The 72,089-nt window shown below is 42.7% G+C and overlaps 1 long non-coding RNA gene across 1 annotated transcript; it reads right to left on the minus strand.

The window, feature by feature from the left end:
* Nucleotides 1–36,512: 36,512 nt before the first annotated feature.
* Nucleotides 36,513–52,269, minus strand: LOC128690380 (uncharacterized). Its single transcript, XR_008407286.2, has 4 exons — nucleotides 51,532–52,269; nucleotides 45,665–45,767; nucleotides 41,287–41,417; nucleotides 36,513–37,163 (listed from the first exon to the last, which is right to left on the minus strand). It is a non-coding gene; the product is annotated as an uncharacterized lncRNA (long non-coding RNA).
* Between the last annotated feature and the right edge of the window lie 19,820 nt (nucleotides 52,270–72,089).

Genomic DNA, 72,089 nt, shown 5'->3' on the forward strand with positions numbered 1-72,089 from the left:
ATTACTATATCTCCCAAGCAACCCCGCCACTCCCAGGTTATTACTATACCTCCCAAGCAACCCCGCCACTCCCAGGTTATTACTATACCTCCCAAGCAACCCCGCCACTCCCAGGTTATTACTATACCTCCCAAGCAACCCCGCCACTCCCAGGTTATTACTATACCTCCCAAGCAACCCCGCCACTCCCAGGTTATTACTATATCTCCCAAGCAACCCCGCCACTCCCAGGTTATTACTATACCTCCCAAGCAACCCCGCCACTCCCAGGTTATTACTATACCTCCCAAGCAACCCCGCCACTCCCAGGTTATTACTATACCTCCCAAGCAACCCCGCCACTCCCAGGTTATTACTATACCTCCCAAGCAACCCCGCCACTCCCAGGTTATTACTATACCTCCCAAGCAACCCCGCCACTCCCAGGTTATTACTATATCTCCCAAGCAACCCCGCCACTCCCAGGTTATTACTATACCTCCCAAGCAACCCCGCCACTCCCAGGTTATTACTATACCTCCCAAGCAACCCCGCCACTCCCAGGTTATTACTATACCTCCCAAGCAACCCCGCCACTCCCAGGTTATTACTATATCTCCCAAGCAACCCCGCCACTCCCAGGTTATTACTATACCTCCCAAGCAACCCCGCCACTCCCAGGTTATTACTATACCTCCCAAGCAACCCCGCCACTCCCAGGTTATTACTATACCTCCCAAGCAACCCCGCCACTCCCAGGTTATTACTATACCTCCCAAGCAACCCCGCCACTCCCAGGTTATTACTATACCTCCCAAGCAACCCCGCCACTCCCAGGTTATTACTATACCTCCCAAGCAACCCCGCCACTCCCAAGTTATTACTATACCTCCCAAGCAACCCCGCCACTCCCAGGTTATTACTGTACCTCCCAAGCAACCCCGCCACTCCCAGGCTATTACTATACCTCCCAAGCAACCCCGCCACTCCCAGGCTATTACTGTACCTCCCAAGCAACCCCGCCACTCCCAGGCTATTACTATACCTCCCAAGCAACCCCGCCACTCCCCGGTTATTACTATACCTCCCAAGCAACCCCGCCACTCCCAGGTTATTACTATACCTCCCAAGCAACCCCGCCACTCCCAGGTTATTACTATACCTCCCAAGCAACCCCGCCACTCCCAGGTTATTACTATACCTCCCAAGCAACCCCACCACTCCCAGGTTATTACTGTACCTCCCAAGCAACCCCGCCACTCCCAGGCTATTACTATACCTCCCAAGCAACCCCGCCACTCCCAGGCTATTACTATACCTCCCAAGCAACCCCGCCACTCCCAGGCTATTACTATACCTCCCAAGCAACCCCGCCACTCCCAGGCTATTACTATACCTCCCAAGCAACCCCGCCACTCCCAGGTTATTACTGTACCTCCCAAGCAACCCCGCCACTCCCAGGTTATTACTATACCTCCCAAGCAACCCCGCCACTCACAGGTTATTACTGTACCTCCCAAGCAACCCCGCCACTCCCAGGTTATTAATATACCTCCCAAGCAACCCCGCCACTCCCAGGTTATTACTGTACCTCCCAAGCAACCCCGCCACTCCCAGGTTATTACTATACCTCCCAAGCAACCCCGCCACTCCCAGGTTATTACTGTACCTCCCAAGCAACACCGCCACTCCCATGTTATTACTATACCTCCCAAGCAACCCCGCCACTCCCAGGTTATTACTGTACCTCCCAAGCAACCCTGCCACTCCCAGGTTATTACTATACCTCCCAAGCAACCCTGCCACTCCCAGGTTATTACTATACCTCCCAAGCAACCCCGCCACTCCTAGGTTATTACTATACCTCCCAAGCAACCCCGCCACTCCCAGGTTATTACTATACCTCCCAAGCAACCCCGCCACTCCCAGGTTATTACTATACCTCCCAAGCAACCCCGCCACTCCCAGGTTATTACTGTACCTCCCAAGCAACCCCGCCACTCCCAGGTTATTACTATACCTCCCAAGCAACCCCGCCACTCCCAGGTTATTACTATACCTCCCAAGCAACCCCGCCACTCCCAGGCTATTACTATACCTCCCAAGCAACCCCGCCACTCCCAGGTTATTACTATACCTCCCAAGCAACCCCGCCACTCCCAGGTTATTACTATACCTCCCAAGCAACCCCGCCACTCCCAGGTTATTACTATACCTCCCAAGCAACCCCGCCACTCCCAGGCTATTACTATACCTCCCAAGCAACCCCGCCACTCCTAGGTTATTACTATACCTCCCAAGCAACCCCGCCACTCCCAGGTTATTACTATACCTCCCAAGCAACCCCGCCACTCCCAGGTTATTACTATACCTCCCAAGCAACCCCGCCACTCCCAGGTTATTACTGTACCTCCCAAGCAACCCCGCCACTCCCAGGTTATTACTATACCTCCTAAGCAACCCCGCCACTCCCAGGTTATTACTATACCTCCCAAGCAACCCCGCCACTCCCAGGTTATTACTATACCTCCCAAGCAACCCCGCCACTCCCAGGTTATTACTGTACCTCCCAAGCAACCCCGCCACTCCCAGGTTATTACTATACCTCCCAAGCAACCCCGCCACTCCCAGGTTATTACTATACCTCCCAAGCAACCCCGCCACTCCCAGGTAATTACTCTACCTCCCAAGCAACCCCGCCACTCCCAGGTTATTACTATATCTCCCAAGCAACCCCGCCACTCCCAGGTTATTACTATACCTCCCAAGCAACCCCGCCACTCCCAGGTTATTAATGTACCTCCCAAGCAACCCCGCCACTCCCAGGTTATTACTATACCTCCCAAGCAACCCCGCCACTCCCAGGTTATTAATGTACCTCCCAAGCAACCCCGCCACTCCCAGGTTATTAATGTACCTCCCAAGCAACCCCGCCACTCCCAGGTTATTACTATACCTCCCAAGCAACCCCGCCACTCCCAGGTTATTAATGTACCTCCCAAGCAACCCCGCCACTCCCAGGTTATTACTATACCTCCCAAGCAACCCCGCCACTCCCAGGTTATTACTATACCTCCCAAGCAACCCCGCCACTCCCAGGTTATTACTATACCTCCCAAGCAACCCCGCCACTCCCAGGTTATTACTATACCTCCCAAGCAACCCCGCCACTCCCAGGTTATTACTATACCTCCCAAGCAACCCCGCCACTCCCAGGTTATTACTGTACCTCCCAAGCAACCCCGCCACTCCCAGGTTATTACTATACCTCCCAAGCAACCCCGCCACTCCCAGGTTATTACTATACCTCCCAAGCAACCCCGCCACTCCCAGGTTATTACTATACCTCCCAAGCAACCCCGCCACTCCCAGGTTATTACTATACCTCCCAAGCAACCCCGCCACTCCCAGGTTATTACTATACCTCCCAAGCAACCCCGCCACTCCCAGGTTATTACTGTACCTCCCAAGCAACCCCGCCACTCCCAGGTTATTACTATACCTCCCAAGCAACCCCGCCACTCCCAGGTTATTACTATACCTCCCAAGCAACCCCGCCACTCCCAGGTTATTACTGTACCTCCCAAGCAACCTCTTGTCTAGACATTCGTCACCAGAAGATATTGTACATTACTGATCTCAACTTCTAATTAATTATATCGTTATATCAGCATACTCGCTATACCGGTAAGAGTCATTCGGCAATAATAGTAGTAATAATAAGCACAACAGAGATAAAAAGAACAGTGATAATACCAAAAATTCCGAAATGAACGTTTTGATCAGTAAGGTCACTAGGATTGTTGACTGAGACCTGTGTAGTGAACAGACTTTATTGTTTGTGTATTTTTGTTGTATTAAGAATGCAAAGAGAAGCGATATATTTGAGCGAAGCCATATAAGGGACTGGAGTCACTACTGCACACAGTGAGATGTGCTTTGTTTTCCTTAGCTCCACATTCGTTACCCTGTTAAGTGCTTACAAGTCACTGAGAATATGGATATTCCCTAGAAACTAGGTTTATGTTCTGTCGTATGAGTTGAAACTGAAAGCCTGGTAAGCGCCTTGTGCTCTGGCAACTGTATAACAACTGTGCTTCCTGGATGATGTCAGTCTCCTTGTGAAACGTCCTCCTTCGTCCGAGTCTTATCATACACTAATTACTGAGTTATCCTCTGTGGTAACATGGCTCATTATTGCACCTGATGACATTAGTGAACAAACCTACTAAAAACTAAATTATTTATAATTAAAATTCACATATAGTTAATACCCCTAATGTATTTAAAACTCCTTTTAAAAAAGGTTGTAGTAGATGTTATTAGCGAGCATGGAGAGACAGCAGGTGTAACGAGAAAAGTGTTAGGAGAATGTTGTCTTCCTCGGAAAGCCACGGGAGTGTTGAAGGCTGCAGTAGTAACCACACCAGCTTCCGTACGTGGGAGTTACTGGCCTGTCTGGCAGAGACTTCCCTGTGTTGACTCATTACAACAACTCACTGGGAAAAGCGTGTGCTACCTTGTAATGCCTGTGGGAACACAGTGTACAAAGCAGCACTGTGACGCTTAACTCGAGCCGGAAAGATGCTAGGGCAACGTAGCTTAGTCTTAATTATGTCAACAAATGCTGCAGGAAACATCATAACGTCGAAAATATAAATAAAAAAGTTTTTTCATTTATGTATAAATGCTCATATTCACTTATTTTTATTTTTAATGAAAAGTGACATTCGCTGGAGAAAACAGATAGCGATGTGGGGACCCTGATGGCAGGAAGAGATTTTTTGATATTCTTAATGTCAGGAAATTGATGCCAAGATTTTTTAATCTTTAAGGAAAATAAAGACATTGACAGGTGGGAAAGTAAGGTGTTACGAATAACGAACAATACTTCAGACATTCTCGAGGACGTTACTATTAACTCATAAAAGTATGAATCAGTTTTTGATCCGATCTTAGTTGCCAGGTAACGGTAGAAAACGTTTGCGTAACCTTCAGTGAGAAATTATTGGGAGGGGAGGCTCTATCTTGAAGACACTGAATATTGATCTTTAGTTGAATCAGTAGATTTGCAATGCTGCTAAGTAGCACATCCGTACATCTATTGGCTCATGTTATGCAAGTTTACTCACACTAACCATGCTCACTCACGTACATTATCTGTCAAATCCAGCTTTAAAACCATTAAGAACTCACCCATGCTTCTCAATGATCACCTTTAACGGTGTCTCTCTTGATGGTAAAGGACTCTTGAATCAAGCGACTGGGTGATACCATCTCTTGTGTCCCCTGACGCTGGATCACTTTAACGTGCTGGCGAGGTTTAATTAAGCGGATCAGTCTGATTTAAAACTCAGCTCCCTTCCTCGTTTATTTCACTTATGTAGCGAGAATTTCTCCTCATTCCTTAAATTTTGCTCTGGAGGATTATGGAAGGAATCATTGTGTTACACTCATTGTTCTCCCACCAATTACAGCGTTAAAGTGATCTGTATTACCTAACGTGGTCTGTATTACCTTAAATGAAATGGACCTTCACTTGGACCACCTCGTGTACAGCCGATGGCTGACTAGCGACGGAAACATTACTTGAGGTCATCTGTGGACCCAGGAGTGGTCACTAGTAAGTAAGTAAGTAAGTAAATTTATTCAGGTATACACAATACAGTTACATAGAATTATCATACATAGCAGCATATGTGTAGAGAACCTAGGATAACCCAAAAAAGTCAGACAGAGTGACTTATTTCCATTGGGGTCCTTTTACCTTATTATTATAATATAAAGGTTATAATATTTTCTTATTATTCTATAATGAAGATAACATCTTATTATCATACTAAAAAGACTATCTACTACACGAGGGTCATTAAGACTATCTACAATACGGGGGTCATTAAGACTATCTACTACCCGAGGGTCATTACGACTATCTACAAAACGAGGGTCATTACTAGGGATAAGGTAAAATTTACACGTATTTTAGCTAAAAAATAGAAAATCATTCCCCTCCCTTTCTGTTGCTTCATTCATCAGACACTTTTTGGCAGTCTTCTTGAACTGGTTCAAGCTATGAACTGGCCTTGACATTTGTGGGTAGTCTGTTCCATTCCTTTATTGCTGTACAATAAAAGGTGTTTGAAGCCTGGCCACTGACTGTGGGTACTACAAAGTTGTGCTCTCTCCCCCTAGTACTATGATTGCTTTGGTTCCCAACCTTGACAAAATTGACAGCAAGATATTCTGGACACTGTTCGTGAGCAATTTTATAAACATGATTTAGCTTCAGTTGTTTTACTCTGTCTTCAACATTCAGCATATCCAACTGCTGTAATTCATCCTGGCCTACATGTTCTCTTGGTCCCAGCCCCAGGATGAATCTTACGATTTTGTTCTGGGTGATTTGCAGTCTATCTTTCAGTTTTTTTGTCAAGGCAGAGTACCAAGAAGAGCAAGCGTAATCCATATGGCATTGTATAAGGGCTAGACATAGGGTCCTGCGAGCCTCAGTAGGTAGACACTGTGCTTGTCTATACAGGAACTTCAGCCTGGCATTCGCTTTCTTTACTACACTGTTCCCTATCAATTCTCCTGACATGCATGGGTCAAAGGGGATTCCCAGATATTTAACTGATGAAACCAAAGTGATGGACTCCCCATTACACTGAACATTAAAATTATTTACCCTTCTCAGTTTATGTTTCGTTCCAAAGAGAATGGCTTCAGTTTTCCCTAGGTGTAATGATAGTTTGTTGTCTACTAACCATTTGCTGCAGGACTCCAGTTCCAGTGTTAAAACATTAGCAATATCTTGTGGGTCTTTACCTGTCACTAACAGAGCACTGTCATCTGCATACAGTAGGAGTTTGCACTTGACACTGATAGGCATATCATTGACATAACATAAGAATAGTAAGGGACCCAGAATACTACCTTGGGGAACTCCACATGTTATCGGCAGGGGTTCTGATTCCGTTTTGTTGATTTTGACTATTTGTCTCCTGTTGCTAAGGTAGGACTTAAACCAGTCTACAGAACCTATACCGATAGATTGAAGTTTATTACATAATATATTGTGGTTGACAGTATCGAAGGCCTTTTGCAGGTCTAAGGTTACCATACCTATGAGGTTCCCTTTTGACATTTCAGTTCTCAGGTAATCCATCAGATTAATAAGGGAGGTATCGGTTGAGTAGGATCTTCTAAAGCCCGATTGATAGCTATGGAGAATGCTGTTGTCATTAAGGTACTTAACTACTTGAGAATACACCGCCCTCTCCAGAATTTTAGATATTATACTGAGTATACTAACAGGTCTATAGTTGCTTACATCAGACCTATTATTTTTCTTGAAGATAGGAGTAACTCTGGCCTCCTTGAACCCCTCCGGTACGGTATTAGTGGTGATTGATAGATTTATTATGTGAGCAATAGGGATTGACAGTTCAAAAGCACCATCTTTTAGGAACTTAGATGGGATGTTATCAGGGCCTGTGCTCTTAGTTGGGTTTAACCTGCTTAGTTCTTTTTGAATGAAGTCATGAGATACACTTACTAGTTGACAACTGTTTGGGGTTACCCCTTTATTGGTATAGTATGTTTGAAACTTATCAGAGTCTGTGTTAAAGGTATTTGATGCAGCTGGTAGTTTACTTACTAGTGTTGATGCAACAGATGTGTAGTAGGAATTAAAGCAATTTGCCACCTTAGATGTTTCGTGGCATACCTCATTATCGATAGTGAGTACTATGTTAGACCTATCTACTGGCTTATGGCTATATCCCAACTGTTTTAGTTGTTGCCAGAGCTTTCTGGGGTTATGCTTATATTCTTCAATTTTTGAGCAATAGTGCTTTGCCTTTGCTCCTTTTATAAGCCTCTGTACTCTGTTCCTCACCCTTTGGAATTCATTTAGTGCTGCAATATCCTGTCTGTTTGCTTTAAATCTTTTTAGCAGCTGGTCTCTGAATTTCATATTATCTAATATCTCAGTAGTCATCCAGGGTTCAGTTCTTCGTTTAATCCTAACCTCTTTAACTGGTGCAATATTATTAAGAATGGTAGTGAACATTGTTTTGAATTTTTCCCAGGCATCGTTTACGTCCGTGCAACTTGTTATCTCTGTCCAGTCACAATTGTGTAGCCTATTTACCAGTGTTTCTTTACTGTAGTTTCTAGTTGACCTCATTTTTATTGTCCTGTGTAGGCCTATCCTATCCCTAGTGATTTTCCTGGTGCAGTAAATGATGAAATGATCACTAAGACCTGTGGTAATGACGCCTGACTGACTAATGTTCTCAGCGCGGTTGCAAAGTATGTGGTCAATTAGGGTGGCTGAGAACTGTGTGATCCGGGTTGGTTTATTAATTAGTTGGGTGTAGCTATTTAATCCTAGAATTTGCTTATACCTTTTGCATAGCCCGTTATTTTGTTGCTGAAAACAGATATTGAAGTCGCCCAGTATTATTGTTTCGCAATTGCTTTCAACTCCGGACAAGACTCTGGAAAAGTCTTCTAAGAACTGGTCCTGGGTAGGAGGGCGGTAACTAGTTCCTACTAAGATGGGTTTGGTCTTGGGAAGCAGCACTTCAAACCATAGAATCTCCAGTTTATTGTTATTTAAATCAGGTCTTGGGTTGTAAGCTAAGTCATTTCTAATGTAGGCACATACTCCACCGCCCTTTCTGTTCCTATCTAAGCGTTTTATATTGTAACCTTCTATTTTGACCTCGTCGTCAGTCACCGTATCATCCAACCAAGATTCAGAGATGGTTATAACTGCCGCCCTAATTTTGTTAGCTAGAATCCTAATCTCTGCCAATTTAGGAAGAAGTGATCTTGCATTGACATGAATAAAGTGAAGGCCTGTTTTCATAAAACAATCATAATCATCAATATATGGCAATGGGTCATTTGTATTAAAATTAGGTAAATCAATGTCATCACTGCTAAAGGGTAACTGTGCCAAAGTGCATTTGTTACACACAAAATGAATTCTGGCACCGTTGCTATAATTGTACATACATCCATCATGCACCCACCCCTTACACATTTTACATAAGGTGCCTTTTCTGTTTTTCATGCGTACTTTAGTACAGTGTATGCATCTGTTTGGTAGTGTTTGAGATAATAATGGCTGTATTGTCTCACATTGACCTATGTATGCATTACATATGGAGTTAAGGTTATCATCCCTAGCTACTAGACCGTCATTATTGCCGTCATTTATCTGTCTGTTTTGCCTCTGCACAATAGTTTGAGGTCCTGGATTAATTTGGATATCACCACTTAAGAGCGCTACAATAAGAGCTGTGTGCCATTGTTTTTGTTTGGGTATGCGGTGTTGCCATACCTTGCGGCGATAGTGAGGTTTACTTTTCTGGTAGGATGGCAACTGTTGGGCTTTTACTGTCCAGGGCGCTGTTACTCCATTCACCTTTTCCAACCCCCATGACTGATTTCTTTCTTCATGGAATTGAAGAAGAAATATAAATATAATTATGGCAGCCTGTACCCCTCTAATGCCTGCCATTTTCACTCTTCGCTCTTTTACTCATATACAATAATATTTATTTCTCTTTTCCAGTCCCTAGTACACTTAGTATCTGCTTTAATTACACTGAATTACTAGTAAAATTTCCTCTTCAAAACCCTCTTCACTGCTCACTTTTCCCTTAACTTCACAAAACCCTTACAGTTGACCTCTTCAAAACCCTCTTCACTGCTCACTTTTCCCTTAACTTCACAACCCCCTTACATTTAACCCCTTATTCACCCTCCCCTACCCACCTCACTTCACAGTCTGGCTTCACCAATTAACTTCTAACTCCTTTCCATTCTGGTAGACCAGAAAGGTTTAATCAGTGGTTTTATCCTTCCAAATCCCCCTCAATTCCATTTATCGGGGGTTGTGTCGTGTTGTTGTCTCCTGACCTGTTTTGCTGACTCAGCCATTTTTAAAACACTGAGGGGAGTAACACCACCTGACTTTCCTTGAGTTTATAGATATATTTGGCTTTTTCTGCTATGATTCTCTCACTGTACACTGGTCAGCTGAATATAGGTCAGCTGCTAAAATATTAACCTTGACTATTTACCTATTCACTTCTTTCCCACGACTGGCACTGAGGGATAACCGTCCTATACCTTGGAGTTTTCTGATACTGTTGATTTGACGATGTCTCCTGTGTTTCCCTCTCGTTAGCACTGGTACAGGTGATATGATGGTGGTACAGATATGATGCTACTGTCAACAGATGAACGTCAGTAAAGATGAGAATTTCACTTCGCTAGTTGTACGTCTGGCAGTAGCTGCTGTTTGAATGCCGGTCAGCCATGTTTAAAGGCTCAAATCTTTCCCTCGTTTGGCACTGACGAAAAAAGTCCTACAGACCTGGCATTTCCTTGGAGATTTAGTTGATCAGGATTTCTGCCATGTTGTCTTCCCGTTAAACACTGGTGCAGTTGATATGGAGGTCAGTTATTTCATTTAGTGGAAAACGTCTTGTGTCTGGTTCACGTCTGGCAGCAGGTCTGGTACTTGAATGCCGGTCCCTCTTCTGTCATATTTAGTCCATTTCGTTGTCGTCACCGTCAGTTTTTATGTAACTATAGTTAACTTGCATGTTGTTGCAGCAGTACTTGCAAATTTGGCCATCACTGGAGTTCGGATAGGCCCAGGGGACGGCAAGATATAGGAGCAGCCTTGTTGCTGCTTGCTGCGGCTGCAGCAACTATGACTACAGCTATGTGCAACTATGTGCTATGACAGCAACTATGTGCAACTCTCAATATTCTTGCTTACTCATTCTCGCCCATTACTAGCTACCGCTATCGTGATTCACGAGTTGCTAACGCACTGTCCTGTGAGTTTTAGGACTCACTTGCCATGGGCTCAGATATCACCCAGTTAAAGAGGCTAAGATTAAACGAAGAAATGAACCCTGGATGACTGCTGAGACATCAGATAATATCAAATTCAGGGATCAGTTGCTAAAAAGATTTAAAGCAAACAAACAGGATAATGCAGCGCTAAATGAATTCCAAAGTGCAAAGGCTTGTAAAAGGAGCAAAGGCAAGGTATTATTGCTCAAAAATCGAAGAATACAAGAATAACCCTAGAAAGCTCTGGCAGCAACTAAAACAGCTGGGGTATAGCCATAAACCCGTAGATAAATCTAACATAGTGGTAAATATTGATAACGAAGCATGCCACGAAACAACTAAAGTGGCATCGAATCCATCTGACACAGACTCCAAGAACTAAGCAAGTTAAACCTAAGAGCACCGGTCCAGATAACATCCCGACTAAGTTCCTAAAAGACGGTGCCTCTGAATTGTCAATCCCCATTGCGCACATAAATTTGTTCATCACCACTGATACCGTTCCAGAGGGGTTCAAGGAGGCAGAGTTGCTCCTATCTTCAAGAAAAGTAGTAGATCTGATGTCAGCAACTATAGGCGTGTTAGTAATAATATTAATGTAATAATATCTTCATTTCTACAAGTACATGTACAAGGTATACAGGCCTAGCTGACATCAATGACATACAACTATATACAAAGCCCTTTGTTATGCAGAGCATTTCGGGCAAATTAGGTCAGTTTTGTCCCAGGAGGCAACCCACACCAGTCGACTAACACCCAGGTAACCATTTTATACTGATGGGTGAACAGGGACAGCAGGTGTCTTATGGAAGCACATCCTAATGTTTTCTCTCCGTACCGGAGATTCGAACTCCGGACCACAGTTTGTGAGCTGAGTGCGCTAGTGATCGAGCTATGTCCAAAATTCTAGAGAAAGCGGCGCACTGTCAAGTAGTTAAGTATTTTAGTGACAAAAACATTCTCCATAGTTACCAATTGGGTTTTAGGAGATCTTACTTGACCGACATCTCCCTAATTAATATGATGGACTACCTGAGAACTGAAATGTCGATAGGGAATCTCATAGGTATGGTAACTTTAGACTTACATAAGGCCTTAGATACGGTCAACTATAATATATTATGTATGAAACCACAAGCTATCGGCACAAGTTCTGTAGACTGAGCTACAGGAAACAAATTGTTAAGATCAACAACATAGAATCAGAACCCCTGCTGATAGCATGTGGGGTTCCCCAAGGTAGTATTCTGGATCCCTTAATGTTCTTATGTTATGTGACATACCCATCGGTGTCAAGTGTAAGCTATTGTATGCAGATGACAGTGCTCTGTTAGTGTCAGGTAAAGACCCACAAGATATAGCTAATATACTAACACTAGAACTAGAGTCCGACAGCAAATGGTTAGTAGACAACAAATTGTCGTTACAACTCGGAAAAACGGATCCATACTCTTTGGTACGAAAAATAAACTGAAAAGAGTAAATAATTTAAATGTCCAGTGTAATGAGGAACCCATCACTTCAATTTCCTCAATGAAATATCTGGGAATCCCCTTTGACCCAAGCATGACAGACTAAAGTTCCTCTACAGACAGGCACAGGATCCTATGTCTAGCTCTTATACAATGTCATACAGATTACTCTTGTTCTTCATGGTACTCTACCTTAACAAATAAAAACTGAAAGATAGACTACAACTCACCCAGAACAAAATGATGAGATTCATCGTGGACCGGCGTCCAAGGGAGCATGTAGGTCAGGATGAATTACAGCAGCTGGATGTGCTGAATGTTGAAGACAGAGTAAAATAACTGAAGTTAAATCACGTTTGTAACATTGCTCACAGTGTCCAGAATATCTTGATGTCAATGGACATTCGCTGCCTGACCACGGTCGAGTGAGGTTGTGCGCTGCACCCCTCTGCTGTTCAGGCGAGCTACCTTGTATCAACATGGCGCTGAGTGTGAGGAGGCGCGTAAATACCATTGGTATTGAGCTGCTTCGTGGGGCGATTTCACCCTCTTCAGTGCAAGTCTTACTCCCGACAATCATTAGGGAGACCTATGGAATCCAGGACGATGAGGTGTATGGTGTAGCCCTGAATGGGGCTTATAGAATCTTCGTCAAACTGAATTCCACGTCCGTGTATGAGTCTTTGGTGACGAGGTTCCAAGACGTGAGTCTTGACGCTACTCCAGCTGTGAAGGTGCATTTGATCGACGTATCTCGCCACTTTACGTGGGTTAAGATACGTAATGTCCCATTTGAGGCAGATGAGGCTGACATAAGGAGTGTTTTTGAGACATATGGAACCGTACATCTGGCACAAAAGGGCAAGTGGACGGCAGGTGCTTACATGGGACGTCCGGAGGGTACCTTTTCCCTGAAGATGACTCTGAGACATCCCATACCGTCTTACGTCGTGTTGGAGGACTTCAGGACGCAAGTTATGGTATCGTATGCCGGACAGAGACGTACGTGCAGAATATGTGGGGCATACGACCATATGGCGGCAGAGTGCGTGAAGCTGAGGAGGGCGCCAGCGCAAACTGGTGAAGCACCAGTTACCAGCGTGATAGCTGTTGAGAGCCCGGTGCGCAAGCAAGGGCCTGGGCGCTTGTGGAGTGAAGAGGTGGAGGATTCCAAAGAGGAGAATGGCATGTGTGAGGTAAGCTGTGATGTAAAAGGATCTGTTACTACACAAAGGACAAGTACAGAAGTGCAAGTGCAGGAGGAGGTGCAGGCTATAGAGGAAGAGCTTCAGGAGGTGTTAAGGACATTGACACCGCCTGCAGAGGATGTTGTTCCTGAGCTGGTGAGAGACACGGCGGTGCCTGTAGAGGAATGTAAGGATAAAAAACATAGCAGGGTTGACGGGCCAACTAGTAAGAGAGAGTTGTCGCCGTGTGCTGTGGAACGGGGCGTGGTGGAGGTTGAGGTTCATCGTGAGGGAACCTCAGAAGATAACATGGATGTAGAGGGCATCACGAGGAAGAGAGCGGCGGCGTCAGACTCAGATGACGTCCTGACGCCGGCGCAGAGGTCTGGGAGGAAGGAAGAGCAATGTCGAAGCAGTCACGATAAGAGGCATCGCAAAAAAGGGGGAGGGGTTGATGGTGTGAAGCCTTGTGCTGGCTCTGGGGCAGGAGGCCCTGGGATGAATGAAGAGAGGAGGAAGGGTTGGAAACTATAAAGAGGCCTTAGGTGTATGACTGTGAACGTAAATGGACTGTGTAATAGTGTGAAGAAGGAATGGTTTCGAATGTTTCTGTATAAATATAGGGTGGATGTAGTGTTCCTGCAAGAACACAATTTCAAGGAGGGAAGAGTGCTCGAGGTGGAGGGGTTTCAGGTCATGACTCTGCCATCTGCACGTCTGAAAGGTGGTGTGGGTATATTGATCAGGGAGGCAAGCCCGTTTGTGTTGCTAAGAAGTGAGGGGGGAGGAGGGGGAAGAGTATTGCGCGTGGATGGGTGGTGGATGGGACAGCGGGTATCTTTTGTATGTGTGTATGCACCAGCGGAAAATGATGTGAGGGTAAAAAGGGATTTTGTATGTGAAGAACTAGTTTTCTTCTTACGTGGTTTACCTGCAGTGGCCATCGTTGGTGGCGACTGGAACTGCGTTATTAGGAGGGCTGACGTGGAACCAAAAGGGGCGGGGCACGTGTCGGCGGCCTTGCAAGATCTTTTGAGGGATATTCAGTTGCGGGATGCGGTTGGAGGAGGGGCGTGGGAGGTAGAGCACACTTTTGTAAGACGGGGTTACGCTGCTAGGTTGGATAGGCTGTATATATCTCAAGGGGTTGGGTTGACATTTTTCCGTACAATAGAAGTAGCTTCTTCGGATCATCGGGCGGTAGTAGCAGAGGTGGCGTGGGAGTCACTAGCAGGTATATCTAGGGGATATTGGAAATTAAATACAAGTGTGTTAGGTGATGAGGAGGGGATAGAGGGATTTGCAACGCTGTGGGAGGGGTTACGTGCAGAGATAAAAGGGGTAGAGGATGTGGTGATGTGGTGGGATGGTGTGGCTAAAGAACGGATTAAGCAATATTACGTAAAGGAAGGGAAACGTATCAATTCTTTAAAATATGGGCTTGCTAACTATTTGGAGGATAGATTACGGGGTTGTTATGCGAGGGGGGCGGTGGCGGGCACTTATCCAATGGATGAAATTATGGCAATTAAAGGGAGGCTGCGTGAGGTACAGGATGAGAGGTTCCAAGCGGTGCGGGTACAGGCGGGGGTGGAAGAGGTGTTATGGGGCGATAGACCTTCATCGTGCGTATTGCGTAGGCAGAAACAAAGACAGCAGGCAATGACTATTCCATGGTTGGAGGTTCATGAATCGATAGGAGGGTACAGGGAGGGGCAGGTCATACAAGCTACGGAAGGAATGGGGGCGTTTGCTGACAAGTGGTATGAGAAGTACTGGCAACGAGAAGGGGTAGAGGATGGGGTTTTAGAACAGGTGTGTGGGAGTGTGGTATGTCAGTTGCGTAACAGTGATAGGGAAGCACTGGGTGGCGAAATAACTGAGGGGGAAATATGGAGGGCTTTAAGTGGAATGCGAAAGGGCAAAGCACCGAGAATTGATGGACTCCCGGTAGAGTTTTATCAGCAGCATTGGGAACTATTGAGGCATTTTCTGGTTAGGTTATTAAATTGCATGAAGGAGAGAGGTGAGCTGGGTGAGAAGCAGGCAACGGCTGTCGTTGTATTGGTACCGAAGGGTAAGGGGCAGCATACGCTTCGGGATTACCGGGCGATCTCGTTGTTATGCGCAGATTATAAATTGTTTGCGAAGATTTTGGGAAATCGGGTCAAGTGTGTGGTAGGGCGGGTAGTATCAAAAACTCAGTTTGGTTTGCCAGGGAGGTCTATGGTGGAGGGGCATGGGTTACTTAGGGATTTCGTGGAGGCAAAAGGGGGGGGGGGGAGGGAGGGAGGTTTGGTGGCGCTCGATTGGCAAGGGGCATACGATAGAGTGGATCGGAAAGCATTGAAAGCCATCCTCAGGGGTCAGGGGTTTGGGGAAGAAATAGTGGGCTGGGTTGAGGCGTTGTATGGAGGTGCAATGGCGAGGGTACAGATTAATGGTCGATTGGGTGGGAAGATTGTAATGGGTAGGGGACTTAGGCAGGGGTGTCCTATGTCACAATTATTGTTTGCATGCGTACAGGACCCCTTTTATAGATTGATGGAGCAGCGTATGTGTCACGTAGAGGGACCAGGGTGTGAGGTTGCGAGGGTTTGGCCAGTTTTAATTGGGTATGTGGATGATACAACTGTTCTGATCAGGGAGGGGATGTCAATGGACACATTAGACGGGGTAGTACAAATGTTCGCAGGGGCAACTGGTATGAGGGTAAATTCGGATAAATCCATGGTCATGGGGTTAGGAGCTTGGGCGGGTAGGGTTGATTGGGGTAGTGCAGTTGTGAGGAAGCAGGTGAATTCGTTAACAATCTGTGGTCTTATTTATGCAGACGATCTACCTGTGGCACTCATGGAAAACTCGCTTAGGATGGTAGAAAGGATTCAGGGACGCTTGGGTGCATTGCGACCTTATCATTTGACCCTTGTGCAGCGTGCCATTGTTGTTAATATCTTACTGTATAGCAAAGTATGGCACGTGGCAGCCGTGTTCCCATTAACTGGGCCAGCAATAACGAACATACTTAGGAAGGTTTTTAAATTCTTGTGGGGTTCGAGCTGTGATTGGATTAAGAGAGATGTGGTAATGTTACCTGTAAGTAAGGGGGGGCTGGGATTGCTGGACTTAAAGCGGAGGGTCAAATGTGTCTTCATTAAAAGGGAGGTGATGAGGGAAAGTGTGGGTGGGGGGGGTTGGCCAGGATCCATAACAGATTGCAACGGATGTATACAGGAGTTGAGTTGCATGAGTGTGAAACTGTGTTGAGGGCTCTGGCGTGGGATCGAGAGCCAGCAAAGGTTAAAATAGGTAGGTTGTGTAGATTGTTAGCCGGGAGGGTTGTAGCGCCTGTAGAGGGAATTTTCCCCATGTATGCATGGGGAAGTATATGGAATAGGTTGAGTAGGATGAGGTTGCAACCTCGTGTTCGGGATGTAATGTATCGTTTTCTGCACGGCATTTTACCGTCGGGTGTGGTTCTATGGGATAGACGAGTCGTTGACGGGGGGGAGTGTGGGATATGTGGTGGGGAGGAGTCGGCTTTTCATGTAGTATATTTTTGTGATGGACTGAGGAGTGTCAAGGGGTGGTTAAATAGGGTGATAAATAGGATAGGAGGTAAAGGAATTTCTGTATTGAGAGCATTAAGTCTCGACGTGGGGGGTTGGGAGGAACGTGTAATCAGAGCTGTGGGATACATTATGGCAGATTATATCTATATAGTGTGGGGATTGCGGGGCAAACAGGTTACTGAGGTGAAGAGGAGGGTGTTAGCGTTAACGTTCTATAAAACGGTATGTAGAAATAAGGAAATTTATGGGAGGAGGTGGGTGAAGGATTTTTCAGAGGGATATAGGCAACTTACGTTACAGGTTTTATTAGACTTGTAATATACGAGGGAGGGGAGGGTATGATTGGAAAGTGTTGCTGGGGTAGGGAAGTCAGGGGTGAAAACAGGGTTGCCTCCCTGGTAATGGATAACAAAAGTTTTGCGAGAGTGTTGGATGAGTGATGCATGAGTGAATAATATGTGGACCACGGGTGCTAGCACCTGTGGAGCTGGCCAGTTTTTGTGTGACAGGACTTTATACTTATTATACATATTGTGTGTGGTAATATTGATTTACGGTAATGACATTGTAATTTGGAGATTTGCTATAATAATTGCATGTGTTTGCTCCAACTTGTTTTCTAGGTGCCTTGCACTGCATAGTGTTGATGCTGTGATCATGCACGGTGTCCAGAGATATGATGTGATATGTTTGTATTAATGTCTGTGCATTATTGTTCGTCACTGGTGTTCTGCAATTTTCAGTTTTGTTTTGAGAGTAAAGAGGTTAATGCACGTCAGATAGTGTAAATAAAGTTGGGCAACAGTGGTGTTATAGGTTTTTGTGGTTAGGTGCGTGCTAGGCACAGTCTTTATGTGTTACTTGTGTCATGGTTATATTTTATGTTGTATTGTACTGTTGTCAATAGCACTATGTAATGTCCATATAAGCTGTATAGAGCTTGAATGTCATAGTTGAAGCTGTGTGATTGTTTTAACACTGGAATTGCATGTTTAAATGTGTAAAGGCTTACATGTGTTGGATTTTGAGACTAAGTTTATTCTTATGGTTTTGTAGTAATTTTGTATGTCCTTGTGACTTTTCTATATCACCATTGTTGTGTAATACATATTGTTATGTAACTGAACCATTAGGACAATTACATAAATTAATGTTTGGGTCATTGCTGTGTGACTTTAGATTAGGCAACATTCATTGTTTATAGTATGTTAGGTTGTAAATAGTGGGGTGGTTGGATAACCACTAGGGGGGGGGGGTAATATGTCTGTATAATATGTTCAGTGCAATGCATTGCATGGTCTGTAGTCGATCATTAAGTACCATTTCGAGGGATGTGTATATAAAAGTGTTGTTCATATCATGTAATTCTGTTGAGTAGCTCCAACAGGTTTGGGTTAAGTGATAGGATGAGGGAGCAGGGAGGGGTGGGGGGTGTACCCACACGGAGTTGTAAGTGTGGTGTGTAACATTAGCTGTAGGGAGGATTGTGTTAATTTATAGACTTAAATGAGTTTTACATATTATATTTTGTAATGTCATGTTTAAAATAAAATAAAAAAAAAAAAAAAAAAAAAAGATGTCAATGGAAATAAGTCACTTTGACTTTTTTGGGTTATGCTAGGTCCTGTACACATATGCTGCCATGTATGATAATCTATGTAACTGTATTTGTGTATACCTGAATAAACTTACTTAGTTAAGGCTGGGAACCAAAGCAAGTATAGTACTAGGGGGAAGGAAACACAACTTTGCATTACGCATAATCGGTGGTTAGGCTTCAAACACATTTTATTGTACAGCAATAAAGGAGTGGAACGGACTGCCTGCACATGTCAAAGCCAGTCCTAGCATGAACCAGTTCAAGAAGAGAGCCAAAAGGTACCTAACGAATGTAGCTATAGAAAGGGAGGAGAGTTATTTCTTGTATACCTGACATATATGTACCTATTACTGTGAGCTGATCCTCTCTTTAATGTTAACGCAAATAACTCAGTTTACCTTATTCCTAGTATATATCTCCTTTTATTGTAACTACTTTTTCACAGTTAATTTATTTACCTGCTTTAACTTCTAAGTTTTAAATAAGTTATTACAAAGACCTCGATGGAAATAAGTCACTTTGACTTTTTTTGGGTTATCCTGGGTAATCTACACATATGCTTCGTATAATTTATGTAATTCAAATTCAAATTCAAATTCAAAGTTTATTCTCTATAAGGATTACAATGCTGAGTTTACAGAATTTTTTTTTTTTTTTTTTTTTTTATTCGCCGGTATTCTCCCGGCCCGGGTCTTTTCCAAGTAGTGGTGACCCGGCCTTGGCTCCCTATCTGGGGAATGTCTCGACACTTAAGTCTCCCATGGGAGGAGGTACAACTACCCCCTCATCTTTGGGACCAACTGTCCCCAGGCCTAGCCACATTCCCCGCCCTCACGGGGCTCGTAGGGAGAAGCTAGGCCTCTGGTCTGCCATCTGCCCCGCCCTAAAAGGGCTCGTGGGGATGGCAGTCTTATGAGCTGCAGATGGTAGCAAGCTCAGGCTGTTATAGAATTTGGTTATTGTGTGGTTTACATGTAGTAAAATAATAATTACAGAGTGTACCACTAGAACACCTAGCATGGCTAGGCATTTCGGGCAGACTTAGTTTAAATCTTAATTTTAAAATATTACAAATTATGAGGTAAGTTGGTATTATGGCTAAGTGACTAAATACGAGATTGTGAGTTTAGCAATGTGAATGTTTTTGTTTTGGCACAGTACATAGTTTCAGTAATGGAGTATCACAGGATTCATTATTTTAAGATTGAGATTAATATTTCTGTTTATGGTCAAATGGGTGAGTGTAAGTGTGAACCACCAGGTGGTATTCGTGTAGTTAGTTGACAGGGTGTATCAGGGAGATAAGATGTTTTCTAATGATAGTTTTGAAGGTGATGAATGTGTCTGCAGTTCTAGAGTTCTCAGGTAGGGTGTTCCAGATTTTAGGGCCTTTGACATACATTGAATTTTTGTAAAGGTTTAGTCGGACACGGGGAATGTCGTAGAGATGTTTGTGTCTGGTGTTATGCCTGTGGGTTCTGTCACAACTATCAAGAAAGCGTTTTAGGTCAAGGTTGATATTGGAGTTTAAGGTCCTGTAGATGTAGATCGCACAGTAGTAAGTGTGGATGTACTGAACAGGGAGTAAGTTTAGATCTATGAAAAGTAGGGGGGGGTGTTGCCAGGGATGGGATTTAGTGATTATTCTTACTGCAGCTTTTTGTTGGGTTATTATTGGCTTTAGGTGTGTTGCTGCAGTTGATCCCCAAGCACAAATAGCATAGGTGAGGTATGGATAAATAAGTGAGTGGTATAGTGTGAGAAGGGCATTTTGCGGCACGTAGTATCGTATCTTGGAGAGGATCCCAACCGTTTTGGATACTTTTTTGGTTATGTGTTGGATATGGGTGCTGAAATTCAGGTTGTTGTCAAGGCATAGGCCTAGGAATTTGCCCTCATTATGTCTGGTAATTAGAGTGTTGTCGATCTTAATGTTAATTTGTGCATCTCCTGCTCTGCTACCAAACATAATATAGTAGGTTTTGTCAGTGTTAAGCGTAAGTTTATTGGCTGTCATCCAAGTCGATATTTTGATCAGCTCCTCGTTAACAATGGTGTTGAGGGTGGCAAGATTAGGGTGAGAGATGACATAAGTCGTGTCGTCAGCAAAGAGAATGGGTTTCAGGTGTTGGGATACGTTTGGAAGATCATTGATGTATATGGGGAAGAGCAGGGGACCAAGGACACTTCCCTGCGGAACTCCAGTATCAAGTGGCCGTGTTGTTGTATTTATCTGTGCCTGTACCTGATTATTGTTATTATAATCAAGGGGGAGCGCTAAACTCGTAGGATTATACAGCGCCTGTGGGGGGATATGGAACGTATTCAGGCTTAATTCAGGTAACTGGAGCACAGATCCAATTCCCTAGATCAAGATCCCCTCACCAGCGTCAAGGAACCTCACATGAGGGGACCTGTACCTGAATAAACTTACCCTTTCTGTTATTAGTTACTGCTGCTAGTGCCTCTTGCGCTCTGTCTTAACAGGCGGCTTTACTCAGATTTGCAATTTTAATTCTAATTATAATTCTAATTCTAATTTTAATTCTAATTTTAATTTTAATTCTACACTTGGAAAATCCTAGAAGGAATGGTCCCGAATCTGCACACACAAATCACTCCCTACGAAAGTAAAAGATTTGGCAGGCGATGCAAAATACCCCTAATGAAAAGTAGGGGCGCCATTGGTACACTAAGAGAAAACACCATAAGTGTCCGGAGCCCAAGACTGTTCAACAGCCACCTACCATGCATAAGGGGAATTCCCAATAGACCCCTGGCTGCCTTCAAGAAGGAGCTGGACAGATCCTAAAAGTCGGTGCTGGATCAGCCGGGCTGTGGTTTGTACGTTGGACTACGTGCGGCCAGCAGTAACAGCCTGGTTGATCAGGCCCTGATCCACCGGGAGGCCTGGTCGTGGATTGGGCCGCGGGGGCGTTGATCCTTGGAATACCCTCCAGGTAGACTCCAGGCAAGCGAGCCATCGAGGGGCTGTGGCTCAGATACAGTAAAACAGTCCGTCCTCTTAACCACACACAATATAGCATTGTTGTAAAAAATAGTCAAATGGATCGCTGTTGACAGCCTTGAACAGTTGAAATATGACGTTTGCATCAGCCTAGTACAGTAGTTGCCCGTTTTCTGTTTGAGTGGCAGACTTTTATCATCTTTTATCCTATATTTATAGTTTTTCCTTTGTAACCTAACTTACACGAACTTACTCTAGAAATATGCTAGAAAACTTACGAAAAAAGCGACATAGTTGTTAGGAGAAGGGGTTGAATAATGGTGTGGGTCCCGAAAGAAAATTGCCGCTGCTTCTCAAGTTGGTGTGGACGAGTTGGGTTTGGAGTGTGGGGACTAGAGAGAGAACAATAGTTTTTTTTATCAGTCAGTCTAGTCTCTCTCTCTCTCTCTCTCTCTCTCCCATTCATTTCCATCTTTTAATAACATTTGTCAGTCTCAGCACAAATAACCTCTCCTAGTTCCTCTGTGGACGCGACTCCTAACTACCTGCACGGACATGGCTCATGGCAGCTACCCAAAACAACCCTCAACAGGCACCAGGTTGCTGTAGCTGTTGTTGTTACTGGCCCTAGTCTTCATACCAACCCCATTTTGGAGGGCCACTTTGCAGGCATGTGTAGTACACATGAGGGGAGAGTGCACTGCTGCGCTATGTATGCCTTAAGAGGCCAGCAAGAGGGTTTCCTCCTACATCCCGACCGACCTTATGTGGCTGTTGCTTATAGCTGTTGTTCCCTCCCTCGGGGACTCTGCCCAGCCTTTGGGCACTTTGCAGGTGGCCTCACCACTTGTTCAAGTGACCACCGGCCCTGTGTGCCCACCTGTTGCCATTTCCGAATGGCCTAAACTCGAGGGTTGGGGCTCTCTCGACAGGGGATGGGGCACGTCTGCAAGCGGGGGCCTGGTGGAGGCACAAGGTGAGAGGGAGGAGCGTCCTGCTTTCTCTAAGGGTCACCCACCTCCTACCCACGAGAAGGGGCTTCCACTGCCGTATCCTGTTGGGGTGCCTGGTCAGGGAGGCCGGCTTCAGTTTCCCCGACAACAGCTCATAGCTTGCAGCCAGTGGTTCTTTTCTTTAGGGCTCTGCAAAGTACCGGAGCCTCAAGGTTTGCATCTGTGCCCTATGGCTGTGAGAATGTTTAGAAGCAGAACAAAATGGATTCTGAGCGCATGAGTGCCTGTCCTTTACGTCTAGCCAGGCCATGATATCAGGTACTTCACCTTCCAAGAGTCTGGGTCGTCTTGAGGCCCTAAGGAATGGAAGGCGAAAGCAAAGTCCTCGAAACAATCTAGAGAATGCATATCCTCTGCTTCTGGCAGGGACAGTGCACTGGATTCTCCACCTCTGAAGGGAAAGTAAAATGCTCTCTCCTAGATGAAATCTATAAGCCATGCAAGGGCGTCTGGTTCCCAGACCTTCAAAGTGGCCGCTTCCTCTGAGGAAAAATAAGGACTCTTCCTTGGAGATACTGATCCTATCGAGCTGTTTTGAGTTTCGGGAGATGCTTCGAAGGTTTCTGACTCTTTGCAAGCTGCATTTGTGACCCGATGCCAGGCAGGATCGGTGGGCCCTGCAGACTGGGGAAAAGTTATACAGGGTTTGGTATGACGCGAGTGTTTGGCCCTCCTTCAACGGGAATCTTCAATTTGAGAAGAATATCTGCCGGCTGAGGATCAGGCACACACATCTCACTCATAGCCACCTGTTCCCACTCTGTGTTGCTTGTGATGTGTTACTGTGAATCACATTTTAATAGTTTGCCCCCAGCTTAGACCTTTCCGCCTTCGTCATGGTTTTCATAATTACCGAGGTGCCTGTCGGGACCTGTTGCTGGGGGAAAACTTTTGACGGTTTAATGGGTTTCTAATTTATGCTGGCTATTTTAACTTGGTAAGGTAATATTTGATAAATTAGACACATGTGCAACTCTTGGGTATCTTTATTGAGGAAACATTTCGCCACACAGTGGCTTCATCAGTCCATACAAAGGAGAATCTTGAAGAACAGGAGGAGAATGAGGTAATCAGTCCCTCAACCTTGAGCCGATGTGGTCAGTCCATCAATCTTGAATAGAATACGGCATATGGGCGGAGAAGGAGCTTATAAACCGTAGGCAGGAGAGGTGCAGCAGTCGTAGGTGGTGTCACATTTGTTCAGTGTGGAAGTAGGTCGTGCCCAAGGGCTAGGCAAGCGAAGAATTCCCAAGTATTAACATCCCAAGAATCTTGGGAATTCTTCGCTTGCTTAACCCTTGGGCACGACCTACTTCCACATTGAACAAATGTGACACCACCTACGACCCTGTTCTTCAAGATTCTCTTTTGTATGGACTGAAGAAGCCACTGTGTGGCGAAACGTTTCTTCAATAAAGATACCCAAGAGTTGCACATGTGTCTAATTTATCAACGTGTCGGTTCTCTGAACCATTCATCTACAAGGTAATATTTATATGTGTTGAGTATTTCTGTCCGTTGCTTCCATTGCTTGTTTATTTTATCCTTGTTTCTATTGTTTTGTGTATATTTTTTATGCCTGTGAGCGCTGAGTGACCTATGTAGTCAAAGTGCTCCATATATGTCATGCCTTACTATTACACAGTGTCAGGACGCAAAGGTAAAATGGGTAGACTTTGTTAGTAGTGTTCCCTCTGTGGACGTTAATAAGGAAGCGGGTCCCTGGACCTCCTTTGACTCCGATGCATTCTATCGTGAAAAGGAATTGTCGGGGCATTAGGCCCGATATTAGTGAATCGTTCGGGGCTATGGTTATTCAGTAGAAGAGTAAACGCTAGGCAGTAGAGCTGTCCTTGCCTTCTAGGTTTTGTTTATGCAATTTGCACCCTCTTCCCGAGGCATAGTTGCCAAAGGAATTGTGGGGTGTCTTGCTCTTTGCTAGCTTTCAGGTTTGTCTACACTCCTCCCTGCAGGCTGTGGCGATTCGAGTGAGGTTGCATGTGAACCCGACTGTGCTCCTTGTACCTTCTTCCTGATTGTGTTTCAGACTATTATGCTCTTGCTGACCTAATCTGTGGGATATAGTGCCCATTCCTCCAGGGTGACTTGAATGCTCACCACCCTATGCAGGATGTGGGTTGCTCTGTTAGGAGGTGTATTTTTCTGGAGACCTTGCTGACTCCTTTGGATGTTAGCATCCTGAATGATGGGTCTTTGACCTATCATAATGTTCAATTAAACGCCTTCTTTGGGTTAGACCTCTCTTCCAGTTCTGTTTAACTGATATTCAGATTGAACATAAGAACATAAGAAAGGAGGAACACTACAGTAGGCCTGTTGGCCCATACTGGGCAAGTCCTTCACAAATCCATCCCACTAACAGAAAATTCGAGTAACCCACTTTCAACGCTGCCCAAGCAATAAGCTTTGATAATTCTACTCATGTGCAAGTCCCACTCAAATCCAACCCCCTTCACTCATGCACCCATCCAACCTAAATCCGAAACCACTCAAAGTTCTAGCCTCGATAACCCTACGATAACATTCGATAACATTGGAAATAAATGGTATAAAATACCGACACAATGGAAAAATAATCACAGAAGCAGTATAATGTGATCCTTTACTGACAACGTTTCGTCCACATAGTGGGCTTTATCAGGTCAAAAACAGATTTCTAGTCACAAACAGATCTCTAGTCACAAACAGATCTGAGTCACAAACAGATCTGGTGGTAGTAATTTCTTTATGGAAATCAGCAAGGACTCCAAGATGTGCAGGAAGCTTTTAATCCTTTTTTATTAGTGTTGCCAGGGAAATGGGGTCCTATTTGCTAGTCTCTTGGTGAAACAGGAACTGAGAAGCACCACCGGATTGTAAATACGACCTGTCATCACCTCAAAGACAACTGTTCCCAGGTAAATACCCGCTGATATAACAGAATGTTGGCTAGCAAGACGGTGTCTGTTTTTCTGTCTCAAACACAGACCGGGTCTACAAGGAAGCTGCAAACTACAGCTTTATCTTTGACGAGGGCAGTTTGGCTTCCGCAAGCTCCAGTCGACGCCTGACCTGGCTGGTGACATCTAGGTTTTGCCAGATGCCTTCATACTTTGCCAGTTTTCTCTGATCTGGAGAAAGCCTATTGCACAACATGGAGGTTTGACATTCTTTCCCGTCTCCAGACTCTTCAAAAGTTTTTGAGTAACAGATCGTTTAAGGTTAAGTGGTTTTTGCTACTCACGGGGTATCACTGGCAACATTTTGAGCTTTGTAGGTTTTATTATAGTCATGGATGGTGAGGTCAGTATTGTTTCTGACGGGGTGAAGGCTTCCTTGAATCTTACAGTTTACTGCATGGCTTCTACTCCTGGGTTAGCCGTTCACTGGCTTTAAGTGGCAGTGGGCAACATCATGTAGTGGGCTGCTACTACTGGCTCTTGATTGTTCCTTCTTGAAGATACCGACTATTCATTTCACCTTTTCGATTAGACATCTTGCTCCATATGTGCTACTTTATAGTGTGATCCTTTCCTACGAATAGCACGTCAGATCTCCCTGCTGTGCACCTAGGGGTGCATGAGTGCATTTCGTACTTACCACATTTGAGAGAAAAATACACGATCTGTTTCAGGTTTGTAGTACATGGCAACCCGCTTATGCTACAGTCTTCATGGAGGGGAAAGTGGTAGCCATTTGCTCTTTGTGCAATGTTTCCTGTGCCATTTGATGTTCGAATGCGGGGTACTCTCCTGGATTGTTACTTCAATGTGTCTGTTGGCTTCTCTCCCTGCCCTCTTTGGACAATGCCCGAGGCAGGTCTACAAAGTGATGATCTTGGCTAATTTTTTGGAGCATGATTTTATTCATACTTCAAGGATCAAGATTTGTACTGACGGGTCAAAGAAGGGGATGTTGGCCTTGAGGTGATCGCTGATGAAGATTTGTATTGTGCAGTTACCAAACGTTTCTTCATTGTTCAATGTAGAACTCTAATCATTGTTCTGAGAGCTTGCTTAGTTGGTTCTTGGTTCATTCTCTACATAGTTGACACTAATAATTTAATGGTATTTTTAATTGATGCTGGTTATTTTAGCTTCCTATGGGAGTATTTATTTGTGCTCAGTGTTTGTTGTATTTATTGTTTAATAATTTTATTCTTGTTTTTGTGTTGTATATTTATTTCTTTATGGCTATGAGCGCTGAGTGACTTATGCGGTCAAAGTGTTCCGTAAACACAGCTACTACTGTCTTTATAGATTACCAGTGTGCTGTGTTTTTTCCAGACCTAGTGCTTCCGCCAAGGCTGTGGTATAAAACATCTAAGAGTAGTTAGCCCATCTCCATGCATGGCATAAGAGTGCGGAGTTCTGTTAGTGCCTGGGTCATGCTGGTGCCCTGGGATATAAACGGCTGCTGTAACAAGCTCGCTCTACGGTAGTCTTTTGCCTTAGTGACTTTATGGGTCACACAAATGTATTCTTGGGAAGTGGAAGGCCTGGTAGGCCCTACGAACAAGAAGCAAACTATAAAAGGATTAGAAGGACATGGGTGTTCTGGCCCTCTGTCCACGACAGGAACGGTCACTGAGATTAAGATCAACCAACTGAGGATCGGACACACACATCTCGCCCACAAGCACTTGTCTGCAGGTGTTCCTGCCACCCTCAGTGTAGCTTGTAGTGTATATATCATAATGGAATACATTTTAACTTTTTCCCGCGGTTTTGGACTTTTTGCTCTGGCCGTGGTTTACAATTACTGAGGTGTTAGTAGGGATCTCGGAACCTTTAGGAGAGTCTTGGAACCTTTAGGAGAGTCTCGGAACCTTTAGGAGAGTCTCGGAACCTTTAGGAGAGTCTTGGAACCTTTAGGAGAGTCTCGGAACCTTTAGGAGAGTCTCGGAACCTTTAGGAGAGTCTCGACCTTAATACTATAACTAGATTGTAATTGATGCAGGTTATTTCATGTTTGTGCAATAGTATTTATTTGTGTTGTGTGTTTTATTCATTCTAGTAGTTCTTTGTTAATTAATTTTATCTTTTTTTTTATTTTTATTGACCAGAACTCTGAATGACGTACACGTTCAAAGTCTTTTTAAATTTCAAAACATCTTATCTATCTTTCTTGTATTAAATCTGATTACTTTACCTTCCTCAGGCTTTGTATGACCCTTGCAGGTTAACCGCTTCCCAATTAATATGATTTTATATATAATTCTGTCTGAGTGCTGTTGCTCACCCATTAATAAACAAACGTATTCGATAGCTTTTTACGCTTAGAGAATTTTCATGTAGTAATTTAAATTAGTAAGATGTGGAGCCTTAAAATACCTAAACAGAGAACACAGGAAACACGTGTGAGAGTTACTAGGAATTCCCCCTCTCTTCAAGGAAGGGGCCTTGATGCTAGTGAAGGGGCCTTGATGCTAGTGAAGGGGCCTTGGTGCTAGTGAAGGGTTCTTCATCCAAAGAATTGAAACTGCCCTTCCTCATATCAAATCTGATTACCTATTCCACAGGCATTGTATGATTCCGACGGGTTTAACGCTTCCTCGTGGATGTAATAATACTTACATGAATTCCGTGCGTGTGCTAGCATCTTGTGTGGAAGATGGAGAGGAACTTCCTTGTGTCATTATCCTTGAAGTAGGAACTTGCTGTATCTTTTGTGTTGACACATCAGGAAGGATAACGCTGGTGTCTAGGTGTGAGTACCAGCAGTCAGACGCACGTTAACATTCTGTAGATGAGATGGGTTTTTACTCTCCAGTTTAAAAGGAAATTAAGACATGATTGAAGGAGGGAACTTGGAAGATCTGCAGTGTTGGGCCAGATACAAATGTCATTATCCAGTTAAGATCGATGCATATGGTTTATTGAGCAAGACTCGTAAACCGGCTAGATCTACATCATTCTGATTATTTCTGCAACAGATTTGGTTATAGGAGCAACCTCTGCAATTTTCTACAGTTTACAGTACGTGGTGAGTTGGTAAAGCAATTCATTACCTGGAGGTTACCTGGAGGTTATTCCGGGGATCAACGCCCCCGCGGCCCGGTCCATGACCAGGCCTCCCGATGGATCAGGGCCTGATCAACTAGGCTGTTACTGCTGGCCGCACGCAGTCCAACGTACGAGCCACAGCCCGGCTGGTCCGGCACTGACTTTAGGTATCTGTCCAGCTCTCTCTTGAAGGCAGCCAGGGGCTTATTGGCAATTCCCCTAATGCTTGATGGGAGGCTGTTGAACAGTCTTGGGCCCCGGACACTTATGGTGTTTTCCCTTAGTGTACCAATGGCGCCCCTACTTTTTATTGGGGGCATTTTGCATCGCCTGCCCAGTCTTTTACTTTCGTAGGGAGTGATTTCTGTGTGCAGATTTGGGACCATTCCTTCCAGGATTTTCCAAGTTTAGATTATGATATATCTCTCCCTCCTGCGTTCCAACGAGTACAAGTCAAGTGCTTCCAAGCGTTCCCAGTAGTTAAGGTGCTTGACAGAACTTATACGTGCAGTAAAGGATCTCTGTACACTCTCTAGATATGCGATTTCACCTGCTTTGATTGGAGATGTTAATGTACAGCAGTATTCCAGCCTAGAGAGAACAAGTGATTTGAGATAACAAGGCTGGTGGATCACTGGCCTGTCATTTAACGTGCAATCAGTTAAACTCTCCAAAAACCTAACTTTGGATTGTGATAAGTAAGTGTTGTTTTCATAGCATGCGCTCTCTCTCCTACATACACACTCAGCACTTTTGTTGTAAATGATTTCAGTACAGCTGTAAAATAATTTGCATTTACTGTTGCAGTGGTCCACCTTCACCTATGTCTTTTACACACACATCTACACACACACACACACACCTACACCTTGTTGCACCCTTGCCACAGAGCCTACATCTCCGAGCGGGCGCTCTCATGACTAAGACCCGTATCAGTAACTTTCTCTGACAAATAAGTCAATACTCCTGCATGTAATGTGCTCTACAACTTCGTATTATGCATAGTGCGTTTATTGTACTAAATGTATGTATGTATGTGTGTGTGTGCGTGTGTGTGTGTGTGTGTGTGTGTCTATCCCTGTTCAGTGGAAAGGCTCTGGTGCCTGTGACCTGTATACTGGGCTCCCTTGTGACTGCTTATCTAAGTCGTCTCTGGGTAGCAATATATTTCTCAGTTAACCTTCCACTTGACGCTGGCCTTGGATTTCCTGTGGAACTTCCTTCTCAATACTGGTGTTACTTGTTATCACACTGGTCGCTGAGTATGTTCCTTTGTCAACACGTCTGGGGAACTTTAATATAATCCATAAGAGCTTCAAATTATCCATTATAATCCTAAGAAACAGTGCATAAATTTAAGCTTAAGGTCAGTGGGTATTACTAACGCAAGAGGTAGTCTGATGGCCTATTGCACTCGGTCGTAAATAAGTCAGCACGTCAAAAGAACTTGGCAGGGCACAACAAGGGCAAGGTAAAGAAGCCGGGATAGATTTCTTTACCAGTGTATTCCTTCGCCAGTATATATACACTGTACAATGTAATAAGAGAGAGTAATAGATATTTGAAATGGTACGAATGAGAGCTACTCAAGCAACAGTGGACACGACCACAGAAAGTGGAAGTCTGCTGCCTCAGCAAGGTGCATTGAAGACGTTACCTTGACTGAATTTGCGGGCTTTCACGTGATTGGTTGTTGAACTAACAACAAGCGCAGCAGTGGGGCCCCGATCTGCTACACTCTGAATTACTAGGCATGCCAAATGGTGTATGACGAACGCCGAATAAATTTGTAACATATTCGGCACACGCCACAGTGGGGATTATACACTTTTGTAAATAATGGGGAATTTTTTTAACAACTTGGAATTATTCATTGTTAAGAACAGAAATGTGAAAACGAGCGCATGTGAGTACGTACTCCCCAACTTGTTTGCGTTTGTGTTCTCCCCTAGTTGAGTACAAGTCTTGGCTCATGGCCCCCTGTCTCACTGTGACGTATCCGTGTTTAACTACTGTCTCCTTGTATTTCATCCACCCATATCAAACAATGCATTGACTTGCCCTATACATTCCTCAGGGTATCTTGTATGTAGTAATCATGTCTCTCCTAAGGTCGTCAAACTTATTTCCTTTAGTTTCTCCTCGAAGTGCACTCCTCTGGTGCTAATCTATTGCAAACCTTTGTATTTGTTTAAATACGAGCAGAAGACTAAACAAGTGTGGGTTTCGAAGCTGGCACTTCATATTCTAAGACGAGCCATGCATTGTGTGCAGAGTCCTAAAGGATTCTTTTGGAAGGATTCTTTTAGAAAATTATAAGATTCACTAGCCTCGCATAGGATAGGGAAGTTATGTAGTTTATGCGCTTTTTCACGATATGTTCCTTGTGATGTTTCCTCCCACATCCTTCTCTTTCGTCGATTATTGTAGTTTCACTCTTCCTAGTCTGTACTTCATCTCCGGTCTCCCCATCGTTTTCTCACAGTTTCATGACTTTGCACTTATTCGGACTGATCTCCAGCAGCAATTTTTTGACCATCCTTACATGTTATATATATATATATATATATATATATATATATATATATATATATATATATATATATATATATATATATATATATATATATATATATATATAAACAGCTATTGGAGGATAGATGGGCGTATATATATATATACAGCAGTATATATATATATAAGGGAGAAAAAGTTAGCATATGAGAAGTTTTTACAAAGTAGAAGTGATGCAAGGAGGGAAGAGTATATGGAGAAAAAGAGAGAAGTTAAGAGAGTGGTGAAGCAATGTAAAAAGAGAGCAAATGAGAGAGTGGGTGAGATGTTATCAACAAATTTTGTTGAAAATAAGAAAAAGTTTTGGAGTGAGATTAACAAGTTAAGAAAGCCTAGAGAACAAATGGATTTGTCAGTTAAAAATAGGAGAGGAGAGTTATTAAATGGAGAGTTAGAGGTATTGGGAAGATGGAAGGAATATTTTGAGGAATTGTTAAATGTTGATGAAGATAGGGAAGCTGTGATTTCGTGTATAGGGCAAGGAGGAATAACATCTTGTAGGAGTGAGGAAGAGCCAGTTGTGAGTGTGGGGGAAGTTCGTGACGATGGGATAAAGATAGAAATGTTAAAAGCAGGTATATATATATATGTATGTATGGTGTAGGAGGTAGGTTACTGAAAGCAGTGAAGAGTTTTTACGATAGTGAGGCTCAAGTTATATTTTTTCCCAGTAAAAGTAGGCCTTATATATGACACTGTGCTCTTGGGATATTGGTGGATGAATTTGGTAGGGTGTGCATATAAGGTTATGAGGATAACAAAAAGATTATGATGAAAGATTGAATATCAGATTGGAGGGAGAGAGTATGGAGGAGGTGAACGTATTCATATATCTGTGGAGACAAAGAACTTTGTCCTTGGAGGCAAAGAGGGGAATATATATATTTTACCAACGCTCTTATATGGGTGTGAAGCGTGGGTGATGAATGTTGCAGCGAGGAGAAGGCTGGAGGCAGTGGAGATGTCATGTCTGAGGGCAATGTGTGGTGTGAATATAATGCAGAGAATTCGTAGTTTGGAAGTTAGGAGGAGGTGCGGGATTACCAAAACTGTTGTCCAGAGGGCTGAGGAAGGGTTGTTGAGGTGGTTCGGACATGTAGAGAGAATGGAGCGAAACAGAATATATAGGAAGGGTTGGAGGGAGGGGGTAAAGGAGGTTTTGTGTGCGAGGGGCTTGGACTTCCATGCGTGAGCGTGTTTGATAGGAGTGAATGGAGACAAATGGTTTTTAATACTTGACGTAGTGTGAGCAAAGTAACATTTATGAAGGGATTCAGGGAAACCGGCAGGCCGGACTTGAGTCCTGGATATATATATATGTTGCAGTTTAAAAACTGTAGGGAGAGTAATGTCCCAATACTGACTACTGATGCTTGAAGAACCCCACTTGTTACCCTCGTTCTTGCCCTCTATCTTTCATGTACTCTTTGATTCGATAGAGGATTTCCTTCACCTCCCCTCTCCACTATGCTCTTATAGCTTGTGCATCAATCTATGATGGGGAACTCAAAAATACTTTCTTGCTATTCAAGAACATATATTATTCCCATCCCTAATTTTCTTGGTGTGTGTGTGTGTGTGTGTGTGTGTGTGTGTGTGCGTACTCATCTATTCGTAATCGCCTATTTGTGGTTGCAGGGGTAGATTCACAGCTCCAGGCCCCGCCTCTTCGCTGGTTGCTCCTAGGTCCACTCTCCCTGCTCCACGAGCTTTGTCGTATCTCTTCTTGATGCTATGTATGCATCCTACCTCCACTACATCAACTCTCCAGATTGATCCACTTCCTGATAACTCTATCGCTGAAGAAATACTTCCTAACATCCCTGTGACTCATCTGAGTTTTCAATTTCCAGCTGTGTCCCCTTGTTGCTGTGTCCCATCTCTGACACATCCTGTCCCTATCTACCCTGTCAATTCCTCTCAGTGATTTGTATGTCGTTATCATGTCTCCCCATCTCTCCTCTGTGTGTGCGTGTTTATGCGAAGTGCACTCATGGATATGGCTGTGACGGGTGTGTCCGTCCGATTTCCAGCTAATCGAACACAGTGGCAAAATATGATGCAGTCTGGGGTGAGAACGTTCCTCATGTAGTCGTGCATAGCGCTGGCTGGGTGGATCCGAAAGGAAGAGGACCTCCTCTCGTGTTGCTGCTCTTATTCTTTATATCTCTAATTTTAATATCTGGATATGCTGCCTGTTTAGCTTATCGTGGGCTGCCTTTGTTAAGGCGTGCCACATTCAGCTGGATAATGTTATGCTGGGATAGAGTCACGTCTCTGTATGTTAACGTAGCTCAGATATTAGCCTAAGGATACTTATTTGAAATATTTAATTATTCTGGAATGATCATTGAACGCTGTCATCGTCTCGGGTTAAGCTTCAACAAACAACACATATATCGAACACCTTACAAGTATAACCTCCAAAAAGACATTATAAGATAAACAATTACCAAGTTTATTATACACGAGCAAGTTTTTGCCACATAATTATATACTTTTTTTTTCCTTTTAAGCGTGCAATTATAAACAGTATCAGCAGTTAAATCAGGCTAGTTCTTTGGTGTATACGAGGCCGTCACCCCGGCCAACGACTGCCTGTGGTCAACCAGGAGAGCAGTATACATAAAACACAAGAGATCGGCGGTATACTCGCAATGAGTTTTTTTAGATAGCAGTCACGTAGAAACATTGTCATACTTGTTAACCTTGAGTTCTGGGGATAGACCAGTTACTGTTTCTTAAAAGCTGTGCCTCTTTAAGTGGTGATTCAGCTGTATATCTTGTGTTGGGAGTTACCCCTCTGTATACTGATGTATAATGAAGAGTTGTGTACCATTTTCCTCTGAGTGTGCATTTGTGACCGTGCGTATTTTTGTTGTTCTTGCATCTGACAATGATAATTATGATCCTACTTATCACTGAAGGTGTTTACATAAACCCAGAATAGAATGTGTCCCTTAATCCAGCCGTGGTACAGTGCTCCATCCTTGAGTGGGGATGACCAGACTGGGTGGGTCATTGGTCTAATACGGGGGGGGGACATGGACCTGCTCCGCATGGGTCAGTAGGCCTGTTGCAGTGTTCCTTCTTTCTTATGTTCTTATAATGACCGTTTCCAGTAGTTTCCTCTTATATCGACTGCAATACCTTCTCTCTTAATGAAGCCTGATTTTTTATATTTGTGTTTAGAAGTTTTTGTTTGGATTTGTATGACAAGTCTCTATACAGTCTAGGAAAAAGCAGTCTTCCCAATCTTTTCTATCTTCCCAAATTTCAGTGTCAAAGAATTCTGTTCGATTTTTTAAGGAGGCTTTTCCGTTCCCGAATCACATTTGTTGGTCTATAATGACCTCCTTGACGCTGGTGAGGGGCTCTTGATTTAGGGAATTAGATCTGTGTCCCAGTTCCCTGAATTGACCCTGGTTACCTTCCATCCCCCTCCCCCCTCCTACAGGCGCTGTATAATCCCTACGGGTTTAGCGTTTCCAATGATTGTAATAATAATGGTCTATAATGAACTTCGTACCTTCAGAGTAGTCCAATAGTTTTCTCTCTCTCAAGCTGAAATGGGATACAAAGCTGTAATTTAGCGTTTCTAGTTCATCTCCTTTTATAAAATTTTTAATTATATTTGTTGTGGCTCGGAAGTTTAATGGTTCTCCTCCATTGCCTTATTAAATACTCGTATTTATGATGAGCTTACGACTGTTGCTATTCCCAATGTCTCGATTCAGAGCTACAGTGAGCCCTTTCATTTTCTCAGTGTTCCACTGTATCTAGTTCTACAGTTGTTCCAGAAATCTGTACCCTTGATATATTGTCGCCTTATTGGGGTAACAGGTCCAGCAGCCTAGCGAACAAGTACCTAACAAACCATTTTCAGCTTACATAGCACGGAAATTTCACCTGTCTTTCTTTAACATTTGTTGTTGCTTGTCTCCTGGGATTCGGGACGAATTGTAATATGGTTTCAAATGCAGTGCATAGACTGATGCCTATGATAATGATACCGTCACCACCGATGGCGCTGCCACTGACAGGCTCTCTCCGCCTGCCCTAACGTGCCCGCCTACCCTGACGTTCCTGCCTGCCCTGACGTCCCCGCTTGCCCTAACGAGGTCTCCACCTGCCCTGACGTCCCCGCTTGCCCTGACGTTCCCGCCTGCCCAGATGTCCCCACCTGCCCTGATGTCCCCGCCTGCCTGACGTCCCCGCCTGCCCTGACGTCCCCGCTTGCCCTGACGTTCCCGCCTGCCCTGACGTCCCCGCTTGCCCTGACGTCCTCGCTTGCCCTGACGTCCCTGCCTGCCTTGACGTCCTCGCCTGCTTTGACGTCCCTGCTCTCCCTGACGTCCCTGTTGACCCTGAGGTCCCCGCTTGCCCTGAGGTCCCCGCCTACCTTGACGTTCCCGCCTGCCCTGACTTCTCCGCCTGCCCTGACTTCTCCGCCTGCCCTGACGTCCCCGCCTGCCTTGATGCCAATATAGCAAGACATTTTATAGCCTATGACTTTTAATGAATTATGGATATGGTGTGTGCTGTGACTCGTGGTCTTACATTAATTTTGTTTCTTTTGGATTAATTTACTCATAGATTCTACATCATAATGACAAAAGCAGCAACTGATACTATTAGTAACGCAGTATTAGCCTCGCTCAAAATTGGTAATGCTGACAAAATTATTGTTAGTAATTAATTTTAAAATTACTAAATAACCACACTGTTTTAGTACTTTGTAAATCATACAGCTGTATCGCGAACAATAATGTTAAAAAAATGGTTATAATTATAACCTTAATTTTCAAAGGGGTGAACCGGAAAGCCAGCAGAAAGCCTCTGTCAGATGACCAAAAGCTCCAGTAGCGGGTCATCATATGACTAAGACCCGCGCCAGGAAACATTCTTTCTCCTGACAAACCTTACCTAACCTAATAAATTTTAATGTTGAGTTCCTGGATGACTTCGTTGTCCTGCTACCTGAGCAGGTTCCCTTCTCTCTTCAGTCTAATTATTTGGTCCTTGATCTCAATCTTCCTTTTTTTATGTGGTCGTGTAGTAACTTCGGTTCATAATTAACTTTTTTTCAGTACGTCTCAGATAATGAGTAAACATTGCCCATTTATTGCCTCGGCCGAGACAAAAATGTTCATACTAAACTTTCTTGGTGTAGTGACTCAGGGATGGTAGTTACCTCAGTGTTCAGGTACCACTACTTAATGGCGGGACGTCCAAAAACCTTCCATTTTTCTGTATTTTATGAAACAATTTGTTGCTGAAATTTTTCCATACTTTTGCACCACATCCGCGACTACCTGTACTATTAGCTAAATTGCTGACAACACCTGTCACTTTAGAACATTTACTGGGAAGCTGCTTAATATATTATTAAAAAAAAATATTTTTAAAAGTGACTAGGATGTTTGTGGTATTGTACATGTGCTGAGTTGCCTGGGACAAGCAGGTAAGTTGATGGAAGGCATATATACTCTGACAAATAAATGATAAAATTTTACATTTACCTAATGTTCTCGGGTTGAGTTGAATAGGTTAAAATCTATTGGTTCCTTTTTTTTTGGTTGGTAATGCGTCATCACGGTAGTACATTATCCGCCTGATGTGTCAGTGAATGGTTGTTCCACTCCAGGGAAACTCATTAGGCCGTGACGAAAGCCTCCTTGATTTATGTTTAAAAGCAGTTTGGAGTTGCCCATGAGTCTTGCTCATCACCTTGTAGGTGAGGCAGGGAAAGGAAGTCTCTGGACACCCGTGCAGGAGGCGATGACTTAATCCAGCCATGTTTCCGCACACCATCTTTCTTAATGTCTAGCCTTGATTTCAGAAAGCAACCAGTCCTTCTAACCACCAATTTCCAATGTGTGAGAGTACGTCAGTTTCTGCACGACCTAAGCAGAGATTAAACATTATATATTAGGTTTTTTTAGCCTTAATTTATACTTCTACAAAAAATAAGTAACCATAACATGTAGCAGAGAAGAAATTCTTGGGAATTATATGTTCGTTTTCGTAAGTGAAGGACAAGTTGTAGGAACGTACAGGAAGCAGCGGTATTGTGTAGTAGGCTGCAGCAGATGGTGTAACACCCGTAGTATTGTGTAGTAGGCTGCAGCAGATGGTGTAACACCCGTAGTATTGTGTAGTATGCTGCAGCAGATGGTGTAACACCAGTAGTATTGTGTAGTATGCTGCAGCAGATGGTGTAACACCAGTAGTATTGTGTAGTATGCTGCAGCAGATGGTGTAACACCAGTAGTATTGTGTAGTATGCTGCAGCAGATGGTGTAACACCAGTAGTATTGTGTAGTATGCTGCAGCAGATGGTGTAACACCAGTAGTATTGTGTAGTATGCTGCAGCAGATGGTGTAACACCAGTAGTATTGTGTAGTATGCTGCAGCAGATGGTGTAACACCAGTAGTATTGTGTAGTAGGCTGCAGCAGATGGTGTAACACCAGTAGTATTGTGTAGTAGGCTGCAGCAGATGGTGTAACACCAGTAGTATTGTGTAGTAGGCTGCAGCAGATGGTGTAACACCAGTAGTATTGTGTAGTAGGCTGCAGCAGATGGTGTAACACCAGTAGTATTGTGTAGTAGGCTGCAGCAGATGGTGTAACACCAGTAGTATTGTGTAGTAGGCTGCAGCAGATGGTGTAACACCCGTAGTATTGTGTAGTAGGCTGCAGCAGATGGTATAACACCAGTAGTATTGTGTAGTAGGCTGCAGCAGACGGTGTAACACCAGTGGTATTGTGTAGTAGGCTACAGCAGGTGGTGTAACACCAGTGGTATTATGTAGTAGGCTGCAGCAGGTGGAGTAACACCAGTGGTATTGTGTAGTAGGCTGCAGCAAGTGGTGTAACACCAGTGGTATTGTGTAGTATGCTGCAGCAGATGGCGTAACACCAGTAGTATTGTGTAGTATGCTGCAGCAGATGGTGTAACACCAGTAGTATTGTGTAGTATGCTGCAGCAGATGGTGTAACACCAGTAGTATTGTGTAGTATGCTGCAGCAGATGGTGTAACACCAGTAGTATTGTGTAGTATGCTGCAGCAGATGGTGTAACACCAGTAGTATTGTGTAGTAGGCTGCAGCAGATGGTGTAACACCAGTAGTATTGTGTAGTAGGCTGCAGCAGATGGTGTAACACCAGTAGTATTGTGTAGTAGGCTGCAGCAGATGGTGTAACACCAGTAGTATTGTGTAGTAGGCTGCAGCAGATGGTGTAACACCAGTAGTATTGTGTAGTAGGCTGCAGCAGATGGTGTAACACCAGTAGTATTGTGTAGTAGGCTGCAGCAGACGGTGTAACACCAGTAGTATTACGTAGTAGGCTGCAGCAGACGGTGTAACACCAGTGGTATTGTGTAGTAGGCTGCAGCAGGTGGTGTAACACCAGTGGTATTATGTAGTAGGCTGCAGCAGGTGGAGTAACACCAGTGGTATTGTGTAGTAGGCTGCAGCAAGTGGTGTAACACCAGTGGTATTGTGTAGTAGGCTGCAGCAGGTTGTGTAACACCAGTGGTATTGTGTAGTAGGCTGCAGCAAGTGGTGTAACACCAGTAGTATTGTGTAGTAGGCTGCAGCAGACGGTGTAACACCAGTGGTATTGTGTAGTAGGCTGCAGCAGGTGGTGCAACACCAGTGGTATTATGTAGTAGGCTGCAGCAGGTGGAGTAACACCAGTGGTATTGTGTAGTAGGCTGCAGCAAGTGGTGTAACACCAGTGGTATTGTGTAGTAGGCTGCAGCAGGTTGTGTAACACCAGTGGTATTGTGTAGCTGCAGCAAGTGGTGTAACACCAGTGGTATTGTGTAGTAGGCTGCAGCAGGTGGTGTAACACCAGTAGTATTGTATAGTAGGCTGCAGCAGGTGGAGTAACACCAGTGGTAATGTGTAGTAGGCTGCACCAGGTGGTGTAACACCAGCGGTATTGTGTAGTAGGCTGCACCAGGTGGTGTAACACCAGCAGTATTGTGTAATAGGATGCAAGAGATGGTGTGACAGCAGTGAACCCCGGGACGTCCATGTTTAAGTTAGATCTATTGTCTAAAGTTACAGATAAATTTAGGTTACACTTAGAGTAATTACGATATTGGTTAATTAAATTGTCAGATTTTTAAAACAAAGTTAATTATATTAGGTTAGGCCTATTCTAGATTAGACGATCCTAGATGACTTGCTTCCGGTAAGATTGCGTTAGGTTACGCCAGATTAAGATTTGGTAAAATTGATGCTAAAACGTTTGGTGCAGAAATGACTTGGGTGGGTGTCCACTCTGACATCACCAGCGACGTTGTGATGTCACCAGCGACGCTGTGATGTCACCAGCGACGCTGTGATGTCACCAGCGAGGCCTTGATGTCACCAGCGACGCTGTGATGTCACCAGCGAGGCCTTGATGTCACCAGCGAGGCCTTGATGTCACCAGCGAGGCCTTGATGTCACCAGCGACGCTGTGATGTCACCAGCGAGGCTGTGATGTCACTAGCGAGGCCTTGATGTCACCAGCGAGGCCGTGATGTCACCAGCGAGGCCGTGATGTCACCAGCGAGGTCGTGATGTCACCAGCGAGGCCGTGATGTCACCAGCGAGGCCGTGATGTCACCAGCAAGGCCGTGATGTCACCAGCGACGCTGTGATGTCACCAGCGAGGCCTTGATGTCACCAGCGACGCTGTGATGTCACCAGCGAGGCCTTGATGTCACCAGCGAGGCCTTGATGTCACCAGCGAGGCCTTGATGTCACCAGCGACGCTGTGATGTCACCAGCGAGGCTGTGATGTCACTAGCGAGGCCTTGATGTCACCAGCGAGGCTGTGATGTCACCAGCGAGGCCGTGATGTCACCAGCGAGACCTTGATGTCATCAGCGAGGCCGTGATGTCACCAGCGACGCTGTGATGTCACCAGCGAGGCCTTGATGTCACCAGCTACGCTGTGATGTCACCAGCGAGGCCTTGATGTCACCAGCGAGGCCGTGATGTCACCAGCGAGGCCGTGATGTCACCAGCGAGGCCGTGATGTCACCAGCGAGGCCGTGATGTCACCAGCGAGGCCGTGATGTCACCAGCAAGGCCGTGATGTCACCAGCGACGCTGTGATGTCACCGGTGACTGAGAAACTTGTGGTAAATGAGTTATTCAGACAACGTTGGCAGGAAGCTCCTAGCTAAGGCCAACCCATTCTTAGAAAACCGTGTTAAATTTACAGGGGTCAGTTTTTTATTGATCTAAGTAGCAAAAAAAAAAAAATGTTTTATGTTAGGTTTTCAATTTAATCTTTCTAGTAGCAGACGGATAACTCAAATTTTTCTTTTAAATTTGTTTACTTTAGGCGACTTTTCAAAATGTTACCATGAAACTAATGAAGCTAGGTCAAGTTTGGGTAATACACAAATAACCCGCACATAAGAGGAAACTTATGATGGTGTTGCGGTCCAACTTTGACCATTAATTAGTTACACAGTTGAGGTAAGATATGGATCATATTAAGTTTAATATGGGGGAGGGGGGGTAAATATGTAATACAGAGTGAGAGGTAAGCGGTGCCAGCAATTTAATATTGAAAATTGCTGTGTATGTATGAGTCTTCAAGATAGTGAGCAAATTGACATGCATACTGTATCAGTTTTTGTTTTTGAAAGGTGATGGTGTAAGGCTGGCATTGACGGCTGTGTCGCCATAAGGCTAGCCGCAAGAAGATTAATGTTTTCCAACTTGTTGCAGTCAGTTTATATCTCCACAACAGTCAGTTTATATCTCCTTCAAATTGACGTTGTGAGAAGAATAGGAAGAATAGGTAGGCGTGTCCTACTTTTTAAGGGGAGTGACTCAGTGAATGAAGTATACCGTAAACCAACAATATATTATTTGTATCTCAGAATATCTGACACATACTTTATATATAACTAGATTTCACCGAACTGTACTTTCCCTCCACTTCATTTATTATTGTAAAAACAGAACACAACATATTATAAAAAAAAGATACCAAGCAGGTTTCTCATACTCTCCAGCTCCAGTGTAGCTAACATCATCTCCAGGATCTTAGCAGCAGCGACAAAGACCTCACGAGAAAAGTCCCGATGCACCTCTGACATCTAAGAAATGTGTGTGACAACGTAGAGGCTGCGACAATATCTGTGTAAGAAGCAGCGAGAGATCAGTGAGCATGAATATGTATGCTTCATTGGCAATAATAATACACAAAATCACTAATGAACGTCTTATGCGGTGGGATGAGGCTAAACGGATCATAAAAGAAGAGTACCTGTATAAACACCGTTGCCTAAAATCTATCGCAATGTCTTAGCAATACAGCTGCACAAAACATCGGAAGTTTTAGCATATCCAAAGTTCTGGTCAAGTTAATTTACAGGATACGACCATTATGCGGCCTAACACATTACTGTACACCTAACTTCAGCCTATCTGACCTTCAGTTATAATTCTGACTTGTGTTCTGTATTGTGTTGAAGAAACTCCTGGTGAGCGAAGCTTCAAAGTAAGAGTTCTCTATACGTTGCAGGTGTGTTTATATACATTTGGAGGTTCTAGGTATCTTGTGTGCTTTACAAATGTAATATTTGTCACCACCACAAGAGGAATTAGGGTATACTCTGACAGTAATGTTGTCCTGGCTGTTGTCCTATTCTGGTGAAGTCGTTCCATTTTTCTTTTAACATGTCAATGAATAAGACGTGAAACTTTATTATCTGTATTCCCGAAATATTTCGTCTACACAGTAGGCTTCTACAGTTGAATATAGAGGTAACTAAACTTGATCAGTCTTGAAATAGTTCTGAGGTGGTCTGTACCTCAGCTCCATATTCTCCATCAGTTGATGGAGCTGGATGCTTGCCAAGTCTGATGGACTGATCACATCATCTTTACCTCTCCACTGCTGCTGCCATCTCCAGACTGCTGAGTAAGCGAAACGTTTCGGGAATAAAGACGTAAGTGTTTTACATGTCTTATTCATCAACCTGTCTTTATTGTATACCATTACTATAATTGTTCAACATGTAATAGTATGTGCAGCGTTACCTCTTGAAGAAAAGAGCAGTCAGTCTCAGTAATCGCCCTCCTTGAGTACTGGAAGTATTTTCTTGGCCCTTCTGCACTCCTAAATGAAATGTGAAAGATAGTGCAGCGTGGCGATGTTACTAATGATGCCATATTCATGTTACTAGTGATGCCACAGTCATGTTACTAGTGATGCCACATTCATGTTGTAAGTATACGGGCTTCAGAATTTGTAGGATCTCAGAAAGAACCCAGTCAAGGCTCCTCGTTGGTTTATATTATTATGAGGAAAGAGTGTATTAGTTTGTCTAAAATACTCTGAGCAACGGTAATATAAAGATGTATTTAATACTACAATCTAACATTTCGTCTATATATCCGGAAATTCACGTGTACAAAAAATTTTAGTTTCTTATTAACTTGTACACAACGTTCACTACATGCGATTATCATTAGAATGACAAAATTCTCCTGCGTTCTTCATTACCGTAGTCATGTACACCAACGTACTTGGTTGCCTTGTTTACGGCGCGGTGGTGGTGTGATATCATCACGGTGGGAAAGCATAGCCTTGGTGTTGCTGATTTTAATAAATATTTTGGATTTGTGTGAGCGTGTATTAGGACTGTGAGATCACTTCTTTGTGCATTTCGTGTATTAATCTTTATTTAGAATTCAGTCTACAGAGTTGTTTGACCCCTTTTTGGGTGTAGAGCATAACTTGATTATTATAATAATTAGCTTAAATCTGTGTTTAGTGTGAATGTTTCACTTACATCAATATTTCAATTGTTAAATATAGTGTCATCTACTGCTGTGCACGCGCGCAAGCACTAGTGACTACAGTACCCATCTCTAAATTCAGGCAGAAATTAGGGAGAAGGTTAGCAAATCCCTAGCATGCGGGGCTCTCACTGCTAGAAGGGCACTGGCCTTTCGTAAGAAAATTTTGTAACAATTTTGTGGCTGTCTTCAAGGCACTGGACAGGCATCTAAAGTCAGTACCTGACCAACCGGGCTGTGGTTCATACGCCAGCTTGCGTGCGGCCAGCAGTAACAGCCAGGTTGATCAGACTCTGATCCACCATGAGGCCTGGTCTCAGACCGGGCCGCGGGGGCGTTGACCCCCGAAACCTTCTCCAGGTAAACTCCAGGCAAATATTCTCCACTGGGAAGCCAGCGTCGGTGAGGATCGTTTGTGGTATTTGAAAAGCTGATCTATCTGAAGAGGCTACAAGGAAATCGCACTGAATTATTCTTTCAATAAATATTGAATAATGCCCCCTAAAAGTCTTGCAAATACTGTATGCAAATCTTCCCCCCCCCCCCCACTAATCTGCTAGATGCATAACATGAACATAGGTGTGGAAAAATTTGTTATATTTTCCGGATGATTTAATCATGAGTATTGTGGAAAATACTGTATATTTATCTAAGAATTGCAATGCATACAATTCATGGAATGATAAAGTTGAAAGATTGAAGGAACTTGACAGATGTATCAGGTGTTTGGGTAATCACAATGTAAAGGATTGTTATGCCAAATTAAACTTCTGTTATCAATGCCACAAAGGAAGACACCATATAGTCATGTGTAAAGGTCTATATGATAATGTTGATAATGATAATGTTGACAATCCTGACACAACAGTGGCTAATGTAAAAATTGCTGCTAATGTTAATAATGATGGTTTTGCTGAAGTAGCCTTACCTGTGTTACAGGTAAAAATTGATGATAAAAGGCATAAATCAAAAATTGTAAATGCATTATTGGATCAGGGATCCCAACGTACTTTCATAAAACGTAAATGTCTTGATGGTATGAAAGTACAGATGGGAGATCCCACAACTTTAAAATTATCTGGTTTTCTCTCGGATAAAAGGGCTCAATTGTATGACACTGTTTATGTCACTGTCAGGTTGGGCAATAAGAAAAAACGGTGTTAATGCAGTAATTGTAGATAGACTTCCAGAGAAAATATCTACAGTAGGGCTTAGTAAAGCTACAGAAAGACTTTCACATAATGTAAATTTAGCACCTTCTGGGGTAAGTGATGATTCTGTAGGTCCAATAAATATTTTGATAGGTAGTGACTATTATGCCTCCTTTGTAAAGGGTATGGTAAAGAAATGTGGTGTCACCCTTTTGAAGACTGCAGGAGGCCATGTAATGTATGGTAGGATTCCCCGTAATAATAATTCATGACTAGAGGAAACTACAAATACCATAACTGTGTGTCTTACTCATGAAGTTGTACCCCAGTATAATTCTTCCATAGAGGATGGTGTTGAGCCAGTGCATAAATTGTGGGAATTAGACAGCATTGGAATAAATGTAAATGAAGAAAGTCCAGACGATTCTTTTACTCAGGAGCAATACCTGAGAGATGTAAAATTTGAATCTGGACAATACTGGGTACGACTTCCGTGGAGACTGAACCATCCAGAATTGCCCACTAATTACAGAATGGCATATGGGCAATTAAAGGCTCAGCTCTGCGAACTGAGTAAGACACCAGAATTGTTAACTGCTTATAATGATATAATTGCTAAGCAATTAATTAATAAATTTATAGAAGAGGTACCTCCTGAGCAAGCCAAAATTTATGGTCATTATTTGCCACATCACGGAGTGAAGAAGGATTCTAAGACCACTCCTTTGAGGATTGTGTTTAATTGTAGTGCCAGGAGTAACAAAAATGTACCTAGTTTAAATGACTGTTTGATGACAGGTCCGTCGTTGACGGAAAAATTAGGAGATATCTTATTAAATTTCAGGGTAAAGAATTATGCCTCTACGGCTGACATAAGTAAAGCTTTCCTAAGAGTGGGTTTACAAGAGGCTGACCGGAATTGTACCTGCTTCTTATGACCTGAGAATCCTAGTGACGCACTTAGCCCTCTGAAAACCTTTCGCTTTAGGAGCGTATTATTTGGTGCTACATCCAGTCCGTTCCTACTTCAAGCGACGATAAATGCACACCTTAAACGTAGTAGCAGGCTGTCTGGGGATGGAAATATGAGAGGGAGGAGGATGGCATGGTTGAGACATGGTTGAAAAACACAATTTTATGTTTGGAAGTGTAGAGGTTTGAGCCTAGGTGTTATACTAGATAGATAGGTAATGATATAAAATACCGACAGGATGAGAAATGAACATAAATACAGCTTTACTGACGATGTTTCGCCCAGTGTCATTATAAAGTAATTTGTGACTTGAGCCCCTCTATGGACGAAACTTCGTCAATAAAATTTTTATGCAACTGCATTTGTTGTTCTAATCTAGCAGGTGCTCCTCTTACCTGTCAGCGTACCATTATCTAGAAAAAAAGGTGGAATAGGACAGTGTGATGATAATTTACCTAGCCGTCATGCAGAAGAAAAACTGGCAAATCTGCTGGGCGCCCTCCAGTGAAGTAACTTCGTGACTCCCAATCAAGAACGTCAAATCTTTTCAGTATCCCGCTGAAACGAATATAGAGACACGTAAAAAAATTGCACTCGAACGGTCCTCAAAACTAGGTCTTTATTAAGAGAGTGTACTCTTGAATTTTGATTTTAATATGTGTATTGTTTTCGTGTACGTCACTAATACCGGAGAAAGCTGCTGTCTGTCTGGACTGAGGAATACCTAAAAAGTCAACACGATTTTTTTTTCGATGCACTTGACACTTTTTTTTAACGAATTCTTCCGATGACCTCTTAGTCAATGATGAGACGGATGGTGTTATCAAAAACAGTATCAGCTTTATTTTCAGTATGCATAGGGACGAACCAACTTTGTTTGGTATTAGACCAGAAATGAGCCGTGTGATTTTCAAAACTTCTGAAGTTTCGCTAAAAACTAAACCATCTTCATATACTGTCATACTATTGAACATCCTGCCCACGGAAATATGTTGCTCATGTAACGAAAAGAGTAGCGCTAGGTTGTGGCCACTGGTGGCAGTATTGTTGCACCACTGCCCCCTGAGTTCTCCCCCCCCCCTCTCAGTGCAATGTTTTCATCCCAAGTAGTAATTGCACCTTTTGTAATTGACCCAACTGTGTTTCCTTCTTCAGTTGTCATGCATACTTGAGTCTTAAGTTTCTTGTCTGTAGAACTCTTTATTTGTCTGTCTCGGTAATTTGTTTTTAGGAAGGATTAAGTTATTCACTTAGAACAGTCTGTTACCGATTTGATACTGGATGAGGCCAGAGTGTTTCTGTATCTCGTCACCATCAATAATGTTAAAAAATAGCAGTTTGTACCATGCCATGACCTTCCTCCATGGTGAATTATCCGTTTACTTTAAAGGTCTGTAAATTTAGCTGCTGCTTGTGGGCAAGAATCTTTTAGAATGTAGAGCAGGGTTCTGGATGCAAATCAGTTAGCCCGCAGGAGATAAACTGATGGAATGAAATGGGAAGATATGGTTCAGTTGCTAATGGAACCTAGAACACATGTCATGTTTGCGGAGAGAGTCAGTATTCATAATTTTGTGAAATTCTCCAAAGTCCTGATATATATAATTTTTCACCTTGAGGATCACTAGCTGCATCAGCTTCTAACATCTAGCTGTCTAGCCAAACTATAGGGTGAGGGTTGGCTGGGTAAGGTGGGGGTCGGCGCTACCCAAATGAGGTAGGAAGGTGTCCCAGCTTTGAATGCCAATACGCTTGGTAAGTTACTGACTTCATTTTCCGTGTGGTGACCTGCATCTGCATGAATAATGTATGTGCTTTGTGATTTACACACACACACACGCACACAAACACGCATGCACGCACGCACACACACACACACACACACACACACACACACACACACACACACACACACACACACACACACACACACACACACACACACACACTACAAGAAGGCCTTCGACACAGTTCCTCACAAGAGGTTACTGCAAAAGCTAGAGGACCAGGCACACATAACAGGAAAGGCACTGCAATGGATCAGAGAATATCTGACAGGGAGGCAACAACGAGTCATGGTACGCGACGAGGTGTCAGAGTGGGCGCCTGTGACAAGCGGGGTTTCACAGGGGTCAGTCCTAGGACCTGTGCTGTTCTTGGTATATGTGAACGACATAACGGAAGGGATAGACTCAGAAGTGTCCTTGTTTGCAGATGATGTGAAGTTAATGAGAAGAATCAAATCGGACGAGGATCAGGCAGGACTACAAAGAGACCTGGACAGGCTACAAGCCTGGTCCAGCAACTGGCTCCTTGAATTTAACCCTGCCAAATGCAAAGTCATGAAGATTGGGGAAGGGCAAAGAAGACCGCAGACACAATATAGTTTAGATGGCCAAAGACTGCAAACCTCACTCAAGGAAAAAGATCCGGGGGTGAGTATAACACCGAGCATATCTCCTGAGGCGCACATCTATCAGATAACTGCTGCAGCATACGGGCGCCTGGCAAACCTACGGATAGCGTTCCGATACCTCAGTAAGGATTCGTTTAAGACTCTGTATACCATCTACGTCAGGCCCATACTGGAGTATGCAGCACCAGTTTGGAATCCACACCTAGTCAAGCACGTCAAGAAATTAGAGAAAGTGCAAAGGTTTGCAACAAGACTAGTCCCAGAGCTACGGGGATTGTCCTATGAAGAAAGGTTGAGGGAAATCGGCCTGACGACACTGGAGGACAGGAGGGTCAGGGGAGACATGATAACGACATATAAAATACTGCGCGGAATAGACGAGGTGGACAAAGACGGGATGTTCCAGAGATGGGACACAGACACAAGAGGTCACAATTGGAAGCTGAAGACTCAGATGAATCAAAGGGATGTTAGGAAGTATTTCTTCAGTCATAGAGTAGTCAGGCCATGGAATAGCCTAGAAAGTGATGTAGTGGAGGCAGGAACCATACATAGTTTTAAGGCGAGGTATGATAGAGCTCATGGGGCAGGGAGAGAGAGGACCTAGTAGCAATCAGCGAAGAGGCGGGGCCAGGAGCTGTGAATCGACCCCTGCAACCACAAATAGGTGAGTACAAATAGGTGAGTACACACACACACACACACATACACACAGGGGCATGCCCTACGAGGAGAGGTTAAGGGAAATCGACCTTACGACACTGGAGGACAGGGGAGATAGGGGGGGACATGATAACGACATATATAATACTGAGAGGAATTGACAAGGCGGACAGAGACAGTGTGTTCCAGAGATGGGACTCAGCAACAAGGGGACACAGTTGGAAGCTGAAGACAGATGAATCACGGGAATGTTCGGAAGTATTTCTTCAAGTCACAGAGTAGTCAGGAAGTGGAATAGTTTGGGAAGCGATGTAGTGGAGCCAGGATCCATTCATAGCTTTAAGCAGAGGTATGATAAAGCTCATTGTGCAGGGAGAATGACCCAGTAGCGGCCAGTGAAGAGGCGGGGCCAGGAGCTATGAATCGACCCCTGCAACCACAGCTAGGAGAGTACACACACACAGACTGTCTAATCGACATGTGCCTAGGACAAAATGGTAACCAACACACACACACACACGATAAAAACTCATAGAGCAGGGAGAGAGTGGACCTAGTAGCGATCAGCGAAGAGGCGGGGCCAGGAGATGTGAATCGACCTGTTCAACTACAAATAGGCGAGTACACACACACACCATATCGTCAAAGGTTCAAATCAACGGAATAACCTGTGGCCAGTGCTCGCCTGGCATATCTGAGAGTGGCTTTCAGGAATCTCAACAGTCATTCAAGGGTGCTTTATGCAACATGTCAGGCCCATCTTGGAGTACGCAGCACCAGTGTGGAACCCACACCTGAGGAAGCATGAAACTGGAGAAAGTTCAGAAGTATGCAACGAGATTGGTTCCAGAGCTGTGAGGTATGAACTACAAAGAAAAACTAAAGAAATTGAACCTTATGACCCTGGAGGACAGAAGGGCCAGGAGATACTTGATGACATATAAAATGCTCAAACGAATTAATGGGGCAGAAAGGGACATGTTTGTGAGGCGGGACACATGTACTCGAGGGGCACATTGGGACAAGCTAAAGACACACCTGAGTCACGGATGTCAGGAAGTATATCTTCAGCCTCAGAGTGAAGGGAAGTGTAATGACCTCAATGAAGAAATGGAGGTAGACTCCATACTTTTAAGAATGGGTACGATAGAGACTACGAGGCTAGGAGGGAATGAATCTGAAAAGTAAATTAAGAGGTGGGGTCAGGAGCTAAGACGATCCCTGTAACCACAAATAAGTGAGTACACACACGCACTTATATACATACATACACACAACGGGCCAAGTGTCTAATCGACATGTGCCTATGAGACAATGGCACATTTATATATATATATATATATATATATATATATTATATATATATGTATATATATATAATATATATATATAATATATGTATATATATATAATATATATATATATATATAATATATATTTATATATATATATTTATATATATATATATATATATATATATATATATATATATATATATATATATATATATATATATATATATATAATGTATATATATATATATATATATATATATATATATATATATATATATTATATATATATATATATATATATATATTATATATATATATAATGTATATATATATATTATATATATATATATATATATATATATATATATATATATATATATATATATATATATATATATATATATGTCGTGCCGAATATGTAAAACTGGTCAATTAGCAAGAACTCATTTAAAATTAAGTCCTTTCTGAAAATTTCTTTTATACGTTTAAAGATATATTTTTTTCATTAATGTTGATGTAAAAATTTATAATTTTGCACCAAAAGGAACTTAGAAAACTTACCTAACCTTATTATAATAGGCGCAATTTATTATAGCCTAACCCAACTAAATATATTTTAGATTTGTTTACAATAATTTAATACAAAACAAACACAGTGAAATATATTTTTTTCGTTAGGTTCAGAATGATTTTGGTGAAATTATTGCATACACAAATTTTCACTTGTCCTATATGGCAAGATGAGCGTTGCTATTTAAGCCAAGATCGCAAGTTCTGCCTATTCGGCACGACATATATATATATATATGTGTGTGTGTGTGTGTGTGTGTGTGTGTCGTGCCAAATGGGTAAAACTGGTCACTTAGCAAGAACTCATTTAAAATTAATTCCTTTCTAAATTTTTCTCTTATACGTTTAAAGATGTATTTTTTCATTAATTTTAATGTAAAAATTTTGAATTTTGCTCCAAAAGAATCTTAGAAAACTTACCTAACCTTATTATAACAAGAACAATTTATTTTAGCCTAACCTAACTAAATATATTTTAGATTTGTTTACAATAATTTAATACTAAACAAACACAGCGAAATATATTTTTTTCGTTAGGTTCAGACTAATTTAATACTAAACAAACACAGCGAAATATATTTTTTTCGTTAGGTTCAGAATGATTTTGGCGAAATTATTGCATACACAAATTTTCACTTGTCCTATATGGCAAGATGAGCGTTGCTATTTAAGCCAAGATCGCAAGTTCTGCCTATTCGGCACGACATATATATATATATATATATATATATATATATATATATATATATATATATATATATATATATATATATATATATATATATATATATATATATATATATATATATGTATATATACTTAGTTTATTTTAATCCCGATTTTACGGATTAAATTATCTTTGGTGGTGAGCAAGTTACATGCTTGGTAAAAGGACACAAGTGCAACTCAAGTGACATTTTATTGCGGCAACGTTTCGCTCTTCAGCATTGTCAAACCATTATAAACGACACAAGATATGCATAGGTAACAACATGAGGTAAAAGAGCATAAGCACTGCAGTAGGCCTACTGGCCCGTGTTGTAAAAGTGGAAGTAACTTTTGGTTGCTATGTGATGGCGGGGTTTATTGTTTTGAGAATTCTTGCTGATACTTCAGAGATGATAAAGCTGCCTTTATTATGTTTAATGTCTGAAATTACGATTAAAGATGATTCAAGGCATTTACATCTGCAGATATTTCGTTCTTTGATCACTAGGCGGCGGGCGTCACTGAATCTCATTCAATGGCTGATGGAGTTATTTTTACCTAACATATTGTCGGTAATTCTACCTTTATTACAGTTTATATGCAGCCTTAATTAATAACCTATTGTGTAGTCAATTGGCAGAAAAGCTTTAAACTTAATTAAGCAACTTACCTGGTAGTAGGGTAGACGGTTATTGTACAGTACGGAGGGTACGAATTCCATAAAAGCTGTACTTGCTAAGCCTTGGTGCTGATTTCTCAGTAGTGATTGTTTCCTGATAACAATCACCGGTGCTCTCACCGTCACTGTCACCTAACCCGCTACTCTATCTCCACCACAACTACGCCATCCCTATCATCAATAACTATCAATTATCATTTTCATCACAGCTGCCTGGTCACTTATTTTACGTTACGGTTAATGTTTGAAATCATGGCAGATGCAGTTTAATGGTGACAAATGTAAGGTCCCAAATTATGAAGAAAGGAACACCGTCATTTATAAGCTAAATAATGAGAACTTTAAACGGATACGACTTGAAAATTCTAGTTAGAAGAAACCGTAAACGAAGGCAGCAGTGGTTAAGTGTTTACAATAAGGTTGAGTGCTTGACCTAAACAAATATACCGTATATAACCCAGATCAAAAGGTTATACAACCCCTCGATAACTAGTTCGTTTAATTTTATTTAGTTAATGCGTTGAAAAGTAAAGATAAAATTAATCTCCTGTATCTTGAATCTTGCTTCTGCTGCCACCCTCACTCCACATCATTCATCACCGCCGTTCTGCTGGTCCCTTCAACCTTATTTTAGAGACGAAACTGTAGTATATCATACATTATGTCTCACTATCATGTAGTATATTATACATTATGTCCACTATCATGGACGAAGCTCATGCAGCCTGACTCACCAGCTTGGTGGCTAGCGAAAAGAGAAACTTTATTGCAATTTAGTTAATATGTATTTGGCTTCTTACTAGTTTTGTGTGGCTTCGCACAAACTCGCAGTTTATGGTGTTCTTTGTTAGTGGCTCGCGCAGAGGGGGAGGGGGCTATTGGAGGGAGCATGAGGGATAGAAGGGGTTTGAGGGATCTTAAGGGGATGGGTGGATTCAGGAGGGGGTGGAGAGCCGGAGAGAGGGGGGAGAAAACCATATAACAGGTTTGTGGGCTAGTTAACACTTCGTGGACGGAAACAATGTAAAGGTGTGCTTATTGTAGAGTTCTTTAGCAAGTGAATGAGGATATTAAGACAGCCGTAAAAGGTCATAGGAAAACACTGGTTTAACATTAGAGTTGTAGAGGAGTTTAACTGACATTTACCTGGAGTTTACCTCTAGATGATTTCGGGGAGCCAGTGTCCCCGCGGCCTTTTCCCAGACTAAGCCTCCAGATAGATAACCTAATCACTAGGCTGTTGGTGCTAATCGCAAGCAGTTCGACGTATGTCGATCAGGAACTGACCTGCGAAACTTACCAAGTTCCCAGGGGTCTGTTGGTTGCTAATTCTCCTTACGTATGAAAGGAAGGTGTTGAAACGTCTTTGTCCCTTTACACTTAATTGTGTACCCATTGCACCCCTACTTTTCCTTGCGGGATATTTTTTCACCGTCTGCCAAGCCTCTTGCTTTCAAAGGGAGTGATTGCTGAATGCCTATTTGAGATCAATCCCTTTAGAATTTTCATGTGTAAATTATTACGGATCTTTCTTGCCTACGTTCCAAGGAGTACAGATCAAGGGACTTCAAACGTTCCCAATAATTCTAATGTTCGACTGAATTTATAAGAGCATCGAAGGTTCTCTCTACATTTTCCAGATCTGCAGTTTCGCCTGCATTAAAAGATGCAGTATTTATTTCCTCAATTCCATAGCGGAGTAACAGAAATTTGTCCGCAGTGAACATCACGTTTGTTGTCAGTGACACTTGTAATGAGTCTTTAAATTTTTGGTTGTAAATTTAGCAAATATATATACTCACCATGTTCATCCCTAGTACACGTAAAATTAGTACATATATATTTATTGCAGTACGTCCTTTATTTGATCAGCCATACAGTTATGTACTGGCTTTGTACCCAAGTTAGGCAAAGATGTCTGCTATGTCATGTTTAAGCCAGGTTTCACTAAGAATAAACTTTACATGTTAACATTTAAAGAACCAAGGAGTGCAAGAGGTCATCAGAGTGCTTACTCAGGGATCTAACAATGTAACTAAATATTTATATATTCTTGGTGGTGTTGAGAGCAGTTTCTGCCTCACTTGCTGTGTAATAAAGACGTATTTTCAGTACAATAGTGGTAATCACTGCGGCAAGACAGATTTAAATTTTGGTCACTATCTGCATTCATGAACTAGGAAGTAGGAAGTATACACAAATACCCGCACATAAAAGAGAGAAGCTTACGACGACGTTTCGGTCCGACTTGGACCATTGACAAAGTCACAGTGTGACTTTGTCAATGGTCCAAGTCGGACCGAAACGTCGTCGTAAGCTTCTCTCTTTTATGTGCGGGTATTTGTGTATCGTTCCAGTCACGGTATTGTGCCTTTTTGTTATTTAAGTAGGAAGTATAAAAGGAAGGTTGATTTGTAAATGGAAGGATATGAAAAATTGTGGGAAATAATAATTAACTGGTAAAACTATTACCAAAATCAATTATGAAAATAGAGACAATATACAGAGTATTCTTCATTTTCGTGCCTTATTGTGAGTGCATTGGCGCAGGCTCTTGATCCGAGGAATTGGAGCACTTCCCCAGTCAAACCTGGTTGCCTCCATTTCACAGGCAGTGTATGACCTTTACGGGTTTAGTTTCCTCTTGAATATAATAATTATCTACTAGTGACATGTTAGTTACTTATCTCTGCTGATCGTCCAGGAAAATTGGTGAAAGGATAATATTACTCTTAATGCCTCTTAACATATTTCAAAGGTGAACGACTCAAAATCTACTTTATAAATATAATTCTTTTAGTTTTCATCCTTATTTTCTGCAGTCTTATCTGTAATTCAGTTTCCTATTTTGTATATTATGATGTTGTACAAGGCTCAGTCCTTATTTCCTGACCATTCGTTTTCTTTACTATGTTCTTCCTAAAATGCGCATATACTCTTATTCTGACGGCTCAAGTTTACCACTGTCCACTTAATTAAAGACTTCCTTCAACAGTTATTCCTTCTGAAGCTTGCAGGACCTCACTTCTCTTATTTTTGTTCTTCAGTACATCCTGTAAAAGAAATATTCTTATTAGTTTTAATCAAATACAGATTATACACACACACACACACACACACACACACACACACACACACACACACACACACACACACACACACACACACACACACACACACACACACACACATATATATATATATATATATATATATATATATATATATATATATATATATATATATATAGTATATATATAATGTGTATGATTGTGTGTGTGATGTATGTGTGTGATGTGATGTAATGTGTGTGTGTGTGTGTATACCTGGAGAGGGTTTCGGGGGTCAACGCCCCCGCGGCCCGGTCTGTGACCAGGCCTCATGGTGGATCAGGGCCTAGTCAACCAGGCTGTTACTGTTGGCCGCACGCAACCCGACGTACGAACCACAGCCCGGTTGGTCAGGTACTGACTTTAGGTGCCTGTCCAACGCCTTCTTGAAGACAGCCAGGGGTCTATTGGTAATCCCCCTTATGTATGCTGGGAGGAAGTTGAACAGTCTTGGCCCCCTGACACTTATTGTGTTGTCTCTTATTGTGCAAGTGGCGCCCCTGCTTTTTATTGGGGGAATGTTGCATCGTCTGCCGAGTCTTTTGCTTACATAGGGAGTGATTTTCGTGTGCAAGTTTGGTACTAATCCCTTTAGGATTTTCCAAGTGTATATAATTATGTATCTCTCCCGCCTGCGTTCTAGGGAGTACAGGTTGAGGAACTTTAAGCGTTCCCAGTAACTGAGGTGTTTTATCGCAGTTATGTTTGCCGTGAAGGTTCTCTGTACATTTTCTAGGTCAGCAATTTCACCTGCCTTGAAAGGTGCTGTTAGTGTGCAGCAATATTCCAGTCTAGATAGAACAAGCGACCTGAAGAGTGTCATCATGGGCTTTCCATCCCTAGTTTTGAAGGTTCTCATTATCCATTCTGTCATTTTTCTAGCAGATGCGATTGATACAATGTTGTGGTCTTTGAAGGTGAGATCCTCTGTCATTATCACTCTCAGGTATTTTACATTAGTTTTTCGCTATATTGTGTAGTTGGAATTTGTTTTATACTCCGATACAGTTTTAATTTCCTCACGTTTTGCATATCGGAGTAATTGAAATTTCTCATCCTTTAACTTCATATTGTTTTCTGCGGCCCATTGAAAGATTTGGTTGATGTCCGCCTGGAGTCTTGCAGTGTCTGCAATGGAAGACACTGTCATGCAGATTCGAGTGTCATCTGTAAAGGAAGACACGGTGCTGTGGCTTACATCCCTGTCTGTGTCAGATATGAGGATGAGGAACAGGATGGGAGCGAGTACTGTGCCTTGTGGAACAGATCTTTTCACCGTAGCCACCTCAGACTTTATTCTCTTTATTACTACTCTTTGTGTTCTGTTTGTCAGGAAATTATAGATCCATCTAGCAACTTTTCCTGTTATTCCTTTATCACGCATTTTGTGCACTATTACACCATGGTCACACATGTCAAAGGCTTTTGCAAAGTCTGTGTATACTACATCTGCGTTTTGTCTTCTAGAGCATCTAGGACCTTGTCATAGTGATCCAGTAGTTGGGACAGGCAGGGGTGACCTGCTCTAAACCCATGTTGCCCTGGGTTGTGTAACTGATGGGTATCTAGATGGGTGGCGATCTTGCTTATTAGAACCCTTTCAAAGAATTTTTATGATATGAGATGTTAGCGGCCTGCGTTTCTTTGCTATTGCTTTACTGCCCCCTTTGTGGAGTGGGGCAATGTCTGTTGTTTTTAGCAGCTGTGGGACGACCCCTGTGTCCATGCTCCCTCTCCATAGGCTGTTAAAAGCACATGATAGGGGCTTCTTGCAGTTCCCCGTGTCCGACTAAACCTTTACAAAAATTCAATGTATGTCAAAGGCCCTAAAATCTGGAATACCCTACCTGAGAACTCTAGAACTGCAGACACATTCATCACCTTCAAAACTACCATTAGAAAACATTTTATCTCCCTGATACACCCCGTCAACTAACTACACGAATACCACCTGGTGGTTCACACTTACACTCGCTCACTCATTGGACCATAAACAGAAATATTAATCTCAGTCTTAAAATAATGAATCCTGTGATACTCCAATACTGAAACTATATACTGTGCCAAAACAAAAGCATTCACATTGCTAAACTCACAAACTAGTATTTAGTCACTTAGCCATAATACCAACTCACCTCATTATTTGTAATATTTTACAATTAAGAATAAAACTAAGTATGCCCGAAATGCCTAGCCATGCTAAGCGTTCTAGTGGTACACTCTGTAATCACAATTTTACTACATGTAAACCAAACAATAACCAAATTTCTGTAAACTCAGCATTGTAATCCTTATAGAGAATAAACTTTGAATTTGAATTGAATTTGAATTCTTGATGAACGCGGAGTTCCATGAGTCTGGGCCAGGGGCAGAGTGCATGGGCATGTCATTTATCGCCTCTTCGAAGTCATTTGGCGTCAGGATAATATCCGATAGGTTTGAGTCTACCAAATTCTGTGTCTCGCTCATAAAAAATCATTTAGATCTTCGACTCTCAGTCTGGTTAGCGGCTCGCTAAAAACCGAGTCATACTTGGACTTGAGTAGCTCACTCATTTCCTTACTGTCATCTGTGTAGGACCCATCTCCTCTAAGTATTGGCCCAATACTGGATATTGTTCTCAACTTTAATTTGGTATAAGAAAAGAAATATTTTGGGTTTCTTTCAGTTTCATTTATGGCTTTTAGTTCTTCCCGAGTTTCTTGACTCCTGTAAGATTCCTCTAGCTTTAGTTCGATGTTTGCTATTTCTCTGACCAGTGTCTCCCTTCGTATTACAGATACATTGGCCTCTTTTAGCCTCTCTGTTATTCTTTGCCTTCACCTGTATAGGGAGTGCCTTTTTCTTTCTAGTTTACATCTCTTCCTTTTCCTTAAAGGAATATGCCTTGAGCATACCTCGAGTGCCACAGTATTAATTTGTTCTAGACATAGGTTTGGATTCGTGTTACTTAGGCTATCTTCCCAGTTTATATCATTTAGGACCTGGTCGACTTCTTCCCACCTTATGTTTTTGTTACTGAAGTTAAATTTGGTGAAGGCTCCCTCGTGACTGATCACATTTTGTTGGTCGGGGGCCCCGCGCATACATGTCTAAACCTCTATCATGTTGTGATCTGAGTATATTGTCTTTGGTATAGTAATATTTCGTATCAGATTATCATTGCTTGTGAAGATGAGGTCCAGTATATTCTCCAATCTTGTTGGCTCTATTATTTGCTGGTTTAAGGTGAATTTGCTCGTGTGTGCGCGAGTTTTCATCTGAGTTGCCTCCAGGGGCTATCTGCTACAGCATTATTTGCTACATTCCTCCATTTTAGGTGCCTTAGGTTGAAATCCACCAGGAGCAAGATGTTTGGGGCAGGAGCTGGAAGATTTTCCAGACGGTGGTCTATTTTCTAAAGCTGTTCCTGGAACTGTTGGGAAGTTGCATCCTTAGGCTTGTATACAACCACAATGACCAGGTTTTGGTTCTCGATCTTTGCTGCCAAGACTTCAACTACATCATTTGAGGCATTTAGTAGTTCCGAGCATAGCGACTGTGACGTGTGTGATATGATGTGATGTGTGTTTGTGTGTGTGTATGTGTCATTATTTAGCAAACTTCTTTCCACAAATTGCGCAACACTCTGCTACTCTTTCCCTATTTATACTGTGATTTGTCGAAAATTTCATAGACTTACCTGTCAACACATCCACTCCTAAATATGTAAATATATTCACTTCCTGTATATTCCTTCCAGACTACCCTTCAATCTTACATTTCCTAGACCTTTTAACTCTAACCACATTGCTCTTTTCTTTTATTTATTTTTAACTTTTTGTACCAAATTTTGCTACTTGTCTTCTGAATCTCCAAAAATACTACCATCTTCAATCACTGTAATATCTGAAATATCTTAGAAAACTAATGTTTTAAGCATAGCTAAATTTTCTTAAATTTAACACCTGCAAAACCATTTTAAACACTATTTTATTTTTTCTACTAATAAGTTTTTGGGATCCTGATGACGGATAAATATATGCTTCTATAGAGCAGCCTTTCTTCCGTGTTTATAGTTATTTATATGGTAAACACAGAATATTTACACAGAAATATGTATATATATATATATATATATATATATATATATATATATATATATATATATATATATATATATATATATATATATATATATATATATATATATATATAACCTCAGTGACCAGTGACTCAGCAGGAATACAGGACCCTAGCTATGCCAGTGCCATCACGGAATGGGAGACTCTTGCTGCTCCAGCACCAAACCCTAGTGCAGCACTGGCTCACAAACAGTCAAGCTGGGATGGCCCGATCTCTGAAAAGGTGCTTGCCAACATGCTCAGGGCTGCAACATCAGATAGGGAGACTGCCCGTTTCCAGGCTGTGAGCGCACATCACTCCGGGGACTTTCTCCAAACAGTTCCCATATCGGAAATGGGATGCGTCTCGACCCTAAGACCCTCCGTATTGCAGTGGCTCTGCGCCTTGCTGCCCCAATTCACACGGAATATACGTGTACTTGCGGCGAAGCGCAAGCAGACCAATATGGCCTACATGCAAGACACAATGAGGTCAACGACATCATGAAGAGAACTCTTTCTACAGCTGGATGCCCAGCCGAGAGGGAGCCTTGATCACTAGCAGCCAACAATACCCACAACCCAGCAAAACGCCCTGACGGGATCACCATCTATCCTTGAAAGAATGGCAAGCTCTTAGCATGGGACTATACCTGTGTGTCCACACTGGCTGACACCTATGTCCATCACAGTGTCGGGCGACAGGGAGGAGCTGCTGACCACAGGGAGGAGTACAAGATCAGCAAGTACAGGGACATAAGCCAACAGTATCAATTTGTCCCAGTGGGATCAGAGACCTTGGGATCATGGGGAAAAAATGCCAAACGTTTCCTTAAAGAATTGGGTTCCAGACTCATCGACACCACCAGGGTCCCAAGGGCAGTCACTTTTATGTTCCAGCGCCTCAGCGTGGCCATCCAGAGGGGATATGCTTGCTGCATACTTGGTTCGCGTCCGCCTTCAGAGGAGCTGGAGGAAATTCATAATCTTTAATACATTGAACCAATGTATCCATGTTTGTGTTTTCTGTAAATGTATTCTGTCTATTAATAAATGTTCCCATAGAATATTAAATATAGGAGGTGGTAGGAGAAGAAAATATTCAAACAGCTCCGGGGAGAACCTTGAGTTTTCCCTGAGGTACGTTTATTGTCTTCTCTGAGGATGAGGGTCCCCAGTCCAGCTATAGAGGTGGTACCTCCATATATATATATATATATATATATATATATATATATATATATATATATATATATATATATATATATTAGGCGTTCAGGGTGATCCCTATTTTAGGGAGTACATTTTTTTCAGTAATTAGGTGAATTTCGGTTTAATGACCCATGTATACTCCATAGGTATGAGTGAAATCTGGCAAACTTAAAGAAGATTATTTGTTTAACATAGCAACCATGTTAAATTAGGCGTAAGAATTAACAACGGGCTTCTATATTGCAAACTGGATTGCTTCCCATCTAATAGTACTAATGCTAATTTATGACACCAACCTTGATTCTCCGATTATTAATGAGTCTGTTATCAATGAAGACACTTGGCTCACAAAATGATTAATAACATGCTCATTGGAGAAACGTCATACAGATACTCGAAAATCGGAGAAAAGGGAACTAATGTGCATTTGAATTGCATCATACTTCTAATGACCCCATAATAAACTTGATAAGTTAGCCAAAGAAAGTACCCCGGAGGAAAATGTAGAATATAACTTTGGTATATGTGTGTCTAGCATTAGGAATAATATACGAGAAGCAAGCAATGAAACTGAAAGTCACAGAAATGCAATTATAACGCACTGTGATAACATGAACGTAGATAAGTACGTTTATGTAGCAACTTGCAATGTGAACAGACTGAAGTTGTAGTAGCTAGGCTTAGGCTTGGTTAAAAGTACTTCTGGCAATTTGGCAAACACATAAATGATGAACAGACTAAATGCAAAGTATATAGTCAGCACTATAGTCATTTTCTTGAAACATTTACAAAGGAACATATTGATCGTAAAATAACCTATGTGATAAGTCAAGATATATTATTCATAAAAATAAGATAGACATATTAAGCAAATATCTTAAAATTTCTTGCAACATATAAGGCAACTGTAGATATAAATCCAGATGTTCTCCGGTTAACCCTTTTGGGGTTATGGTCCTAGGCTTTTGTGATACACCACACAGGATGAATTTGGGGTGCACAACATACTAGCCACTTTGGTGGCAATATCTAAATATAACATTCACAAGGTTGCTTCTCTCTCTGTTCTCTTGTACTTGTATATCTTAAGCTTCAAACACCTAGTGCCAGATGGTTCCTTCTGTTCTTATGATTCCTAGTATCAGCAGTCAAGGCGGCTCCACTGTTGTGTTGATGTACACAACCTGAGAATTGACATTAAGTTTTCCACTTTTGAGTAAATCTAGGGAACACTTTACCCAATTTTCTTGAATTTCAATTTAATTCCTTCAAAAAGTTGGTTAACAGATACCTCAAGGAGTTGGTTAATAGGTACCTAACATGAGACACTTCCCAGTGATCTCTTCTAACCCAGAATCTTAATTGTGGTTCGCTCGTCTTTAATGTAAGAAAGAAATATCCGCGAAGCACAGACGTTCATACAAGTAATGAATAAACCAAGAATAAAATATATCTCAAGGGAACAATTATAGGTTTTTATGACTGTCTGCCAAATATGGAGGAATGTTATAATTACCAGGTGGTGAACGTCGTGTCGTCGTCCATCTTGGTGCAGAGATATGGATGTGACTACTCGTCTCTCTCCTGAGTCTGCACTCTCTCACTCTGCCACTCCTCCCTCTAACAACCTTCACTCCTCCACTTATAAAGAATCTACGTGGTTTGTGTGTTCATGGTAAATCTCTATATTTGCCGCCATGATTAGTTAGGCTTAAGTCATGGACACTAATTATCCTCCGCCCTAACATCAATTTTTTTAATCCCTCAAATGGGGATTAAAAGTTGTGTACATATACTGAGGGATGTACCGTGTACATTGTAGACCAGTTGGTACATATGTACTGTTGATATAAGATTCATTATGTGCTTAGGAGCTTCTTCAACGTTATTTTCACACTTAATGCTTAATCTTAAGTTAATTTTAAGCCAGCCCGTAATGCTATGCATATAAGTGGCTTTGGCATGCTGCTCTTACCTGTATTTTTTTGTACCTCTGTATGTATGCTAAAATTACTAAATAAATAAATAAATAAATTATATGGATTCCTAAGTTTATTTTTCTTAGAACAATTTATTTTCACTTAACTCTTGAGGAAACTGAATAATTCACTGAACTTTCGTGTGCTTAAAATTTGTCTGCATGTATAATTAGCTATGTCTTTACATAAATATATGTTAGGGACTATGAAAACAATAATCTGTATATGGTAGCCTTTCAGAGTATAATTGCCAAATGGACTCTGTGAGGCCTGAGCTTGCTACCACCTGCAGCTCATTAAGACTGCCATCCCCACGAGCCCCTTTGGGGCGGGGCAGATGGTAGACCAGAGGCCTAGCTTCTCCCTACGAGCCCCGTGAGGGCGGGGACTGTGGCTAGGCCTGGGGACACTTGGTCCCAAAGATGAGGGGGTACTTGTACCTCCTCCCATGGGAGACTTAGGTCTCGAGATACTCCCCAGATAGGGAGCCAAGGCCGGGTCACCACTACTTGGAAAAGACCCGGGCCGGGAGAGTACCGGCGAATAAGAAAAAAAAAAATTGCCAAATGGTCTGTTGTTGAGAACACGCGTAGCATGGTAGGACATCTGTAGTTTCTTACCTTACGGTGCCCTGACATCTCCCAGTGCCCTGACACCTCCCTGTGACTTGACACCTCCCATGCCGTGGTACCTTTCACTTCAGACTTTCCTTGCTCACTAAACTTGGACATACCGAGGCATCGTTCCATCTTTATTTTCAAATGTTGTAAATTCCTTGCTAACTTTGCAAAGATGGTGACTTTTCTTACATAAATTTTATAAAAACAGTTGTCGAAATGTGTCAAATTTATGGATATCAAAGTGTGGCAATATGGTAGAAAGCAACTCTAACGTCGCCGCCGCCGCTGCCGGTGCCGCCGCCGGTGCCGCTGGTGCCGCCGTTCCCCATTCTGATTACCCCCTTAATGTCAATTATTGCCTATCGGCCAGCTGTGCCTCGACCCAGATCATTTCTCTTACTGTTCCATGTGCCGCTACTTTTTAAATAAATTTCTTGTGCGGACCTTTATCAGAGCCCTTATTGAAGTCCATGTACTTGGTCTACCGCCTCGAATACGTTAGTGGAAAAAGTTGGTAAATTCGTAAGGCAAGAATGCCCCTTTGCAAAACCTTACGTACAGTTACAAGTGTTTAGATGAATATTTTAACATGTAAGTTTTGTGTGACAATTAGCATGATTAATTTTTGCTCATGATATAGTGGATTAGATCGTAATCGGAAGGTAGCAATTGAACACGTTAGCTGTTAGCACGTTAGAAATAGCCAGGTGTTGCACTTGTGTCTTATTCAGTTTGTTGGTATTATATGACATTAATGCCAGGTAAGTGGTCATCATGTAGTTTAATTCCGGGAGAGAACCTCGTCAACGAAACCCTCTCCAGGTAAACTCCAGGTAAACATTACACAAGTCACCGCCGACCCGGCTGGCTTGCTGGCACAGCCTCACCACCATAACAAAAAAACAGGCACAACAATGTCTTTCACCATTTCCTCCATCCAGTATCACGTGTTTTCACCCTCACCAATAATGTAACATTATGCCATTATTATACTTTAGGTTACGTTGGGTTGCATTGAGTTCGGTTTTGTTACCTTATTTTTTTTTCTACATTTCCACAGTTAAAAACTCAATCCCCATCAATTTCGGACGATTAAACTCGCAAAATTATTATTAAGTGAGACCCCGGGAATAAAGTACATATTCACCAAATAAGTTAGTAGTATAAGATACAAATGACAACGTAAATTATTATTAGCGTTACAAATTAAAATTAAGCAGAAAACATTTTTTTCTGTTTTCGAAGGTATTGGGAGACACTGGCTTTTCATCCTTGAGTTATTTTAATCCAAATTTTGGGTTCTTTGAGTCGCATGGAGTGTTAGTTGATTCGTACACGTAGTTCTTAAATATATCCTTTATAGGTTTATGTAAATTTCCCTAATCCAACCTAAAAGAAAATAGCATTTGAAAATGTACAGAAAGTTTTAAGAAATAAACATTGGCATCACAGGAAGTTGATATAGGATACGTTGCAGCAGGAAGTGTACATCAACAACTGGTACATCATCAATGAGTGGGTGAGTTGTTATACGATGACATCACCTGCGTCTACGCACACTGCCCTGGACAAAGAAAACGCAGCAAATGTGTGGTAGCTATGGATAGCTTGCGCTGTGGCAGGTGATACAACAATTCTTAGTATGCCTGGTGCCACGTACCTTGTGTGCCCCATACACCACCACCTCCATAACCACCACCTCAGTCGCCACCATCATAGATACAGCCACCATACACAAATGACCCTATGTGCGAGTTATCTGTGTATTGTTCCAGCCACGGTATTAAACCTTTTTGTTCTTTATAGCCACCATAATCTCCAACAATTTCCCACTACAATATATCTGTCTACTTACGTCTTTCTAAGCTAACTACGTGTACCGATGGTCAATACGTATTGTTCTTGGGGAAAGTTAATTCCCGATGCGTATAAGCTGGTGTACGTTTTACACATACGTACAGCAGTCCTCACTGAGAGCACTCAGGTTGCTCTCTTCTGCACTGGCTGCCTCTGCCTGCCACCCTCGTGCTCTCTGGCTGCGCTCTCTTACACTGCCTGCTACCTTCGTGCTCTGGCTGATCTCTCCTCTACTGCCTACCACTCGTGCTCTCTACTACACTGCCACCCTCGTGCTTTCTGGCTGCCTGCCACCGTCGTGCTCTCTGGCTGCCTGCCACCCTCGCGCTCTGGCTGCCTGCCTCCCTCGTGCTCTGTGGCTGCTTGCCACCCTCGTGCTCTCTGGCTGTTTGCCACCCTCGTGCTCTCTGGCTGCCTGTCACCCTCGTGCTCTCTGGCTGCCTGCCACCCTCGCGCTCTGGCTGCCTGCCGCCCTCGTGCTCTCTGTCTACTTGCCACCCTCGTGCTCTCTGGCTGCTTGCCACCCTCGTGCTCTCTGTCTGCTTGCCACCCTCGTGCTCTCTGACTGCTTCCCACCCTCGTGCTCTCTGGCTGCTTGCCACCCTCGTGCTCTCTGGCTGCCTGCCACCCTCGTGCTCTCTGGCTGCTTGCCACCCTCGTGCTCTCTGGCTGCCTGCCACCCTCGCGCTCTGGCTGCCTGCCGCCCTCGTGCTCTCTGGCTGCTTGCCACCCTCGCGCTCTGGCTGCTTGCCACCCTCGTGCTCTCTGCTTACCACTCTCGTGCTCTCTGGCTGCTTGCCACCCTCGTGCTCTCTGGCTGCTTGCCACCCTCGTGCTCTCTGGCTGCCTGCCACCCTCGCGCTCTGGCTGCTTGCCACCCTCGTGCTCTCTGGCTGCCTGCCGCCCTCGAGCTCTCTGGCTGCTTGCCACTCTCGTGCTCTCTGGCTGCTTGCCACCCTCGTGCTCTCTGGCTGCTTGCCACCCTCGTGCTCTCTGGCTGCTTGCCACCCTCGTGCTCTCTGGCTGCTTGCCACCCTCGTGCTCTCTGGCTGCTTGCCACCCTCGTGCTCTTTGGCTGCTTGCCACCCTCGTGCTCTCTGGCTGCTTGCCACCCTCGTGCTCTCTGGCTGCCTTCCATCCTCGTGCTCTGGCTGCCTTCCATCCTCGTGCTCTCTGGCTGCTTGCCACCCTCGTGCTCTCTGGCTGCTTGCCACCCTCGTGCTCTCTGGCTGCTTGCCACCCTCGTGCTCTCTGGCTGCTTGCCATCCTCGTGCTCTCTGGCTGCTTGCCATCCTCGTGCTCTCTGGCTGCTTGCCACCCTCGTGCTCTCTGGCTGCTTGCCACCCTCGTGCTCTCTGGCTGCTTGCCACCCTCGTGCTCTCTGGCTGCTTGCCACCCTCGTGCTCTCTGGCTGCTTGCCATCCTCGTGCTCTCTGGCTGCTTGCCACCCTCGTGCTCTCTGGCTGCTTGCCACCCTCGTGCTCTCTAGCTGCTTGCCACCCTCGTGCTCTCTGGGTTCTTGCCACCCTCGTGCTCTCTGGCTGCTTGCCACCCACGTGCTCTCTGGCTGCTTGCCACCCTCGTGCTCTCTGGCTGTTTGCCACCTTCGTGCTCTCTGGCTGCTTGCCACCCTCGTGCTCTCTGGCTGCTTGCCACCCTCGTGCTCTCTGGCTGCTTGCCACTCTCGTGCTCTCTGGCTGCTTGCCACCCTCGTGCTCTCTGGCTGCCTGCCACCCTCGTGCTCTCTGGCTGCTTGCCACCCTCGTGCTCTCTGGCTGCTTGCCACCCTCGTGCTCTCTGGCTGCCTGCCACCCTCGTGCTCTCTGGCTGCTTGCCACCCTCGTGCTCTCTGGTTGCTTGCCACCATCGTGCTCTGTGGCTGCTTGCCACCCTCGTGCTCTCTGGCTGCTTGCCACCCTCGTGCTCTCTGGCTGCTTGCCACCCTCGTGCTCTCTGGCTGCTTGCCACCCTCGTGCTCTCTGGCTGCTTGCCACCCTCGTGCTCTCTGGCTGCCTTCCATCCTCGTGCTTTTCGTAGTTTCTTAGCAGCATAATTATGTTATTCTTATTTGCATTATATAAACAGATATACTAGTCAGTAAAATGGCAAGAATTAGTTTTGATCCAGCGGTAGGGTAGTCCCAAGACTGGTATACTCTTGAGACCCTTGTTATTAACAATCTACATAAACGACAATGATTAGAGAAAAAAATAGTGACACAAATTTGCCGATGATACTAAAACACTGTGGGCCATCAAATAATTTCTGGTGTGGACACTAGAAGGCTACAGGATGACCTGGACAGGATGAAATTATGGCCGGAGAAGTGGCAGATGCAGTACATTTCAATTCATTTCAAGTTTATTCTCTATAAGGGTTTCAATGTGGGGTTTACAGGTTTTGGGTATTGTGTGGTTTACATGTTACAAAATACTAATTACAGAGGGGGCCACTAGGACGCCTAGCATGGCTAGGCATTTCGAGCAGACTTACATTAATTCTTAACATTAAATCCTTACAGATTATGGTATTAAGGCTAAGTGACTACATCATAATTTGTGAGTTTAGCAATGTGAATGCTTTTGTTTTGGCACAATACAAAGTGTCTATATTGGAGTATCATAGGCAAACTTATGACTAGTTAGGATTTATTATTTTAAGATTAAGATTAGTATTTCTGGGTTTATAGTCAGTGGGTGAGTGAGTGTAATTGTGAACCACCAGGTGGTTATCATGTAGTTAGTTGTCGGGGTGGATCAGGGAGATAAGAGGTTTTCTAACTGTAGTTTTGAAAGTGATGAATGTGTCTGCAGTTCTAGAGTTTTCAGGTAGGATGTTCCAGATTTTAGGTCCTTTGAAATACATTGAATTTTTGTTAAGGTTTAGTCGAACACGGGGAATGTCATAGAGATGTTTGTGTCTGGTGTTATGCCTGTGGATCCTGTCACAACTATACACAAATAACCCGCACATAAAAGAGAGAAGCTTACGACGACGTTTCGGTCCGACTTGGACCATTGACAATGTGACTTTGTCAATGGTCCAAGTCGGACCGAAACGTCGTCGTAAGCTTCTCTCTTTTATGTGCGGGTTATTTGTGTATCGTTCCAGTCACGGTATTGTGCCTTTTTTGTTATTTCTGTCACAACTATCAAGAAAGCTTTTTAGGTCAAGGTTAATATTGGAATTTAAGGTCCTGTAGATATAGATTGCACAGTAGTAAGTGTGGATGTTCTGAACAGGGAGTAAGTTTAGATCTATGAAGAGTGGGGGAAGGGGGTGTTGCCAGGGATGGGATTTAGTGATCATTCTTACTGCGGCTTTTTGTTGGGTTATTATTGGCTTTAGGTGTGTTGCTGCAGTTGAACCCCAAGCACAGATAGCATAGGTGAGGTATGGATATATAAGTGAATGGTATAGTGTGAGAAGGGCAGTTTGTGGCACGTAGTATCGTATCTTGGAGAGGATCCCCACCATTTTGGATATTTTTTTTGTTATGTGTTGGATATGGGTGCTGAAATTTAGGTCGTTGTCGAGGTATAGGCCAAGGAATTTGCCCTCATTATGTCTGGCAATTAGAGTGTTGTCGATCTTAATGTTAAGTTGCGCAACACCTGCTCTGCTACCAAACATAATATAGTAGGTTTTGCCAGTGTTAAGTGTAAGTTTATTGGCTGTCATCCAAGTCGATATTTTGAGCAGCTCCTCGTTAACAATGGTGTTGAGGGTGGCAAGATTAGGGTGGGAGATGACAAAAGTCGTGTCGCCAGCAAAGAGAATGGGTTTCAGGTGCTGGGATATGTTTGGAAGATCATTGATGTAAATGAGGAAGAGCAGGGGTCCAAGGACACTTCCCTGCGGAACTCCAGTATCAAGTGGCCATATTGATGAGGCTCTCTCTTTAATGGTGACATACTGATACCTATTAAAAAGGTAGGATTTAAAATATGCAAGCGCATGGCCTCTTATACCATAGTGGTCAAGTTTGTGGAGTAGGATGCCGTGGTCTACTGTGTCAAACGCTTTGCTTAGGTCAATAAAAATTCCTAGCGGATATTCCTTATTTTCCAATGCTGTGCAAAGCAGGTCTAGCATTTTTATAATTGCATCATTAGTGCTTTTATTTTTCCTAAATCCAAATTGGCAGGGGTTGAGTATGTTTTGTGACATTATAAATGAATATAGTCTCCTTTGCATGAGTTTCTCGAAGATTTTGGATAGCAATGGTAAGTTTGATATTGGCCTATAGTTTTTTTACGTCTGTAGGGTCACCACCTTTATGTATTGGTGTAACCCTTGCTGTCTTGAGTAGTGTCGGGAAAGTGCTAGTTTCTAGTGACTTGTTAAAAAGTAATGTAATAGCATGCGAAAGGACATGGGCCGCTCGCTTGTACAATAATGGTGGGACGTGAGACAGATTCCCCGAGTTATTTTTAAGTGACTTTATGATCACGGTGGCTTCCGTGGGCTCAGTTGGTACAAGATAGAAGGAATTTGGGAAATTCCCATCTAGGTAGTCCCCGGCACGGGCATTGGTACGTGGGATTTTACTGGCGAGATTAGATCCTATGTTTGAGAAGAAGTCCTTTATCTTGTTAGCTGTATCAGTGGGATGCAGTGGTGTTTCATGAGGTTTAGTTAGAACAATATTCTTATTTTTTTTTAAGTTTGTGGGTCCCCAGAATCTGGGAAAGTGTTTTCCAGGTCTTTTTTATATCTCCTCTTGTGTCAGTGAATCTGCTGGAGTAGTACAGTTGTTTGGCTTTCTTTATTAATTTGGTGAGAACTGTTGAATATTGTTTAAGAATATCTTTGTGTATTAAGCCCTGTCTATATTGCTTTTCATATTGGTGTTTCTTATCAATGGATTTCAGAATGCTGCTGGTTAGCCATGGGCAACCAAGCCGTTTATTCGTGATCTGTTTCGTTTTTATAGGACAATGTTTGTTGTATAGTCTAAGTATTTTGTTAAGAAAAATGTCTGTCCAGTCGTCAATACCATTGGCATTGGAGAATTCTGTAGGCCAGTCAACAGTCTCTAGGTCTGCTGTGAAATTCCTTATTGAGGCCTCGTCATGGAGTCTAAATGAAACTTTGTTGTATTCGAGTGGTGGCTTACTAATGTTTGTTAAGAGGAAGGTTGGGTAGTGGTCAGTAGTGCTGTCTGTGATTATCCTTGATTTAAGGGGGGCTAGTATATTGATCCATATATGGTCTATTATATAGGTTGCACTTGTCTCAGTCAGCCTAGTTGGTTTAATTATTGTTGGTATGAGAAGTGTGTTGTTCATATTGTTGATGAAATCAGTTACAGTCTGATCATCTGGTAGGCCAAGGTTGATATTGAAGTCTCCAGCTAAGAGAAGGTGGTGCTTGTTCATTTGTCTGTTTGTTATTAGTGACGTTAGATTCTCACTGAAGTTTGGGATGTTTGTGTGGGGTATCTGGTATATGGCACCGATTGTTATAGGCGTCTTGAGTTTTTTTACAGTAAAATTAGCAAAAATGTATTCCCCATATTCATCACTAAAGCAATTAGTGCTAATACAAGATAGTTGGTTAGAGTAATAGATTGCAGTACCACCCCGAACTTGGTATGGCCTGCAGTTGTGGATTGCTGTGTGTCCTGGTAGTGGGTAGATATCAATTGTGTCCTACTTAAGCCAGGTCTCAGTAAGAATAATGCAGGAGAAGGGTGTCTTTAGTGACTCAAGGAGTGCCAGGAGGTCATCATAGTGTTTGCTTAAGGACCTGATGTTGTAGTTAAGAACTGATAGACTTTGAGCAGTGTTCAGGATAGTGCTGGCTTGTGATGCTGTGTAATAAAGGCAGTTACTTTCCAATAAGTTTTGATTGTGTAGGTTTAGATCAGGGTCAACGTGATCATTCATCTTTTAGGTTTAAATAGTGGTTGTTTATATCCTGTATTATGTGGTGAGTTCTAATACTGATTTCTATAGTGGTGGGAGGTTTGGATAAGTATACCGCTAAAGCACTTTGGTCATATAGAGTATAGTCACTAATAAACATAATGAGATTGATATTGTCTATGTGTTGTGCTAGAATGAGCTAAAGTACAACTAGGTATAAACTAATGCTATAAAAAAAATTACAAGTGGCACCAGACTCACTCTTGTAATTGCACTAAGGTCTAATATAATGAATTTAGTGTTGTCTATGTATTGAGCTAGAATGAGCTAAAGTACAACTAGGTATAAACTTATAATATAAAAATACAAATTAAAATGGTACTTGCAATTGCACTAGGGTCTGATATAGGTTGTTAACAAGAACAATTGCACTAGGGTCTGATATAGGTTGTTAACAAGAACAATTGCACTAGGGTCTGATATAGGTTGTTAACAAGATCAAGAGTATAACTAGATTTAAATTGACAAAATAAAATTCACAAATTAAAGTACCAAAAGAATAATAAGTAAAAAATAACAATGGCAATGACTTGGTTATAATATGATAGTAAGATGGTAGACAGGTACACAGGTACACAGGTACACAGGTACACAGGTACAAAGGATAATATAAAGGTTGAAGTTGAATATACAAGCTTGAAAATTTGGCAACAAAATGTTATGAAAAGTATATAATAATGATTAATGTACAAAAGTAAAATTGACTGGTAGTAAATATGGTGTTTAATAAAATTTTAGTAAGTAATAATGATTACAAAAAAAGATTAATTAGCAAAAAAAAAAGTGAAAAAGTAATGTTTATTTCAAGTATTAAATTTTAAGAACAGTTATTTGGATTCAATATTGCAGTGATAGTTATACTAGAGGTTATTTGGCAGTACAAGGTATTTAAGAGTACTCTAAGATAGTAAATGTAGTATTAAAACTGGTTAAGGTGATTAGCCCTTTCAGGGTCCGTCCCGTAGATCTACGGCTTTATGGTGAGTGTCCAAACCGTAGATCTACGCCATGAGTTCAGCTCACTCTGATAAACTGTGAGTGGTACATTTGGGCCTAGATATGAGAGAATACATCTATGTGGTATGTGTGCACCACATAAAACAGATCCTGCAGCACACTGTGTATAATGAGAGAAAAAAACTGAAATCATGATTTTTTGATTAAAACAGCAACTTTGCAGTGTTTTTTCGTATGTTTTTTATAGTTGTATTTGCGATTTCTTGGTCTCATTTGATAGAATGGAAGACATATTACAGAAATAGAGATGATTTTGATTGGTTTTAGCACTGGAAATGGCTTGAAACTGAGCTCAAAGTAGCGGAAATGTTAAATTTTTGCCGATATTCAAGAGTAAACAAACGACCTCACACGTCTAATACACGTCAGCTGGTGGGTCTAATATACATTCACAAATATGGTGATGATATTTATACAATTATTACAGTATTGCATAGCAGTAAATCTTCTATTTTTTGGTGTGAATAAAAATTCATTATGTGAATAAAAAATCAAAATGGAATTTATTTGTAAAGCCTCAAAACATGAGTAATGAACAGAGGAAATGTTAGTTTAGTGCCAGGAATGCCTACATTGTTTATTCTGGACCCTATTTTGAAATTGGAATATTTTGAACTTTGTGTTAAATTGGCCAAATTAACAATTTCCGATCACTTTATTTTGTAGTTGAAACAGTTGACTTGGTGATTTCTTGTGCTCAATCGATAGAATAGAAGTAATA

The sequence above is a fragment of the Cherax quadricarinatus genome, chromosome 29 (assembly GCF_038502225.1).
Source record: "Cherax quadricarinatus isolate ZL_2023a chromosome 29, ASM3850222v1, whole genome shotgun sequence".
NCBI lineage: Eukaryota > Metazoa > Arthropoda > Malacostraca > Decapoda > Parastacidae > Cherax > Cherax quadricarinatus.